The sequence below is a fragment of the Scyliorhinus torazame genome, chromosome 4, assembly GCF_047496885.1.
Source record: "Scyliorhinus torazame isolate Kashiwa2021f chromosome 4, sScyTor2.1, whole genome shotgun sequence".
Lineage (NCBI taxonomy): Eukaryota > Metazoa > Chordata > Chondrichthyes > Carcharhiniformes > Scyliorhinidae > Scyliorhinus > Scyliorhinus torazame.
This window is the reverse complement of record NC_092710.1, coordinates 139,227,801-139,299,889: the sequence shown is the minus strand read 5'-3', so window position 1 is coordinate 139,299,889 and position 72,089 is coordinate 139,227,801. Positions and strand designations below refer to the sequence as shown.

Sequence of the window (72,089 nt, the reverse complement as noted above, 5' to 3'; positions counted from 1 at the left end):
GAGATACAGTGCCAAAACATGCAGCTCGGGACAGGATTAATTGTTGAACCACTCCTGTAGAATTCAAGGTTTCTGTCTACAATTTGGAGTGCATGTGGATTAGGTTTTGGTGATTTCACCACCATGGTCTGGGTTTGACTCCCGATCAAAGAACATGATTTTCATCAACAGACACAATGGGATGAATGGCCTCCTACTGTACTCTATCATTCTATGGATAATATCACAGGTCCGTTCTGCCAATGGGAAGTTTTGTCCGATGAGAAGACAAATGGGAAATTTCATGCGTTGCAAGTTGTGGGCAATGAGTGGCTGAGTGAATGACTTGTCTCGGCACCAAGTGAGACCAGCAACAGTGCTGGCTCACCAAGTTAAAGTGGCAACAATACGGACATGCCAAGGCGCTTGGATCGCACCAAAGAAGATGAGACACTGAAGCTCAATTATTTTTATTCCATGATACAAACACTCCATGTGTTGCATGCTTAATTCCTGAATGAGTTGTTAAGTTCATTAGTTGAAAGAGTGCAGTAGTTAGTTTCAAATGGATGGGTGGCTCTCATAATTTAAACGCCTGATTTGAACCAAAGTTTGGTTCTACAGTGTGATTGAAACTGCAGTGATGCTGAGTTTTAATTCATTGCGTACTGCATGGAGATCAGAATGCAAAATTCTTATATCTGAATTATTAACTGATAAGAAGAAAATGGCTGCTGCACAATAGCCCGACTGAAGGATGTGCAAAGGATTCTGTGTAATTGGGTTATAGAAAATGAATATTGAATATTTTCATTATGTTCACAACATTGAATCTGAATGTACTTTGTTAATTTATGTTTAAAATCAGATTTTTCTGTTTCAATTCTTTGTGTGGCTTTTCCTCTCCTGACAACATCTTTCAGCTAAGATAAGTGTGTTGATCCAGCCCATCTCATAGTCTGTTCCACTTCAGCTGAAGGAAGCTCTGCATGAACAATGAAGAATAGATGAGCCACACCAGGGCGGTTCTGCCTGAAGTGCAGGCGTTCTCGGCGGCTGCCTGGCTGAATAAAAAAAAAAATCAAGGCTGACCGGTTTGAGTGACGAAGTATTGCCCTTTCCTTAATCACCTTTTGGTTCCTTTGTGGTTTCATATTAGTCATTCAATGTTGACACGGATCTGTTTAATTCTGAAAAGAATCAAAAACTCTCTTAGATGCTGTTTCTTTCCACAGCATTTTCATTGGAACAAAATTCATTAGAATGTTCGCCTCCCCCAATTACAGTTTCTTCCATATAGGTTTCTGCTGCTCTGTTTTGCTTCACATCTCCACTCAAAAGGTTGTCAAATGTCCATTAGGAATTCTCCATGTTAACTCATTGCCAAAATTGTCTGCAGGTAGCCCAATTTGCTCCCTTGTGACAAAAACAGTCTTCCCTCAATAGTCTTCAATCATGATAATGCTCAAGGTTGTTCTTGTCGTGTTGGGTGTTCCGCTGCACAAATGATCCAACACGGATGTAGATGGTACAACTCTGTTTTATTGTCTTAACAACGGTTACAACTAACTGCTGGCTTGGGTACGTGCTTCACCAGCTAACCTGTGGACCCAGCCCGATCACTATCTTAGTGAGGCACTCAGCACATGGACTATGTCTGAGTGGCACGCTGTGAGCTCTGTGCTCTGAGCTGTCTCCTGGTAGAATGAGCGGGAACTGTGGTGTTCCCTGTTTTATAGTGCGTGTGCTCTCTCTGGTGATTGGCTGCGATGTTGTGTGTGTGCTGGTTGGTCCAACTGCCTGTCCATCAGTGTGTGTGTGATTGCACCATGATCTGCTGATGTGGATATCATGACAGTTCTCAACTTGAATATCAGTTCCAGTACTTTGCTGTCCAGACAAGCCGAGCTCCTACTCCGTCTCCCTTGCAATCATTTTATCATTTTCCATTTTATTGATGTTTTTGTGAACAGATGACAAATGACAGCCAGGAAATGAACCTCTGCTCCATCCACCCTGTCCCCCACAGTTAGCATCCTCTGTGTCTTGAAATATCTCCTCTCCACCCAAAACCATATAAAGCTTCTGTTACAGGCAGAAAATCAGAAATCAAAACCTCAAGACAAATTGAGGAAAAAGTTCCGCGACTTTCCTCTCCAGTCCCCTCAAGTGGGCAGCATGGTAGCACAGTGGTTAGCACAATTGCTTCACAGCTCCAGGGTCCCAGGTTTGATTCCCGGTCTGGGTCACTGTCTGTGCAGAGTCTGCACGTTCTCGCCGTGTCTGCGTGGGTTTCCTCCGGGTGCTCCGGTTTCCTCCCACAGTCCAAAGATGTGCAGGTTAGGTGGATTGGCCAAGCTAAATTGCCCTTAGTGTCCAAAATTGCCCTTAGTGTTGGGTGGGGTTACTGGGTTATGGGGATAGGGTGACGGTGTTGACCTTGGGTAGGGTGCTCTTTCCAAGAGCCGGTGCAGACTCATTGGGCCGAGTGGCCTCCCTCTGCACTGTAAATTCTGTGAAATCTATGAAATGAGTGATCAAAACCAGTCTTGGCGATCACGCGGGTCCTGAAAATTCGAAGTAAGACCAAGTTTACATGGGAATATGTGGAACGTCCAGCACAGTAAAAGGCTATTTGGTCCAGTGTTTTTTAAAATTTAATATAAAAAGAAATTCCAATTAGGGCCAGTTTAGCGTGGCCAATCCACCTAGTTGGCAGCACGGTAGCACAAGTAGATAGCACTGTGGCTTCACAGCACCAGGGTCCCAGGTTCGATTCTTCGCTGGGTCACTGTCTGTGCGGAGTCTGCACATCCTCCCCGTGTGTGCATGGGTTTCCTCCGGGTGCTCCAGTTTCCTCCCACAGTCCAAAGACGTGCAGGTTAGGTGGATTGGCCATGATAAATTGCCCTTAGTGTCCACATAGGTTAGGAAGGGTTATTGGGTTACAGGTATAGGGTGGAAGTGAGGGCTTAAGTGGGTCGGCGCAGACTCGATGGGCTGAATGGCCTCATTCTGCACTGTATGTTCCATGTTCTACCCTGTCTTTGAGTTGTGGATGTGAGACCCACGCAGACACGGGGAGAATGTGCAAACTCCACATGAACAGTGACCCGGAGCCGGGATCGAACTCTGGCCCTCAGCGCTGTGAGGCAGCAGTGCTAACCACTGCACCAGGGAGCCGCCCTTGGTCCAATGTCCATAATCCAAAGGAGCCTCCTCCCATCCCTACGCCATCACACCCTACTGCAATATTCCTTCCTCCCTCATGTGTTTATCCAGCTTCTACTTAAATGCATCTATGCTAATTGCCTCAACACCTTCCTGTGGTGGTGAGTTCTACATCCTCACATTCAATGTCTGTGTAATAGATCCTCCAAACTTCCCTCTCTAATTTCTGGTGAATTCCAAACACTCTACTTGCATGCTCTTCCTTCTTCTTTCATGAACTTCATTGGCTGCAAAACACATTGGAACAGTCTGAGGCTGCGAAAGTTGCTGTATTAGAGGAAGTCTTGTTCCTGCTTGACATTAAGACTGTGCTAATTTTGAAGGTCAGGTCTCATCATCATAAGATGGCGGGCTGCATCCGGAGAACAAGTGCCCCAGGGCAACCTCACTGGCTCAGACTTGCTGCAATATTGGCTAGCCAAAGAATGGTAAGTTTGTGAGATGGGCACACTATGTGGGAGAAGCAGTAGCGACGCAGGCTTGCTTTCAGAAGTCTGGAGAAACATTCTTTTTCCGGTGAGCTTCAAAACACTACGGAGGAATTCACCTTTAAGATCCTCTTCAGCCAGGAAGCCTGCTGAAATGGATTGGAGAGTGCAATCCCAGTGCAATCTGAGTTGTACATTCCTAGTTCTGAGCAAAAAAGTCACTTTACATCCATGGTTTGTAATAGGAACAAGGCTTATAATTTAAAAGGGCCTGATGTGCAACTTGAGGCTGCTCTGGTAGTGTAGGTATGGTAGATCACTGGTGTCATAACCCCCGTGAGGACCAAGGGAAAACCATCATTGATTTCCCTGTGGGACTCATGGTGTAGGGGGCGGACGTCACCCATCTGCGGCTCGTTATGAACTAAGATAAAAGCTGACTAAATCAGGGCTTGGTGTGGTTAGTTGTCCCTACAAGAACTGTACTAGGATTGATATGCTGCCTTGGGCAGAACTTTATATATAGTTAAATAACGCTATGATAATTTACCACCAGCTTCCTCGGAGTTACTAAAACGGCCATAACATCAAAGATAGCAAAACAGAGAAGTAGGTCAATGCCAACTTCGGAGCCTTTATCGTCCACTTCAGGAAGACTGCCTGAAAATTTTCCCACAACGTGTGTTATCCTTTCAAGCTGTTGTGATGTGAATGCGACAACTGAAACAGGTATGCCAGTTCACTCCTGCAGCAACTGTATAATTTGGAAGGTGACATTACACAGTGGTACAGTGCTCAGCACTGCTGCCTCACAGCGCAAGGGACCCAGGTTCAATTGCAGCTTTGGGTGTCTGTCTGTGTGGGGTTTGCACATTCTCCCCATTGTCTGTGTGGGTACTCCGCTTTCCTCCCACGGCCCAAAGATGTGCAGGTTAGGTGCATTTTAAATTGTTCCTTAGTATCCAAAGGTTAGGTGAGGTTATGGGATTGTGGAGATGGGGCTGGGGAGTGGGCCTAAGAAAGGTGCTCTTTCAGAGGATTGGTGTAGACTCGATGGACAGAATAGCCTCCTTCTGCACTGTAGGGGTTCTATCATTCCATGATTCTATGATTCTATTGTAATAATAATATTTATTGTCACAAGTAGTCTTACATTCTTACACTCGTCGCCACATTCTGGTGCCTGTTCTGGTACACTGAGGGAGAATTCAGAATGGCCAATTCACCTAACAGCACGTCTTTCGGGACTTCTGGGAGGAAAGCAAAGCACCCGGAGGAAACCCACGAAGACACGGGGTGAATGTGCAGACTCTGCACAGACAGTGACCCAGCCGAGAATCGAACCTGGGACCCTGGTGCTGTGAAGCCACAGTGCTAACCACTATGCTGCCCACATCGAGGCAGCTAACCTATATGCTAACCTAAACAGAAAACACTGGACAATCTCGGCAGGTCTGACAGCATCTGTGAAGAGCGAAAGGAACTATGATTTTGATTCTGGATGACTCTGTCAATGCTTTTACATACTGACCAGTTACACAAGGCAATTCAGAGCGTTCTGAAATTAAGATCATGACTGTGTGTCAACCGACAGGTACTTGCAATCAACCTGTGACACCGAAAATTAACTATTCCAAGTTTGAAGTCTCCTTCCTTCAGGTTTTGAATTTCTTAGGGAGATTTTTAAATCATCAAATTTTCGTTTTATTTTCTCACTTCTGTCTGTCTTTTTTTCCTCTCCCTCTTACGCCAATCTTTATTTCATTCTCTTTATTTCTCGCTTTGTATTTGATTTAATTTGACATTGATTTCATTCCCTTTAATTCACCCTCCTTGACACTTTGCTGTTTACTTCTCAATCCTTAAATCATATTGATTGAGGACAGACAGTAAAGGGAAGATGTTGGTGCAGATGATGGTGCAGTGGTAATGTCACTGGACAAGTAATCTGGAAGCTCAGGATAATGTTCCTGGTGGACATGGATTCAAATCCCACCTTGGCAACTGGTAGAATTAAAATCCGTTAATTAAAAATCTGGAATTGAAAGCTAGTCCCTGGAATGGTGACCATGAAATGATCATCGATTGTCATTGAAACCTATCTGGTTCACTGATATTCTTCAGAGAAGGGAATCTGCCATCCTTACCTGGTCTGGCCTGCATGTGTCTCCAGACTCACAGCAACGTGCCTCTAAACTGCTCTCTGAAATGACCGAGCAAGCCACGCAGTTCAAAGGCAATTAGGGATGGGTGGCAAATGCTGACTTATCAGGTAAGCCAACATCCCATGTAAAGAAAGAAAAAGTACACAGTTGCCTGACCTGTTCACTCAGGTACCAGGTTTCCCTTGCCAAATCATTACCTGCTTCCACTTTCAGCAACTTTATGCAAAATAATGTTTTGAGCTGAAAATTGCACCAGGCAAATCTAACTAATGGCCAATGTCATTACTTGCTCTGCTACAGCAAATTCTGGTCCATTTACCTTCCTCCGCCTGAATGGTTTGGCCTGAGAATCTTTGAAAATAGTCAGTGACAGAGCAAATCCAGCTTCTCTATGTGTTGGCAGAGCATAATCCACACAACTATGCACTTAAGTGCAAAGATGTCGGAGCAACACATTGCTATGTGCAACAATGCTTTCATTTTAAAATAAATGCAATTTTTCCATATTGTCTAATAATGATATAAAGCACACAGCATAAGTAAGAATAAATATGCTAGTATTTTAATCAACTTGAACTAACAGAAATTGTATCTGGCAGATCTAGCTTACCATCTGTGATTATTTTCAGATCCGTAAGTTCAGAGTTATCAGTTAAAGACAATTGCATAATGCGTTTTGATGTGTTTTTCATTCACTATGTGGAGGCATGAAATAATTTCTGACTGTGACCTTTAGAAATTTTTCTCTCATCATCTATTTTTGTTTTGTTCCAACAGGGTGTTAATGTAATGGCAAAGACTAAATAGTATTATGGTGGCGTCATTGAGAAACATAAGATGATGGGCGGGATTCTCCCAGCCCCGCGCCGGAGACTCCCCGCGAACGGGCCACGCCGCCCCGACGCCGGCACGCGATTCTCCACAGTGTGGAGAATCATGAGCCATTGGTGCCGGCGTGGTTGGCGCGGCACTGGTTGCGGGCTGCTCTATGCGGCCGGCCCGCCGATTTTCTGGCCCGGATGGGCTGAGCGACCGTAGGAAAAGAGCCGAGTCCCACCGGCGCCATTCTAATCTGCTCTGAGGCGGCGGAACCTCGGCGTGGAAGGGTCGGGTGGCGGCCTGTGTGGGGGAAGGGGTGGTCCGACCCTGGGGGGGGCCTCCAATGTGGCCTGGCCCACGATCGGAACCCACCGATTGGTGGGCCGGGTTCTCTGGCTGGGGGCCTCCTTTCCTACGCCCCGGCCCCTGTAGCCCTGCGCCATGTTGCGTGGGGGCCAGCGCGTTGAAGGAGGCCACTGCGCATGCGGCGCTGGCGCCGGCGGCATTGCACATGTCCTCGTTGGCGCCACACAGATCCCAGTTCGCGCCGGGATCTGCAGCTGGAGCGGCGCGAACCGCTCCAGTGCCATGCTGGCCCCCTCTAGGGGCCAGAATTAGATGTGGGAGCGGCGTTTACGACAGCGTGGACACTCTGCCGCGGGATTAGAGAACCCCGCCCGATAAGTAAATGTCATCACAATTTCAGGTGTACATTAAAAAAAAATCAGTCAGAAGTGCTAATGGTTTCACTTCTGAATTTTAGGTACTTCTATAATTTATTTCTCAAGTAAAATCTATGACAACGCTCAGGATAAAATAGGTGATCTATGACCTTATGTTAACTGGTGTATATCACGACAAAACATAAAGGTCATGATGTAGCCAAATTTTAACAGAGTCCTGTGATGAACGCGTTGAGCTGGGTGTTTCCTGAAGCTCGCAGTGCCGACAACCATCAAGCTACCTATCTGGACTCTGTTTCAAATTGCTGCCTCAGTGGGGAACGCCCCGTCGAGGCAGCACTTAGTCCCCTTTCCAGCACTGAGGAGCTCCGTTCGCCGGAACTCTTCAGTGCAGGAAGAAATTGGGACGTCGTTTTTAAATGGTGTCCCGATCTCTCAACCACATAATGCGACCTCCGAACCTCCCTAGTGCCAGGCTGACACTGATAAGGTGCCTGGCTGGCATCAGCAGTGCCAGGGTGCCACTCTGCCCAGAGGGAAAGGACTTGCGGGCCTTCAATCCCCTGGGAGACCTCCACAAGTGCAGTTCCATCTGGTCCCCGTTTGTGGAGAAAAGCACTAAATGGCGCTCACCCACGGTCTCCGAAGCGAAGGGGTTAGATCCCAACGCCTCGGGTAGATCAGGGAGTGCATTTAATAGTCAGACCAGCTGTCTCACCCTAATATGCAGATTTGCAACATAGTGATCATGCCCACAATGGGGCATTAGATCTTGCGAGCCATGTAGATCCTGGAAGAGGGATCTCCCAGCATCTACTGGCCGCGCCGCCTTTCAGGCATAATGTGGCTGTTAGATCGCACCAAAATATACTATCATAATTAATTTACGGTGGTATGGATCAAGTACAGAATAAAAGCTATGGCCTGGATTTAGTCAGACCGACAGGATCTTGCCAGAGGTCAGAGAACCAGTGAGGAATCCCTCGTCAGTTCGTCGCGGAGACCCAATGGTATTAAGTGTCAAACAACATAAGCAGCAAGAATTAGACAGAAACAAGCGATTCCAACCAATGGATCAGATCTAAGTTCTGCAGTCCTGCCAGTCCAGTCATGAATCATAGAATCCCTAAAGTTCAGAATGAGGCCATTTGGCCCGTCAAGTCCTCACCCACCCTTTGAATGTGCATTCTATCCTTGCCCACTCCCACCTATTCCCATAATCGCATGACCTAACCTGCACATCCCTAGGCACCAAGTGGCAATTTATCATGGCCAATCCACGCAACATGCACATCTTTGGACTGTGGGAGGAAACCAGAGCACACGGAGGAAATCATCGCAGACACGGGGAGAACGTACAAACTCCACACAGACTGTGACCCAAGCCGGAATTGAATCCGGATCCCAGGTGCTCTGACGCAGCAGTGCTATCCACTGTGCCACCGTGCCGTGGACAATTAAACAACACACTGAAGGAGGAGGTTCCTCAAAGATCTCCATCCTCAAATGGTGGGGTGGCTATGCACATCAGTGCAGAAGATAAGGCTGAGGCAGTGACAGAGTGTATTGTCAGTGACTAGTAATCACGAGATCCAGGGTAATGTTCTGGGACCTAGGTTTGAATCCCACTGCAGTAGATGGTGCAATTTTAATTCAATAAATATCTGAAAGCAAGTCTAATGATTATCATGAATCCAGTGACAATTGTGGCAAAAATCCCATTTGGTTCACAAATGTCTTTTCCAAGGTCTAGTTGACTCTTAAATGCCCTCTGAAAGCACAATAGACTCCAGAATTTGTCATCCCCCTCGCCGAGCAGTTACAGTACAGCTACAACGCTGGCATCTACCTGGCAATGTGGAAAATTACCCAGGTATGTCCTGTTCAAAAAAAGCAGGACAAATCCAACCCAGCTAATTACCATCCCATCAGTAAAGTGATTGAAGGGGTCATCAACAGTGCTATCGAGCACTTATACTCAGTTTGTGTTACACCAGGGTCATTAAGCTCTTGACCGTATTACAACCTTGGTTCAAGCATGGACAAAAGAGCTGAATTCAAGAGGTGAGGTGAGAATGATTGCTCTTTACTTCAAAGCAACATTTAAACCAGTATGGCATCAAGAAGTCCTAGCAAAACTGGAGTCAATGGCAATCAAGGGGAAAACATTTTGCTGGTTGGAATCATACGTGGCACAAAGGAAAATGGACATGGTGGTTGGACGCAAATCATCTCAATTCCAGGTTATCACTGCAGGAGTTCCTCAGGCCAAAATCCTAGCTGCTTCATCGATGACCTTCCTTCCATCATAAGGTCATAAATGGGCATGTTTGCAGACGACTGCACAATGTTCAGCACCATTTGTGACTCTTTAGGTGCTGTGGCGAATAACTCACCTCATGATTCCCCAAAACCTGTCCACCATCTACAAGGCACAAGTCAGGAGTATGATGGAATACTCTCCATTTGCCTAAATGAGTGCAGCTCTAACAAAACTCAAGAAGCTCAACACCATTCAGAACAAAGCAGCCCACTTGATTGGCATTCTTTTCACAAACATTTATTCCACCAACCATCTACTAATATGCACTGCAGAAACTCACCAAGGTTCATTAGGTTGCCCCTTCCAAACCCATGACCACTATCATCAAGAGGGCAATGGTGGCAGGCACTTTGGAACACCATCACCTGGAAGTTCCCTTCCAAGTCACTCACAATCGTGGCTTGGAAATATATTGCCGAGTTCTTTCACTCTCGCAGGGTTAAAATCCTGGAACTCCATCCCTAAAAACACATTGGATATACCTACACCACATGGACCTCAGTGTTTCAAGAATGCAGCGCACTACCAGCTTCTCAAGGGGAATTACGGATGGCCGAGGCAGAGATGCCAAATCCCATAAATGATTTTGATTTGATTTGATTTATTGTCATATGTACCGAAGTACAGTGAAAAGTATTTTTCTGCGGCCGAGGGAACGTACACAGTTAATACATAGTAGACACAAGAATAATCAACAGGGAACATTGATAAATGGTACATAGACAAACAGTGATTGGCTACAGTGCGGAAAAAGGGGCCAAACAAAGCAAATGCATGAGCAAGAGCAGCATAGGGTGTCATGAATAGTGTTCTTACAGGGCACAGATCTGTCCGAAGGAGAGTCGGTGAGGAGTCTTGTAGCTGTGGGGAAGAAGCTGTTCCTATGTCTGGATGTGCGAGTCTTCAGACTTTTGTACCTTCTGCCTGATGGAAGGTTCTGGAAGAGGGCAATGCCTGGGTGGGAGGGGTCTCTGATAATGCTGTCTGCCTTCCTGAGGCAGGGGGAGGTGTATACAGAATCAACGTGGGGGTGGCAAGTTTGTGTGATACGTTGGGCTGAGTTCACCACAGTCTGCAGTTTCTTGCGATCTTGGACCGAGCAGTTGCCATACCAGGCTGTGATGCAGCCGGATAGGATGCTCTCTATCACACATCTGTAGAAGTTTGAGAGAGTCGATGCAGACATGCCAAATTTCTTTAGCGTCCGTAGGAAGTAGAGAAGTTGTTGGGCTTTCTTGACTATTGCACCAATGTGAGTGGACCAGGATAGACTGTTAGTGATGGTGATCCCCAAGAACTTAAAGCTATCGACCATCACCACACTTCGGAGCCATTGATGCAGACGGGTGTGTGTGTCATGCTACGCTTCCTGAAGTCGAAGATCAGTTCCTTGGTCTTTCCAACATTTAGAGAGAGGTTGTTTTCGGTACACAATGCAATCAAGTGATTTATCTCCCTCCTGTAGTCTGATTCGTCATTGTTTGAGATACGGCCCATCACAGTCGTATCATCGGCAAACTAATGGATTGAGTTGGAGTTAAATCTTGCCAAATCTTGGAGTTAAATCTTGAATAACAAAAAAGAGGGTGGCTCTCAACGGAGCCCCTTCCCTCCTACTCCTGGGTCCCTAGGCCAGGCAATGAGTGCCTCTGAATGGTTAGTTAAACAGGTTCTCTCAAGGAATGACAACTATATTTTTACCTGGTGGATATGGGCTACCTTTGACGTACAATGTCGCAGGCAGACGTAGGTGTTTGCTGAGGTGAAACTGCAGTATCATGAAACAAAATGGCGAATATCTTGCTGACAACGATGATATTATGACATTCACATTTTAAAACATAACTAATTTCAATATTTTATTAAATTATAAATAGTGCTTCAACAATCTAAAGAGAGCATATTTGATTTGGATCAGTTCAAAGGCTTATTTTGCCAGACAACTGCAAATATTAAATAACTACAAATCGGCACCAGATCTTGGTCAGGAAATCTCACACAACTTTTATTATATTACCAAAATATTTAATTAATTTAATATTTTGGTAATATAATGAAGCACTGCAAATTTGGACAGGACCTGAAAAAGGATGCAGGGCTTGTAATGTGGGATAACCCATGCCAGGGCTGCTTCCAATCTGAGCAACATGCAAACGTCATGTCTGTCTTATAAATTAAATCAGTGTAACATGCAAATAGCATCTCCAGATCAAATTTTGAACATCTGGAATCCTGCTGTGCCATTCCTCTGCCTTTCTCATGCCCAAATCAGTTGCAGATTGACTCGCAACACCTGCTCCACCCAAAATACATCGTCCCTACCCACCTCCTCACACCATCCCCCCTTTAAGAGGAGCAAGCTGGTTGCAGCCAGATGTTGAATGGCAGCATGCCTGAGCAGGAGGTGTAAGGTAGTGAGGGATTAGCTCACTGCACTGCTTACAGCCCATATCAGTCAACACATCAAATTCTGGCACTGACAGCAATAGAAATTTTTTAAACCGCAAAAATATATCGCATAAATTATCTGAAAGATGAGCTGAGCATGGATCTCCCTAGCTGTCATTAAAATGCCAATCTCTCTACTCTGTGGAAGAGCCCTTCAACTAAAGATTTTTTTTAGAAAGCAATGGGACGGCAACAAAATGAGGATATGAATATTTAAAGAGGCAAGTAGTGAATATTTCAAGCATGTCTTTGTTTTATACTGTGATAATCCATCATCACAAGGATGATGATGCCGTTCAAGCTTCCCCTTAAGCAGGACCGCCATTTTTGTCCTAACTGACAACCACAGTACAACACTGAGATCTCCAGAAAACTTTAAACGATTTGTTGGGATGAATTACAAATTTGCACTCATTCACATTAATTTATATATTTCTTTGGAAGCAGGCAAATATTGCACAAGTCAGTCCATTTTGGATTCAAATACATTTATTTTTATGTGATGGCTGCGCGGTTTTGGATCCATTTCCTCCTGTGATTTGTTTGTGTGCTGGTGTGCAGGGGAGCTCTGCATGTTCTTCAGACCATAGTGGCAGAGGATGTGCTTTAATGTTCACTGGCAAAGTCTCCAATAATTTAAGTGAGGCCAATAATCATTGATAACCTCTTAGAATCTGTACCTTGGGATTATGCAATTCAAAGGACAAATTTATTGGAATGTTAATTCCTAGCCTTCAGTACCTTTCAAGTTCTGTTAATGGAAATAAGCGCCTATCTATCTGTATTACACTGAAAATAAAGTGGCTCCGGCATTTCACTGATGTCTCTTTTCTCCACGAGGCTGCCTGATGATATTGAAAGTTTGATAAAACCCCAATACTGAGCGTTTTGTCACTGACTTTGGTTCTTAGTTACTTGGGCTAGCCAGCAAACTTGTAAGGTTCCCACTAAAATATATTCTTCAGTGCATTACTTGACATTAGCACGTGTCACACATCTGTCAGCCCACTGGACTTCTCCCCATTTAGGTAATTTGACCTGCCACAGCAGCATTTTGATTTTCTTCCTACAACAGGGTCAGCAAAGAGAAACAACAGTACAAGGACATTGCCATCCAGTCACCACAGGACAGGCTGAAAATTTCTTCAGATGTTATCGAAGTGTTCAAGAGCCCTAAATATTCCGAACATTGTACTCAACATTTTTAAGCAAAACAAATTAAAAGGATATTGGACGTAACTGGTGATTTTCATTAAAATCCTGCTGATTTTTATATTGTCATGGATCCTATCCAGCTTCTACATATCATCACCATCTGCTTCTAATACTTGCAGTCAGCAAACAATTGAAAGTTACAATGCTTAAAAGCTTGTGAACTGAAAAATATATATCTTAAGTGGTTGTTAAGGCTGACTTGATCTTATTAACATGGAGCTTGGTGAGATTTATTGAAAGAATTGCTTTTATTTTAAATGTGGCTTGTCCCAGATAAAATGGGAGATTTGCTTTGATCTACCTAATTGCACTCAGAACAATGATTTTGTACTTCTATTCACACTCACTAAATGCATTTTGCTTTGTGGGGGTGGCTGCAAAGATTTCCTCTGTTCACTATTTGTGTTGAAAAGGGTAAACTAGTTATTTATATTTCAGTTTACGACTTTTCTGCACATACCAAGCAGATAAATCCTTCCCTGTGTAATTTTTCACATCCTTCTGCAGCGTTCCAATGTTCTTAGCACCAAGGTTTGTTCACGCATCAGCAGGAAACTGACACTCTGCAAAGCTTCATTGGTGCCTTGGCTCTGCGCATTCCAGAATCAATTGTCTTTCCTTTCCAGTTCTCTTTCCTCCTTTCTAGGAGGCACTGACTCATGCTGGGTGACTGATGATGCAATAGCATCTTCTCCACATTTCCATTCTTCAATGTAAGATATTAATAGACTGTTCAACTCTACAGTCATCACATCTTCGACTGATCCTCCATTATTCATTACATGCACATTTTAAACAAGGTCAAGGAATACATTTATCACATGGTCAATATGTTCCTTTTGTAACTAGGAGTGATGAGTCTTACTGTGTCCAAAGTACCATTGCAATTGAGATAAACTAACTCAACACTAAAGGTGCACTGAAACGTCCAAGTCTTCATGGCTCACTCCTACACCAAACAATGCACTTATCCTGTATGTTAATATAGCAGTTCTCCAGTAGGGAAAATAGGAGTCTGTGTCAGTGTTTTAAAATGTAATCAGTTTGATGTCACATCTGGCTTTCTGTAGTCATGTGACTATGCCACAAGGCCATCTCTCTGGAAGCAGACATCTTAAGGCAGATCAATAAAGCCTCCCACTGGGAAGACACTGATGACGCTCTGCTTTCCTTAAACATGAAACATGGAGCGCGGTTCTCCCAAAAAGGAACAAAGTCCTCTAGCGAACGCATTTAGCTGTTTGTTTCACGAGAAACACATGGCTATTCAACGCAACTCACGCTGTATAAGGGACCTGAACAGGGAGCGCGCGGCCAAGGCCACACATTGCCATGTTTTGTACAGCCGGAATTCCCCAGTGTAGTGAGTGATTGGGACGCCATTTTTAAATTCCAGCACGGAGAAAGCAGTATTTTAACTGCAAGGAACAGAATCATCTTGAATACAAGTATTTGGCCAGAAAGAATCAACAAACAATTATACAGCTGGCCACTGGATAGATACTAGCAGCAGAGTCTGATGAAGAACTATACACCATACAATAGGTTGATTCAGTCATGTCAATAGGCGATAAATGGTTTGTGACTGTTATATTGGTGACCACAGGAGAGTATCAAGCCAACCGGAAATGTCAGATAGACACTGGTGTGTCATGAAACAGAATGACCTTCGCAGATCTGTGTGAAGCAGCTCAACATGGCAATCTGAAAATGAAGCCCTCAGAAGTAAGACTGAGGCTAAAAGATGGCAAAATACTCATACCAAGAAGAAAAATTAGTCGAATAGCTCAATGCAATTGCAAGAAGGAAAGTTTATACTTCCAGAGCATTGATGGAACATAATGTCCAGTCATTTCAGTTGAAACAAGTTGAAAGCTTGGACTGGTAATCCTGAGTGTGCTGACAGAGTTTCACAAAGTGTTACCATTGATGGCAGATCAGATCCTCGAGGAATACAAAGATGTGTTTATACCAGGAGAATATCATCTAGAAGACCAATGATGAAGTCCAATTCGGCATCTGCTGAGAAGAGTTCAAGCTGCCCTCAAGTCAAGCCTAAAAGACTGGATAGAACAGTCACAACTCCTACAGACTGGTTGAGCAGCTGGTAATAGTAAAGCAACCTTGAAAGCTGCAAATTTACTCACACCCAAAGGATCTAAATAAAGAGTTGAAGGGATCTCATTACCCCATGCCATCCATCAAAGGAATTTTGAACATGAAACAACCTGCATGGATTTCAAAGAGATGACCATGGTTGACAAACCACATGGAATTCTTTCAGGATCTAATCAACATCGTGGGTGGAAAATATGCAATAAATAAAACACCATGATCACTGGGAAAGCTTTTGACAAGATACCACATAGGAACTTATTAGGAAGATTAAAGGGTATGGATTTAGGGAGAAGATAGCAAACTAACTTTAAAAAATAGTTGGGAGAAAAGAAGAGAGTAAGTGTTATGGGATTGTTGGCTAGAGCAGTTGGAGATGAGTTGTGATATTCCTATTCAATATGTATATGAATGATTAAGGTCCAGAGAGAACAGTGTTTAAAATTTGCAGATGATTCCAAAATAGAAGGAATTGTTCAGTCTTTAAAAGACAAAAGCAAGCTGCAAAGGAAAACTGATAAGTCTGGGGAATAAGTGGAACAAATTGGCAGATGGAATTCAGTCAAAATAAAAGAAAACAATAATTATGCTGTTGTTACTTTTCCACCATAAAGCTTGACTTTTACATTACTGACATTGAATGAATGGAAATAGTTGGGCGCTGCAGAAAACCAAAGGCCTTTTTTGGAGGGGTAGGGTAGAGGTGAAGAGGTGCAAAGGACATTACAAGTAGCGGCATTACAAGTAGCACTCACGGTGAGAAGGGTGTAAATCGACAAATGGAATTCTAGGTTTAATCGTAAGATGTGTAGAATATAAAAGCTGAGAGGTAGGGCAGCACGGTGGCGCAGTGCTGCCCTACTGTGCTGCCTCACGGCGTTGAGGTCCCAGGTTCGATCCCGGCTCTGGGTCACTGTCCGTGTGGAGTTTGCACATTCTCACCGTGTTTGCGTGGGTTTTGCCCCCATAACCCAACAAGATGTGCAGGCTAGGTGGACTGGACACGCTAAATTGCCCCTTAATTGGAAAAAATTAATTGGGTATTCTAAGATTTTTTTTTAAAAAGCTGAGAGGTAATGTTGATGTGGTAAACACCACTAGTGATATATTGCATGTATTACGGCACTGCCCGTATATTACAGGTACGACGGTAAATCCCTGCCTGCTGGCTCTGCCCCGCAGGCGGCGTATAAAAGTGTGTGCTCTCCTGCGCTGCAGCCATTCTGGTTCCAGCTGCGGCAGGCACAACATCTTGGCAATAAAGCGTCGATTGTTTCACCATTCTCGTCTCGTGGCAATTGACGGTACATCAATTTATTGCACAAGATTTTAAAAGATGGATCTCCTAATCAAGCCTGATCGTCTGCAGCTGAGCCCTCATGCAGCCAACGCCATGTCTACCTTCAAGCACTGGCTAGCCTGTTTCGAAGGCTACCTCAGAGCAGCCACTGAAGAACCGTCGGACCCACAGAAGCTCCAAGTCCTCTACTCGCGGGTGAGCCCTGAAATTTTCCCCCTGAATCAGGATGCGCCCACCTACACAGAAGCGATGACGCTCCTCAAGGGACATTACATTAAAGCGGTGAATCAAGTGTACGCCAGGCACCTCCTGGCCACGAGACGGCAACTCCCCGGGGAGACTCTGGATGATTTCTTGCGGGTCCTACAGATCTTCGGTAGGAACTGTGACTGCCAGGCAGTTTCAGCAGTCTAACACACCAAACTATTAGTTAGCTTCGCTTATGTCATGGGCATAAAGTCTACGTACGTCCGCCAGCGACTATTGGAAGGGGGTACTCTCGATCTTGCGGAGACTAGGCAGCTTGCTAATTCACTAGAAGTGGCCTCCCGTAACCTGGGGTCCTACACCCCCGACCGTGTGGCACCCTCGTGGGCATCGTGGGCCCCACCAGCTGCCGATTCCAGCTCACTGCAAGCCTGCGCCGCGTGGCAGCCAGCCAACTCTGGGGGGTCCAAGTGTTATTTTTGTGGACAAAGCAAACACCCAAGGCAGCGCTGCACGGCGCGGAGCACGACCTGCAACGGGTGTGGGAAGAATGGACACTTTGTTTCTATTTGCCAGGCCCGGTCAGTCGCTGCTGTTTCCAGGCCTGGCATTTCTAGACCCCCCACGTGTGACCCAGGGGCGCCGCCATCTTCTCCTCCGCAAGCCATGTGCGGCCCGTGGACGCTGCCATCTACCCCACTGCAATCCATGTGCGGCCTGTGGGCGTCGCCATCTTTGATGCCGCCCGCTATGGGTGCGCCGTGGGCGCTGCCATCTTCAGCACCATTTCGGCCCGTGCCTCAGGACCCCTGCTCGTCTGGCCGTTTGCCGCATACTGCTACCTCCGCCACCGCTGACCAGCCCGGGACCTCCCAACATCTTCCGCAGCTCGCCTCCATTACCCTGGATCAGTGTCGGCCCTGCAACCTCCCTCTCCCCCACTGCCACAAGGTCCTGAAACGATGCCTGGGGTTTTTCTCGTATTACGCCCAGTGGGTCCCTAATTATGCGAACAAGGCCCGCCCACTCATTCAGTCCACAGTTTTCCCCTGACGGCTGAGGCCCGCCAGGCCTTCAACCACATCAAGGCAGACATCGCCAAGGCCAAGATGCAAGCGGTCGACGAATCCCTCCCCTTTCAGGTGGAGAGCGATGCATCGGATGTGGCTCTGGCCGCCATCCTCAACCAGGTGGGCAGACCCGTGGCCTTCTTTTCCCGCACCCTCCATGCCTCCGAAATTCAGCACTCCTCTGTCGAAAAGGAGGCCCAAGCCATTGTGGAAGCTGTGCGATATTGGAGGCATTACCTGTCCGGCAGGAGATTCACTCTCCTCAGTGACCAACGGTCGGTTGCCTTCATGTTTAATAATACACAACGGGGCAAGATCAAAAATGACAAGATCTTGAGGTGGAGGATCAAGCTCTCCTCCTATAATTATGAGATCTTGTGTCACCCGGGGAAGCTCAATGAGCCCCCTGATGCCCTATCCCGTGGTACATGTGCCAGAGCACAAGTGGACCGACTCCGGGCTCTCCACTATGACCTCTGCCACCTGGGGGTCACCCGATTCTTCCATTTTGTCAACGCCCGCAACCTGCCCGACTCCACTGAGGAGGTCAGGACCGTCACCAGAGACTGCCAAGTCTGCGCAGAGGACAAGCCGCACTTTTACCGGCCAGATAGAACGCACCTTGTGAAGGCCTCCCGCCCCTTAGAGCGCCTCAGCGTGGACTTCAATGGGCCCCTGTCCTCCACCGACCGCAACGTGTATTTCCTCAACGTAATTGACAAATTTCCCTTTCGCCATCCCGTGCCCTGACATGACTTCTGCCACGGTAATCAAAGCCCTGCACAGCATCTTCACTCTGTTCGATTTCCCCACCTACATCCACAGCGATCAGGGATCCTCTTTCATGAGCGATGAGCTGCGTCAGCTCCTGCTCAGTAAGGGCATCGCCTCGAGCAGGATGACCAGCTACAACCCCCGGGGAAACGGGCAGGTGGAGAGGGAGAACGGGACGGTCTGGAAGGCCATCCTGCTGGCCCTGCGGTCTAAAAATCTCCCGGCCTCCCGCTGGCAGGAGGTCCTCCCCGACGTGCTCCACTCCATCCGATCGCTCCTCTGCACCGCCACTAATGAGACCCCTCACGAACGTGTGTTTGCCTTCCACAGGAAGTCCACCTCCGGGGTCTCGCTCCCAACATGGCTGACAGTTCCTGGACCCGTCCTCCTCCAGAAGCATGTGCGGAGCCATAAATAAGAACCGTTGGTCGAGAAGGTCCACCTCCTACATGCAAACCCGCAGTACGCCTACGTGGCACACCCCGACGGGCGCCAAGACACAGCCTCCCTCTGGGACCTGGCACCCGCTGGGTCCCCATACACGACCCCCGACCTGACACTGCCCCCGCCCCCCCCCCCCCGTGTTGCCTCGTTCACCCCTGCGCCACTCACCCTCCCTCCAGCGAACCTCACCGCAGCCCCCACCCCAGCGGGATCCATCCTCCCACGGGATCCACTCAGGGGTGACGAAGTCGAGGACAACACGCTCCCGGAGCCGCAGGTGACCACGGCGGCGCCCACATCACCACCAGGACTGAGGCGATCGCGACGGAGGGTCGAAGCCCCCGACAGACTTGATTTGTAATGTATTCGTCAACCCCGCCGGACTTTCTTTTAAGCAGGGGGTGAATGTGGTAAACACCACTAGTGATATATTGTATGTATTACGGCACTGCCCGTATATTACAGGTACGACAGTAAATCCCTGCCTGCTGGCTCTGCACAGCAGGCGGCGTATAAAAGTGTGTGCTCTCCTGCGCTGCTTCCATTCTGGTTCCAGCTGCGGGAGGCCCAACATCTTGTGCAATAAAGCCTTGATTGTTTCACCATTCTCGTCTCGTGGTAATTGATAGTGCATCAGTTGAACCGATTTGAAACTTGAATGAAACCCGATTTGGAGTCCGGTGAGCTAATGAGAGGAGCAATGGTGAGGCTTTAGAGAGTCTTAAACAAATGGTGTCTTTTTTCATTAGAAGAACGGAGATTGCATTTGATAGGCGTGTTTGCAATTCTGAAAGTTTGGGACTCCTAAAACAGAATTAGACTGTTTCTACCAGTTGGATGGTCAAACAAAGAGCAATAAGGCGGCTTTGTACATTGACGGTGAACTCATGTCTGCAACCCAGTTTGCGAGTGGGGCGGTGGCCATGGGTGGGAGTGGGAGCTCACCTCCAATTGGCCAGTTCATCCCATTTTAATTTTTCAGGTGATCATCCTTTATTTACGACGCAGTAGGATTTCCATCTTCAGGAGTGAGTCCCACCTCAGGTCAATCAGGACCAGCAACTCTAAACCACACCAGTATTGCAAGAGGGAAAGGAACCACAGACATCTTCAAGTCAGATACTCCCGGGATCTCGTTGGCTTTGAGGTGGTGGGCCCTGATGGCAACGAATGGGAGGCGGGCATGTTGGATAGGTCAAGGGGGAGGATGGACGGGAGAGTTAAAACCTTGTGGGTGGGTGGCCACTGATTGACACAGCGGTAGGAAGCAGCCAACCCTTCACTGACCAGCAGTCCACAGGGTTAAAAGTGCCAGGCTACATGTTGAGTCCAGCCCTCTCCCATTGCTCATTATATCAGATCAGTAACAGGTTGAGACCCTTAATTGGGCATTAATTGCCCACTTAAGGGCCTCAATTGGGGCACGGGTTGATGGCTCCCCTGCTCTCTTAAAATCATGGCCTGGGCTGGCATGCAAATGATAGGCACACCTTCCTAATTTATGGGTTGACACACCTATTTTCACACCTGCGAGGAGGCCATAAAATTCAGCATACATACAAGATTAGTTTGAGCAATTTCGAACAGAGGGCAGCAGACACCTCTTCATATAGAGAGCTATGAGATTATGGAACTCAAATTCAGGGTTAGTGATTCAAACGGAAACAATGCTCGCACTTTCTGGAAGAATAATAGTTCCTTTTATTTTTATTCATTTATAAGATGTGGGAGTCGCTGGTTAGGCCAGCATTTATTGCCCATCCCTCGTTCCCCTTCAGAAGGTAGTCATGAGCTGCCTTCTAGAACCACTGCAGTCCCGGAGGTGTAGGTGCACCCACAGTGCTGTTAGAGAGGGAGTTTCAGGATGTTGCCTGAGCGGCAGTGAAGGAATGGCGATATATTTCCAAGTCAAGGTGGTGAGTAACTTGAAGGGGAACTTCCAGGTGGTGGGGTTCCCTGCTGCTCTTGTCTTTCTGGATGGTATGGGCCGTGGGTTTGGAAGGTGAGTTACTGCAGTGCATTTTGAAGATGGTACACACGGCTGCCACTGTTCGTTGGTGGTGGTGCAATTGAATGTTTGTGCAAGGGGGAGCAATCAAGCAGGCAGCTTTGTCCTGGATCGTGTTGAGGTTTTTGAGTGTTGTTACAGTTGCACTCATCCAGGCAAGTGGAGAGTGTCCCATTACACTCCTGACTTCTACCTTGTAGGTGGTGGACAGGCTTTGGGGGGTCAGGAGGAGAGTGACTCAATAAGAATTATAGCCTTTGACCTACTCTGGTAGCCACCGTATTAATATGGCTTGTCCAGTTCAGTTTCTGATCAATGGTAACCCCCAGGATGTTGATTGTGAGGGATTCAGTGATGGTAATGCAATTGAATGTCAAAGGGGGTGATTAGATCCTTTCTTGTAGGAGATGGCCATTGCCTGGCACTTATGTGGCACAAGTGTAACTTATCCAGCCCAAGCCTAGATATTGTCCAGGTCTTGCTGCATTTGGACATGGACTCCTATATTATTGGAGAAGTCGCGAATGGTGTTGAACATTGTGCAGTCATCCGCAAACTTCTCCACTTCAGACCTTATGATGGAAGGGAGGTCATTGATGAAGCAGCTAAAGATGGTTGGGCCTTGGACACTACCCTGAGGAATTCCTGCAGTGATGCCCTGCAGCTGAGATGATTGACCTCCAACCAACACAACCATCTTCCTTTGTGCCAGGTATGACTCCAACCAGCAGAGAGTTTTCCCTTTTGATTCCATTGACTCCAGTGATGCCGTACTCAGTCAAATCCTGCCTTGATGTCAAGGACAGTTACTCTCATCTCCCCTCTGCCATTCAGCTTCTTTCCATGTTTGAACCAAGGCTGTAATGTGGTCAGGAGCTGAGTGACATCCGTGAGCAGATTATTGCTGAGTAAGTGCCACTTTATAGCACTGTTGATGACTCCTTCCATCGCTTGCTGATGATGGAGAGTAGACTGATAGGGCGGTAATTGGCTGGGTTGTATTTGTCCTGTTTCTTGTGTTCAGGACAAACCTGGGCAATTTTCCACAATGCCAGGTAGATGCCAGTGTTGTAGCTGTACTGGAACAGCTTGGCTAGGAGTATGGCAAAGTTCTGGAGCACAAGTCTTCAGTACTATTGTCGGAATATTGTCAGGGCCCATAGCCTTTGCAGTCTACTGTGCCTTCAGTCATTTCCTGATATCATGTGGAGTGAATTCTTTTGCCTGTAGACTGACATCAATGATGCTGGGGACCTCCGGAGGAAGCCGAGATGAATAATCCACTCGGCATTTCTGGCTGAAGATTTGCGTGAATACTTCAGCCTTGTCTTTTGCACAGATTTGCTGGGCTCCTCCATCATTGAGGATGGGGAAATTTGTGGAGCAGCCTCCTCCAGTGAGTTGTTTAATTGTCCACCACCATTCACACCTGATGTGGCAGGATCACAGAGCTTAGATTTTCTGCATTCGTTGTGGAATTGCTCAGCTCTGCCTATTACTTATAATTTATGTTGTTTGCCGCACAAGTAGTCCTATGTTGTAGCTTCACAAGTTTGACACTTCACTTTGAGGTATGCCCGGTGTAGCTCCTGGCATGCCGTCCTGCACTCTTTATTGAACCTGACTTGGTGGAAATGGTAGAGTGGGGGATATGCCAGGCCAACAGGTTGCAGATTATGGTTGATGGCTCACAGCGCCTCATGGATGTCCAGTCTTGAGTTTCTAGATCTGTTCAAAGTCTATCCTATTTTGGTCGTGCCACACAACACGATGGAGGGCATCATCAATGTGACGATGGGACTTAATTGTGCAGTGGTCATTTCTACCGATACTGTCATGGACAGATGCATCTGCAGCAGGCAGGTTGGTGAGGATTAGGTCAAGTATGTTTTACCCTCTTGTTAGCTCCCTCACCGCCTGCTGTAATCCCAGTGGAGCAGTTATGTCTTTTAGGCCATCTCCATCTGTGGTAGTACCACCAAGCCACTCTTGGTGATGGGCATTGAAGTCCCCCACCCAGAGTATATTCTGCATCCTTGCCATGCTCCGTGCTTCCTCCAAGTGGTGTCCAGCAGGAAGAGTACTGATTCATCAGCTGATGGTGGATGGTATGTGGTAGTCAGCAGGAGGTTTCCTTGCCCATGTTTAACCTGAAGCCATGAGACATCCGGTCCAGAGTTGATGTTGAGGACTCACAGGGCAACTCCCTCCCAAACTGTATACCATTGTGCTACCACATCTGCTGTGACAAGCTTGCTGGTGAGACAGGGCCTACTCTGGAATGGTGATAGCGGTGTCTGCAACATTATCTGTAAGGTATGATTCTGTGAGTATGTCTATGTCAGGCTGTTGCTTGACTAGCCTGTGAGATAGCTCTCTCAACAAGCCCCCAGATGCTAGAAAGGAGCAATTTGCAGGGTGGACAGAGCTGGGTTTGCCATTGTCGGTTCCGGTGCCTAGGTCGCTGCCAGGTGGTCCATCAGGTTGCATTCCTTCTTTGTGTTTTTGTAACAGTTGAATACAATGGAGTGATTTGCTAGGCCATTTCAGAGGGCAGTTCAGAGTCAACCACACTGCTCAAGGTCTGGAATCACATGTCGGTCAAATCAGGTAAGGATGGCCGATTTCTTTCTCTAAAGGACATTAGTGAACCAGATAGGATTTTGTGACAATCGAAAATGGTTTCATGGTCATCATTAGACTTTCAATTCCAGATTATTTTATTGAATTCAAATTTCACTAAATGCCATGGTGGGATTTGAACCTGGGTCTCTGGATCACCCATCCGGTGACTGTCGTGTTGGGTGCTCTGCTACACAGATGAACCAACACGGTTGCAGATGGTACAACTCTGTTTTATTACTATCAATAACAACATCTGTAAACTTGTTACTGTGGTTCGTTCATTACCCTTTAACCTGTGGACCCAGCCCTAACACTATCTTGGAGAGGCACTCAGCACATGGTGAATGTCTGAGTGGCTTGCTGTGAGCTCTGTGCCCTGTGCCCTGAGCTGTCTCCTGCTGGAATGAACGGGAACTGTGGTGTTCCCCGTTTTATAGTGCGTGTGCCCTTGCTTGTGATTGGCTGTGATGTTGCGTGTGTGTTGATTGGTCCGTTGATCTGTCCATCAGTGTGTATGTGTGTTTGCACAACGATGTTTATCTGAATATCATGACAGTGACAATAGCACTAAAACCAACACCACTATGCCACTGCCTCCCCATAAACTGCTCAGTAGTATAACATATACGGTGACAACTCTTTTCTCTGTGTGTCAGAAAGTCACTGTTCAAACTCCACATCCCAACCTTGAACACATAATCTAGGCTGACACCTGAGTGACATGCTGAGGGAGTGCTGCCCTGTAATGTTCTCTATTTTCACGGATGGCAATGTCTTTGTGGTTGAATCAGCTAGAGAACATATGGCTTTGTTAAAGAACAAAACTATTTATTAACTAACAAAATGCTATAAAGATTTCTGCAATGTGAACGATAAGTACACTTGGATACTATGGCTAAATACAAATAATTGTGATTAACTAGCATTGATTACTATTGACTAAGGAGCTACTCAATATGCGACTGGACTCTACACCTGCTATCCACGTTATGCCACACACCCGGTGTGTTCCAGTAACGTTCTCCTGCCATCACGCCACCCCGTGGTCGGATGCTAGAATCTCAGTCTATGCATACGGCACCTATCTTTACTTATGGTTCGATTATTAAATTAAACACAAATGGTATTCTACATATCATTACAAGAGGTGTCTTACAAATGAGACAGTAATGCACAGCCCTGCCTGCTTTCTCAGCAGGACATAAATGATTCCATGTCAGTATTTGAAGAAGGACAAGGAAACTCTCTGGTGCCCTGGCTAACATTTTATTAAAATAGATTAACTGATTGTTTAATCTGATTGCTCTTGTGAGACCTTGCTGTGTACAAATTGGCTGTGATTTTTTTTTAACATAATTTCAAAAAGTACTGAATTTGCTAGGACGTGCCTTTCGATGTCCTGAGAACATGAAACGCGCTGCATAAATGCAAGTAATTTTGAATGGTGCAATGTATTCTTGTGAGTTACAACTATGCAGTGAGTTTGCAATCGTGATCTTGTTTTCTTCTGGTGAGAGGCCTCTGTTATTATGGTGGTTTCTGTTATTTATACACCGAGTAAAGGTACAGTTCATCAGCAATAACTTTTGACAACATTAGCTCTTTCACTGGACACAGCACAATGGAATGGGAGACTAGCTACCACTCCATTATCCTCATGATTGCGACATGATAGTTGCGATCAGGTAAAGAGAGGGGGAAGGTTTCTCTTCTTTTCCCATTCTCGCTTGACCGCAAGAGTTTGTTTTTTTAAAAGAAGATTCTTTGAGTGTTTAACTGGTCATCTTGAGTTTTTGTTTAAATGAAAAAAGAATTGTACTTATTGCACTTGGAGAAAATGCAATATTCACTCACATGCATATACACACACACACCCGTTCACACACACAAAAATAGGTTACAAAATGGGAGGATAGATTGAGTGATATTTTAAACTCAAATAAAGATTAAAGTTTTATATGGATCGCATCGGTTGACGGCTTGGGTGATTCCAGGTTGACTCTGTGATCCCTCGGTATTCAGTGTTGAGGTGGTTTTGAGATGTTTATGGTCAATTTATATGGTCTTCGGAGGTAGCAGCTGCTGGATTGATGTTTTAGAGCTCTCTGCCTATGGTGTGTGGATAGCCGGTCATAGATCATAGAATTTACAGTGCAGAAGGAAGCCATTTGGCCCATCGAGTCTGCACCGGTCCTTGGAAAGAGCACCCTACCCGAGCCCACACCTTCACCCTATCCCCGTAACCCCACCCAACCTTTTTTGGACACTAAGGGCAATTTATCATGGCCAATCCACCTAACCTGCACATCTTTGGACTGTGGGAGGAAACCGGAGCACCCGGCGGAAACCCATGCAGACACGAGGAGAGCGTGCAGACTCCGCACAAGACAGTAACCCAAGTCGGGAATCGAACCTGGGACCCTGGAGCTGTGAAGCAACTGTGCCAACCAGTATGCCACTGTGCTGCCCTAGTCAAACAGCAGACGGATTGAGTTTACAGATGAGTGGAGAGAGATGGAGCCTACTTGGAACATTCTAACTCTTGGCTCTTCTGTGTTTTTGCTGTGCAGGCTGGCTTGTTTCTCCCTTGTTCTTGGAGTAAATAGGATTTATTATCTGAAATCAGTTTTGATCACGTGACCACATGATCAATTCTCCCATTGTCAAGTTAAATGACTCAAAGTCAGAAAGTCTTTTTATACAATGGGGAATTCACAATGGCTGGTTATACGTGCCTATGAGAAATTGTTTCCTCTGCAACTCTCTTTGTTACGTATTGAACTTGGGAGTGCACGGTGATTGAGGCGTGCACGGATGTTTTGAGTTTTGGAAAACACAGCCAATATAGGAAGTGAAAATTCCACAAGTGATTTTGTCACAGCATGTTCACTCCCAGGATGGCTGCCAATCTAAACTGCCGTTTTCTGCATGTGCAGGCCTACCTTCGCCACGTGGTGAGTATTGCCGCCTCTTTTACCGTTCTCTCTTGTGTGTTCCTCGCAGTATTCTTGAAACTTGTCCCGGACTGCCTGGAAGTCTCTCTTGTCTTGCCCTTTGGAGTACTTGAAGGGCTTGAAGATTTCTGCTGCTCTTTCACTGGTAAAGGTGAGCAGAAGCTTTATTTTCTCTGCATCCGCCACGCCATCTAGGTCGGACGCTACCAGGTAGATCTCGAATTTCTGCCTGAACGCACGCCAGTTTGCACTGAGATTGCTGTGGTACCTGAGCTGCTGTGGAACCGGAATCGAAAAAGCACTTTCAAAAAGATTTTGTCTTCAACCGATAGAAACTGCTGCTAAAGAAATTCTTCTTAAATTTTAACTTGTGGTTCTGTAAACTGTTGTGTTATGCTTCTTCGTGTAGCATAAGCTGCTTCCGTGATGTATACTCTGACAAAGGAATGTTCAGACTTGGAGATAGGTTTAACACATTTATTGAACAGTTAACAATTCTCCTATTTGAGTTCGACTCTCCTGCTAATCAACTATAGTAACTCAATCTAACTAACCAGTCTGCTCTAATCCATGCGTGGGTGTGATGCTTCCGATCTGCCCCATGTCGCCTGTGGAAAGAGAGAGAGCATGTGTGCCCTGTCCTTTTATATGGGTAGCCCCCTTGTGATAGTGTCACCTCTGGGTGTGTCTTGACTGCCCATTGGTCGTGTCCTATCTTACTGTCCTATTGGTTGAATGTCTGTGTGTCATGATGTCTCTGGTGCTCCCTCTAGTGTTTATTTAGTCTTAGTGTATTTGCATATAAGTTGATCCGATATTTTTAAAGCAGGAACAACTATTGATGATACAGAAAAGATATAGGGCACGATCGAAAGGCCTTATCAAGATCGACTCGGTGATGCAACAAGGCCGTTAATCTTGTGAGAGGCCTCCTGAGAGATTTGCTATGCTCGGGACCTCATTAGATCTCACAAGATATTGTGATATGGATCTCGCCCTCGTTGGGCGAGATCCAGATTAATATTTTAAATGAGCCTGGGAGATTGCACCATGGCGCCATTTAGCACTGGTCCACACAGAGGTGGAGCGGGTGTAACGGCACCTGTGAGCGGTCTCCCAGGCCATCGGAGCCCCCAGGTGGTTGGGCTCTGGCAGGGTGGCACCATGGCAATCCTGCTGGCACTTCTAGGGTGCCAGGCTGTCAGTGTTAAAGTGCCAGGTTGCCACTGCCAGGGATCGGGCCCGGTGGTGATGGGGGTTACGAGGACCCCTAAAAGATAAGTTGGGGCAGTGGGAGGGTCCGGAGGCCGCAGCGGGCTCGGGGGTGGTGAGATTGGGTGGCAGAAAAACCGCACCCTAATCTCTTCAATCACTGATGGGCTGAGTCCTGATTGATAGTGAGGTCATTCTCGGCGCTGCAGACACCCTGCAGACACCCTGCTATCAGTGTGCAAAACGTGGCTCTTTTTTGCGCTTTAAATCATGCCCTTAATTGGTATCACACAGTGAATAAAATGCAGAGGTATTAAAAACCTTTATTTCCTGAGCTATTATGCTGACTAATACTCGTATTTTACAAATAAGTTATTCACATTCTAATGTTAAAACGCAAGGCCTTTGATGTGTAATTTAAAGAACAGGGCAGTAAAGAGACGTTGGGTCACCTTAGGTCCCTGCAGTAGATGAGATAAATGTGTACAAGCGAGGAAGCTTTCTTCTAGCTATATTTCCATGCTCTAGATACGCAAAGGACAAAAGATGCCAGTAGATGATCACGAGGTCATGCAATGTTTTTGTGCACCAAAGCAATACTTTTTCAAAGTCGATTTTAACCCTACCCATCTGTAGGAAACCAGGTAAGGACGCAGTCAAAATCTAATGCCTCACCTATGTCTTGCCCAGAAACTTCCAGCTTTCACTGGCAAATCTAAACCACTGTGAAATTTCCATTATCTGAAGGCCTGTCAGAAGAGAAGCAGAGGAGACAATTGAAAGGAAACCTTTCTCCTTTCTTTGTCGGGCCATGAGGACCAGGAGTGAGATGTCCAGGAACCCTGTCCCCACACTTAACTGAGCATTTATTGGATGACCAAGAAACTTCCTGATACTCGTCTGGCTGCCAGATTCCACCTGCCCACTTCCCACATCGGGCAGGTTAATGAGACTCAGATGTCAAAATCGGTGTGGCCTGAACCTGGCATCGGCAGTGGATCGAATGGCCTCCTTCTGCACTGTAGGAATTCTATAGAATGCCAAAATTCCATTTGTCTTCCTTATTACCTGCTGCACCTGCATAATAAATTTCTGTAATTTGTGTACAAGGACACCCAGCTCCCTCTGCACTGAAGGACTTTGAAGTTTCCCTCCATTTAGATACTAAGTTTCCTTTTTTTCCTTCAACCAAAATGGATAACCTCACACTTATCCCCTTTAAATTCCATCTGCCAAATTTTGGCCCAGTCACCTAACCTATTCATATCTATTTGTAAATTTCTTATTTCCTCATTGTAACTTGCTTTGCCACCTATTTCTGTGTGATCTGCAAATTTAGCTATAGTACCTTCTATCACTGCATCCAAGTCATTAATTTAGGTTGTAAGTAGTTTGGGGCCCAAGGACCAATCCCTGTGGCACACCAATAGTTACAGCTTGCTAACCAGAAAGAGGCCCATTTATCCCCACTCTCTGCTTTCTGTTGGCGAGCCAATCCTCTATCCAAGCCAAATATTACCCCAACACCATGGGATCTTACCTTGAGTATTAACCTGTCGTGTGGCACCTTCTCAAATGCCTTCTAGAAGTCCAGATTCACTACATCTACAGGACCGCCATTATCCACTTTGCTTGTTACATCTTCGAAGAACTCCAGAAAATTAGGCAAACCCGATTTGCCCTTCACAAAACCTTGCTGACTGATGGATTGTGTTTTGACTTTTCAGATGTCCCGCTACTACTTTCTTAAAATGGATGACCTCACACTTTTATCCCTGTTAAATTCTGTCTGCTTCCCAACGCAGACTGACTGAACTATATTTCCTACTTTCTGCCTTTCTCTGCATCAAGATATTCCAGTAATAATCACCAGAAAAACATGGCAAGACATCACATCTCCAGGGTATCTTTTGGTACTTGGTAGCTGATATAATTTAAATCTTCCCCTTCTTTGGCATGTCTATTCTATTCCTTGTTAGATTATACAATAATTATCATCTTCCACGGAATCTTCAATCATCCCACCAGATTCATTTCAACTGGACGTTTTGGCTAGTAGATAGAATAGACATTCTGGAAGTCTGGATTGGATCCCAGAGATGGCCAGTGAGTTTTGGATTCAGTGTACCACCCAATCCTTCAACAATTAAGTTCTTTGAATCTCAAGCCCTGCTTGTGGTCTGCATTCGCAATCCGTTTGCATCGACATTATCAATTTACACTTTAAAGACCTGGGTTATATTCTCTCCCTTTCTCTAATGAAGATGTTATTTTCATTAAAGATTTTAGATTGCAACATCATCTTTGCTTCTCTTCTTTGAGATGTGTTACTTCAAAGCAAGATTATCAAAGTTGTATGCAGTCCTCCATATGTGATAAAATGTTAGAATAATTAAGTTTGACTATAGTTAAACCTGCTGGAGAGGCAGACCAGGGGCTGGATTCTCCCAAAATGGGACTATGTCCGCACGCCGGCTTAAAAATGCTGGGGTTTTACTCTAGAGATTCCTGGAAAAAAGTACAGCTAATTCAATGCCCTGCAGGGGGCTAGCAGGGACCCAGAGTAATTCACGCAGCTTTAGCTGCGGATACGGGCCCTCTCATTTACGGTTTTGAGTCTGCGCATGCGCACCGCGGCGGTCTCCAGTGGCAGACAGAAAAATTAGACCCCACCCCCCCCCGCCCCCGCGCCCGAAAATCTGACCATGCGGATCTAACTCCCAGCCGCCTATCAGACGCCCCGTCCCCCCGTCCGCAGCCGCCACACCAGCATCCCAACTAATTGGCAATACCAGTTTAGTTCCACACCATCGAGAACTCGGCCGGTCGGGAGCGGAGGATCGCTGGGCTGGCCTCTGTCATTGGGACCCCAGCCGCACGGTGTACTCCGCAATCACACCGATTCTCGGGCCCCGGAGAATCGGCAGACCGACGCCGGGCCTGATTTTCGAATGAAATTGGTTTCTCCGCCCCCGCGCCGAATGTGATTTTGGCGCGAGGCTGCGGAGAATCCAGCCTCAGTTCTTTATTAGAGTTTAAGGATATTAATGAAAAGTGAGCAGGAAGAAAAAAGGAAATGATAGCTGGGGCGGGATTTACCAGCTGTTCACACTGGTGGGAAGTTCTGATCCCACGTCAGGGCACAGCTTTCCTGGCGACGAGGGCTGCTGTCAACGGGAAATCACCTTGACAAACTGTGGGACGCGGGACGCCTCCCCCAGCAAAAAACACACGGCAGGGTGGTCGGTAAATCCAGCCCCTGATCTTAAGTGGACTTTTTCTTCTGTGGGACGGTGGCACAGTGGTTAGCACTGCTGCCTCACAGCGCCAGGGACCTGGGTTCAATTCCAGCCTTGGGTCAAAGAACAAACAAAGATGTACAGCACAGGAACAGGCCCTTCGGCCCTCCAAGCCCGTGCCGACCATGCTGCCCGACTAAACTACAATCTTCTACACTTCCTGGGTCCGTATCCTTCTATTCCCATCCTATTCACGTATTTGCCAAGATGCCCATTAAATGTCACTACCGTCCCTGCTTCCACCACCTCCTCTGGTAGCGAGTTCCAGGCACCCACTACCCTCTGCGTAAAAAACTTGCCTCGTACATCTACTCTGAACCTTGCCCCTCTCACCTTAAACCTATGCCCCCTAGTAATTGACCCCTCTACCCTGGGGAAAAGCCTCTGACTATCCACTCTGTCTATGCCCCTCATAATTTTGTATACCTCTATCAGGTCTCCCTTCAACCTCCTTCGTTCCAGTGAGAACAAACCGAGTTTATTCAACCGCTCCTCATAGCTAATGCCCTCCATACCAGTCAACATTCTGGTAAATCTCTTCTGCACCCTCTCTAAAGCCTCCACATCCTTCTGGTAGTGTGGCGACCAGAATTGAACACTGTACTCCAAGTGTGGCCTAACTAAGGTTCTATACAGCTGCAACATGACTTGCCAATTCTTATACTCAATGCCCCGGCCAATGAAGGCAAGCATGCCATATGCCTTCTTGACTACCTTCTCCACCTGTGTTGCCCCTTTCAATGACCTGTGGACCTGTACTCCTAGATCTCTTTGACTTTCAATACTCTTGAGGGTTCTACCATTCACTGTATATTCCCTATCTGCATTAGACCTTCCAAAATGCATTACCTCACATTTGTCCGGATTAAACTCCATCTGCCATCTCTCCGCCCAAGTCTTGAAACAATCTAAATCCTGCTGTATCCTCCGACAGTCCTCATCGCTATCCGCAATTCCACCAACCTTTGTGTCGTCTGCAAACTTACTAATCAGACCAGTTACATTTTCCTCCAAATCATTTATATATACTACAAAGAGCAACGGTCCCAGCACTGATCCCTGTGGAACACCACTGGTCACAGCCCTCCAATGAGAAAAGCATCCTTCCATTGCTACTCTCTGCCTTCTATGGCCTAGCTAGTTCTGTATCCACCTTGCCAGCTCACCTCTGATCCCGTGTGACTTCACCTTTTGTACTAGTCTACCATGAGGGACCTTGTCAAAGGCCTTACTGAAGTCCAGAAAGACAACATCCACTGCCCTACCTACATCAATCATCTTAGTGACCTCCTCGAAAAACTCGATCAAGTTAGTGAGACACGACCTCCCCTTCACAAAACCGTGCTGCCTCTCACTAATACGTCCATTTGCTTCCAAATGGGAGTAGATCCTGTCTCGAAGAATTCTCTCCAGTAATTTCCCTACCACTGAAGTAAGGCTCACCGGCCTGTAGTTCCCGGGATTATCCTTGCTACCCTTCTTAAACAGAGGAACAACATTGGCTATTCTCCAGTCCTCCGGGACATCCCCTGAAGACAGCGAGGATCCAAAGATTTCTGTCAAGGCCCCAGCAATTTCCTCTCCAGCCTCCTTCAGTATTCTGGGGTAGATCCCATCAGGCCCTGGGGACTTATCTACCTTAATATTTTTTAAGACGCCCAACACCTCGTCTTTTTGGATCACAATGTGACCCAGGCTATCTACACCCCCTTCTCCAGACTCAACATCTACCAATTCCTTCTCTTTGGTGAATACTGATGCAAAGTATTCATTTAGTACCTCGCCCATTTCCTCTGGCTCCACACATAGATTCCCTTGCCTATCCTTCAGTGGGCCAACCCTTTCCCTGGCTACCCTCTTGCTTTTTATGTACGTGTAAAAAGCCTTGGGATTTTCCTTAACCCTATTTGCCAATGACTTTTCGTGACCCCTTCTAGCCCTCCTGACTCCTTGCTTAAGTTCCTTCCTACTTTCCTTATATTCCACACAGGCTTCGTCTGTTCCCAGCCTTTTAGCCCTGACAAATGCCTCCTTTTTCTTTTTGACGAGGCCTACAATATCACTCGTCATCCAAGGTTCCAGAAAATTGCCGTATTTATCCTTCTTCCTCACAGGAACATGCCGGTCCTGTATTCCTTTCAACTGCCACTTGAAAGCCTCCCACATGTCAGATGTTGTTTTGCCCTCAAACATCCGCCCCCAATCTATGTTCTTCAGTTCCCGCCTAATATTGTTATAATTAGCCTTCCCCCAATTTAGCACATTCATCCGAGGACCACTGTTATCCTTGTCCACCAGTACTTTAAAACTTACTGAATTGTGGTCACTGTTACCGAAATGCTCCCCTACTGAAACATCTACCACCTGGCCGGGCTCATTCCCCAATACCAGGTCCAGTACCGCCCCTTCCCTAGTTGGACTGTCTACATATTGTTTTAAGAAGCCCTCCTGGATGCTCCTTACAAACTCCGTCCCGTCTAAGCCCCTGGCACTAAGTGAGTCCCAGTCAATATTGGGGAAGTTGAAGTCTCCCATCACCACAACCCTGTTGTTTTTACTCTTTTCCAAAATCTGTCTACCTATCTGCTCCTCTATCTCCCGCTGGCTGTTGGGAGGCCTGTAGTATACCCCCAACATTGTGACTGCACCCTTCTTATTCCTGATCTCTACCCATATAGCCTCACTGCCCTCTGAGGTGTCCTCTCGCAGTACAGCTGTGATATTCTCCCGAACCAGTGGCGCAACTCCGCCTCTCCTTTTACATCCCCCTCTATCCCGCCTGAAACATCTAAATCCTGGAACGTTTAGCTGCCAATCCTGCCCTTCCCTCAACCAGGTCTCTGTAATGGCAACAACATCATAGTTCCAAGTACTAATCCAAGCTCTAAGTTCATCTGCCTTACCCGTAATACTTCTTGCATTAAAACATATGCACTTCAGTCCACCAGACCCGCTGTGTTCAGCAACTTCTCCGTCTGCTCTGCCTCAGAGCCACACTGTCCCTATTCCCTAGTTCTCCCTCAATGCTCTCACCTTCTGACCTATTGCTCCCGTGCCCACCCCCCTGCCATACTAGTTTAAACCCTCCCGTGTGACACTAGCAAATCTCGCGGCCAGGATATTTATGCCTCTCCGGTTTAGATGCAACCCGTCCTTCTTATACAGGTCACGCCTGCCCCGGAAGAGCTCCCAGTGGTCCAGGTAATGGAAACCCTCCCTCCTACACCAGCTGTTTAGCCACTTGTTTAGCTGCTCTATCTTCCTATTTCTAGCCTCACTGGCACGTGGCACAGGGAGTAATCCCGAGATTACAACCCTCGAACCATGCGGTCTGTGAGGAGCTCCAGTTGGGTGCACTTTCTGCAGATGAAGCCATCCGGGACGCTGGAAGCCTCCCGGACCTGCCACATCTCACAGTCAGAGCACAGCACCCCTCTAACTGACATTGCGTCAATTAATTAAAATTAAAATTAAATTTTTATTTATTTATTTTTTTGAATATTTTTTAAAAGGTCACTGTACCTTCTCCCGGTATCTGTGTGAGTTTCCTCCGGGTGCTCTGGTTTCCACCCACAGTCCAAAGGTGTGCAGATTAGGTGGATTGACCATGTTAAATTGCCCTTAGTGTCCAGGGATGTTCAGGTTAGGCTATGGGGTTACGGGATGGGGGGTGGTTGGGTGAGGGGAGTGGGCATGAGTTGAGTGCTCATTTAAAGGTTCATACAGCCATGATGGGCCAAATGGCCTCCTTATGCACTGTAGGGATTCTATGATTTGAAGTCTATATTCAACAACACTTGGCTCTTTTTTTTAATGACAGGATCACTTTAGGAATTTTGCCTTGACACAAGTCGCTAAACCTTTACACACATTGAAACAGAATATCAGAGGAACTGAGTAAAATGATCTAAATGAATGCTTTAAGAGAAATAAAACCGGGTGATATATGGCTTTGCTGAAACCTATTAGTTAACTGTGATTGTTCAGCAAAAGAAGGTTAATTTTTATATTCTAGGATACAGAGTTCTTATTTATTGGTGGAGTAGCCAGATAATAAGGTTCATCAGGTATCCTTTAGAGCTGCCTTTTTTTAAGCACAGAAACTGGATTAGGTCTGGTGCCTAAGAATGATGCGGAGCATCAGGGTCACATTATTTCCCTGCCACCACTTTCTGGTTGGGGAAATGGAGGTGTGTTCAGATCAATCAAGTGCTCTTGTTAGCCACGGGTGAATGGGAAAATGGTTAAAGATGTATGTGGTACTCTCTCTTCAAGGTAGCCTTGTAATTCCTGCCTAAATCTGACATATTTTAAAACCAGATATATTCAAAATATGTAGTAAGCTGGTCTAGTATAATGGGATTGTATCAAACAAAAGTTTTTATTTAAAGTACTCACTAAATACTGCAAATAAATATTGCAAAAACAATTCTGTACAATTTTTCACATTTTATTCTTAATTTTCACTTGAATTGGGAGGCATCTTAAGTGATTATCTTTCTTGCAGACATTCCAGAAAGCGGCCTGAAAATGTAAACTCTACACAGTGTTTTATAACACGATTCTTCGTTGCAATCCCCCTATGTACCAAAAAATGAAATTATGATTGACAGCAACAGCACTGGGAAAACAGTATACAAAGCTTTAAATTCAATTCAACAAGCTTTCTGTTTTAATATCATGAGAGAAAAAAGAATTAAATTGTGATTGTCAGGGGAACTATTTATTTTGGGAACAGTATTGATTTGTGCAATAACAAACATGAGCATTCACAATGAGATCAAGTCTTTAATGAACTCAGCTGCCAAATTTCAAACATATTGCTTGGGGGAAAAGGCATGAACCGTCATGCTTTGTTTACCGTTTCCCTCAGTAGAGGTGTACTTGTGAATAATACAGGAACCAAACAATAGCAAAACAGAACATTCAGATATATTGATTTGTACAATATGTCATACTCATCCAACAGAACTTTACAACGTATTTATCATCGACAGAATGCTGCTACCTTTTTTCACTATTGACATCCCGGTCTACCCTTATTTTCCACCTGGTGCAACTGAACTTTTAAAAAAGAAAACCAATGCACGAGATTGAAGGAAACTGGAAAACTCATTTATTGACTGGACAAGAATTGGGGAGGTGGTGGCACAGTGGTAATGTCACTGGACTAGTAAACCAGGGATCCAAAGTAATGCTCTGGGGATCCAGGTTCAAATCCCGCCACTGTAGATGCTGAAATTTGAATTCAATAAAAATCTGGAATTAAAAGTCTAATGATGACCATGAAACCATTGTCGTAAAAACCCATCTGGTTCACTAATATCCTTTTACGGAAGGAAATCTGCCATCCTTACACGGCCTGGCCTACGTGTGACTCCAAACCCACAGCAACGTGGTTGACTCTTAACTACCCTACAAGGGAAAATAGAGATGAGCATTAAATGCTGGCACAGCCAGTGAAGTCCACGTTCCATGAACAAATAATTTTTAAAAAAAATTCCCACAGTTTAATTGGTCATTGCTAAAATGTCAAGAGTAATTCCAGCAAATTGTCACCTTTATTTCCTCTGGTGATGACCAGTTCAATGCAGACTTTTGATTGGCTGTCAAGATTTGGCATTCACATAGATTCAAGGTAGAACCTAAAATGGTATAGCCCCGGAGTGCAGTCCAATCAACTCCAGGGTCACCCCTCATAAAAGACATTGTGCGGGATTCTCCATCCCACCGCACCCGTTATCTGGTGTGGCACCCCCCCACCGGCAACGGGATCCTCCATCCCAGCAGCCGACCAATGAGGTTTCCAATTATGGGCACCTCCACACCATCAGGAAATCTGTGGGTGTGAGTGCACTGCTGGCAAAACGGAGGATCCCGCCAACGGAGAATCCAGCTCACTGAATTTTTGCATGTCTTTAAAATTTCATGTCATGACACATTTGGGGCGGTAATGGGATTTGTTTTACATCGTATGAATGAAAATGACAAAATTCCGTTAAACATGGTCATTTTAAATCTGTAACTTTCCTTACTGCCTTTCAACCACCTTCTTTCAAAGATAACCACTTGATGAAGTGATGGGGATCTTGGCCACCCACTGGAGAGCTGGCAAGACCCCCAGGTCACCTCGTTCCAAGAAGGCCTGCCATATCTGGTGCCAATCAGATACTTGACAGGCCATCAGGGGACCTTCTCCTGGAGGTATCAGGATATTATAGGGGAAAGACAGGGTAGCTAAAGCTAAACTATTTCCACTGATTCGAGATTCTATAACTAGGAGCATAGTCTAAAAATTAGGGCTAGACCATTCAGCAGAGATGCTAGGAAGCACTTCTTCACTCAAACGTTGGTAGAGGTTTGGAATCTATCCACAAACAGCAGTTGAAGGTAGAACAATCGTTTTGTATTAAATAAATTTAGTGTACCCAATTCATTTTTTCTAATTAAGGGGCAATTTAGCGTGGCCAATCCACCTACCCTGCACATCTTTGGGTTGTGGGGGCGAAACCCACGCAAACACTGGGAGAATGTGCAAACTCCACACAGACAGTGACCCAGAGCGGGATCAAACCTGGGACCTCGGCGCCGTGAGGCAGCAGTGCTAACCACTGCGCCGCCGTGCTGCCCTGAAGCTAGAACAATTGTTAATTTTAAAGCAAACATGAAGTGATATGGGTCAAAGGCAGATATATGGAGTTAGGCCCACAGATTAGCCATGATCTCATTAAATGGTGGTACAGACTCGAGGGGCTGAATGGCCCCTGAGTGGAACTCGCTGAGAGCTGGGAGGGGTGTGTGTGGTATGGTTCTGTGCCTCCTTGTTCCCTCACTCCCTCCCCCACCCACTGGTGTCCAGAAGGAAACACAACAGAGTTTTTAATGTGTTCCCTGTATGTTGAGCATCTTGTCCACATCTGGGTTTGTACCAGTTGGATGATGCCCTTAAGTGGGCTTTAATTGCTTTCTTGAGGGCCTCAATTGGCGAAATTGTGGGAAGGTTGTTCGCAAAACTTACTATACAGACAACTTATTTGCAGTGGAGGTGGGAATGTGGCAGGGGTCCCTACCGGCTGATTAAATGCCTGCCCATTACCAAACCCACCGCGATAGGGCACAAGAATCCACCCAAACATTCAGAAACTTGAACGCAAGTCAAGTTTTCTCCCATCACCATTTATCCACACTATGCCCAGGTCTCAGCAGACTGAAACAAGGGATCCTGAATGAATCTTAAAGGTTACGCGTAATAATGTTACATTTCAATCTGTGCATTTGGCTAAAGATTTTGTGAAGAGCATGAGACCGTGTAGTGTCATGCCTCTCTAGTGTCCAAGGCCGTGTGAAATTCCCTTACTGCAAAACATTTTTGTGTCAACCAAGTCCACACATGTCACACCTCACAGCATGTGAACAGGTTAAGAAAATATCTGGAGGACAAATGAGCTCAAATATTGTAATAATAGAAAGCAGCCAAACACAGGGAACTAGCTTGTAAGTGAAAATGCTGATTGGCTTAACTGTCTTGAATTAAATGCAAGCACCTAGAAATAATTTGCTTTCACAAAGCTGCTAAGGGAAAACAGCCAACCGACAATCGGCATAAACCCAACTAAATTGGACAGTAAACAATTGAGCTATACAGAACAATGTAATTAAAGTCATCCATAAATATACGCGTGTTTAAAATTTCTTGCACAACACTTCTCCCCATGAGCCTGCTTTCTTAAGCATTTGGGTTGTGCTCTTTATCTTTTAAATCTGCCATCATCACCCTCCCTTGGCTCCACATCCTTGCAAACTACCATCTCATCTTCAAACTCCCTTTTTGTCTTCCAAGTCTTTGACTGTTTTGGAACCTCAAGTCCATTTCCATCTGGCCAGTACTCAATGCTTGAATCCTCTCAATCAGGTTTATGGCCAGTACCAAAAATGTCTCCTATCAAAGTCATAAATTACATCCTGTGTGACTGTGACAAAGATAAACTTTGCCTCTTCAGCTTTCTTGACTTGTCTGCAGCCTTTGACACTGTTGACCACATAATTTGAATCAAAACACTTCTCTGCTATTGTCCAACTAGGTGGGGTTCGTCTCTCTCAATTCCATTCTTAAATATCTAATTGTAGCCAAAGAAGCACTTGCAATGGTTGCTCTTCCTGCTGTCAAATCATTACCTCTGAAGACCTCAAAGATCTATCAATGCCAACCATGCCCACCCCTCACCTCTCTATTTCAAAACTGCATGTTCCTCTTAGCTACATCATCTGAAGACACAGCTTTCATTTTCACATGTCTGCTGATGGCAGCCAGCTTTATCTTCACCACTCCTCTCTTTACTCCTGCACTTCTGCTAAATTATCAAACTGCTTCACTGACATCCGGTACTGGATGAGCAGAAATGTCCTCCAATCAAGTCAAAAGCCATTGGGCGGAATTTTCTGGTCCCGCTGAAGTCAATGTACTAGGGGCTGGTTTAGCACAGGGGGCTAAACAGCTGACTTGTAATACAGAACAAAGCCAGCAGCGCGGGTTCAATTCCCGCACCGGCCTCCCCGAAATGTGACGACTAGGGACTTTTCACAGTAACTTCATTGAAGCCTACTTGTGACAATAAGCAATTATTATTATTATTACTTTTGGCTGGACCGTTGAATCTCCTGCAGCAAGTCCCATCTCAACGAGATCAGAAAATTCCAGCCATTGTTTCTAGTCCCCGATCCATTTCTAACTTCATCCCTCTTCAGTGCAAAAGTCTGAGATTAAGCCAGGCTTTTTGCACCATTGGTTTCACCCTTGATCCCGAAATGAGCTTCCAAACTCCTATTAATGCCATCACTAAGACAGTCTATTTCCACCTCTGTAACATCACTTGACCTGCTGATCCCACAGGGACCAGTGTTGGGGCCCTTGCTGTTTGTGGTTTATACAAATGATTTAGATGTGACTGTCGGAGGGTTGATCAGTACATTTGTGGATGATATGAAAATTGGTGGGTGGTAAATAGTGAGGATAGCCTTCGATTAGAGGAGAATATAGACAGATTGGTCAAATGGGCTGATCAGTGGCAAATGGAATTCAATCCAGATAAGTTTGAGGTGATGCACTTGGGCAGGACAAACAAGGCAAGGGAATACATGATAAATAGCAGGACCCTGGGAAACACAGAGGATCAGAGGGACCTTGGTGTCCATGTATACCCGTTCCGTAAATTAACAGAGCTGGTGGATACAGTGGTTAAGAAGGCATATGGTATACGTGCCTTTATTAGCTGCGGTATAGAGTTTAAGAGCAGGGAGGTTATGCTGGAACTGTATAAAATGTTGGTTAGGCCACAGCTAGACTGTTGTTTGCAGCTCTGGAATCCACATTATAAGAGGGTTGTGATAAAACTGGAAAGGGTGCAGAGAAGATTTACCAGGATATTGAGTGGGCTGGAGAGTTTTAGTTAGGAAGAGGGATTGGATAGACTTGGATTGTTTTCCTTGAAGCAGAGGAGATTGAGGGGGGACATGTGTGAGATGTATAAAATGCTGAGATGCATAGATAGAGTAGACGGGAGAAAACTTTTCCCCTCATCGGTCAATGTCCAGGGGGCAAAGATCAGGGGCAGGAGGTTTGGAGGGATGTGAGGAAATACATTTTTACCCAGAGGGTGATGGGAGTTTGGAATTCGCTGCCTGGAAGGGTGGTCTAGGCAGTGTTCCTAATAACATTTAAGAAGTACTTAGATGTGCACTTGCGGTCCCAGGACATATAAGACTAAGGTCCAAGTGCTGGAAAATGGGATTAGAATGGTTAGGTGTGACCAGCGCACACACGATGGGCTGAATGGCCTTTTCTGTGCTGCATGATTCTGTGACTTCACTCCTGTATCAGTTTACTGTTTTTCATCCAGTTGGTGTGTTGTCGTATCTAGTGACCAACGGCATGTGTTTGAGGATGGGGAAGCTGAAGGCAAGCGATGCACTTTCAGGACAAGAGTACATTCAACCAGAGTTGGAAACTCTAATCCTGGCTAAAAGCCATGCTCATGAATGTTGTTGTATGAATGCACCAGATTTCCCATCTCTTCCCACCTCCCCCTCTCCACCACTAAAATGTTGGGGGGAGCCCACGAGGGGGACTTTGGCAGCCCCATCAAAGATATTCGGATTGGATCGGGAGTTAGGTTAGTGTAAAGGGGTCTCACTGGGTGCCAAGTTGGTAGGCCCTGACAAGGGACACAAGGTTGAGAAAGGGCTGGTGTTTGAGAGGCCCTTTAGTGGGAATTAATTATCATCTTGAGGGCCTCAATTGGTCCACTAACCAGTGGACAATCTGATGCTGCCCTCGTCACTGGTATAATTGAAGTGGGGGCGAGCCATCGACTGCACTTAATAAGATTCTCCCACCTTTGAATGGTTTGACACCTGTAATCCATAATTCTGCGCACAATCACTCATTGGATCTCGGATCTCAACCAAGAATTTCTGGGATGGTGAGAAGAGGAGTCTGGTCACCTTCCCATGACAAAGCCAAAGTGATTTCCAGTCACCAACTCATAATATTCATCTCAGAGCCATTTACACACACCTGCTATTGGGTGGCTCCGAATGAGTATGCAATTTTATCATCTGGGTCCTCAATATTGGGTTTGGGAGGTATCCAAACATGCATTGGGGAATCCGTCTCAGAAGGTTTTACCTGGAAATTGTCCAGGAGTGCTAATTTCCCTGAACTGCGCTGAGATCCATCTGAAAAAATGATTTAAATGACTAATTTTGGACAGTTCTTCCAGTGATACACTAATAATTACTCTGAAAGGGTTAGAGGAAATAAAACTACTTCCAAATTAGGCATCACTGTTTCAAATATCCAGACCAAGCCCGCATGAAGCACCTTGTCACACTCCGGATCCCTACTCCTGGACTAATCATCTTCCAAGGGTATTTACCCCTCCCCCCCACCCCTCCCCGCAAATGGGATTTCCCCCACCCACGCTGACCCGAAACCTTTGACCCCACCTGTTCCTCACCGATCTGACCCCAACCCGGCCTGACACAACGCCCACCCCCCCCCCCCCCCCCACCCCTTCCATTGGATTTCCCTTACTCCCGACCAACACTACACTCCCAAGCAGCCAAATCCCATCCATTTCCTACCTGGACACTTACCTTCTCCCTGGCCTGTCAATTACACTGGGCCCTTCAAAACCTACCTGCTTTCCAGCAGCCAGTGCTGTAAAGAAGGGGACGAGGACTCTCTGAATTCATCTTTGCTGGATATGCTGTGGTCTTTGGGGACCCTTAGTGATGTCCCAAACAGTTCCAGCAAGCGGAGGTTTGAACAAAGTTTTCTAGAGCGGATGTGTTCACTTTAAACTCTTGTAGTTCCAGCGGAACATCACTTTACACCACTCGGAGGAAATTATAGTCTATTCTGTTGCAGTGTGTGGTGGGAGAGAAAAGCAAAATATTGTGATTTGACAGGATACTTTCCTCTTCCTTTTTGTCAGCCATATTGCCTCCAACGTTTCAATTTCTCTGTCTTAAACAATTAAATTATTGCCCATGTTATTGTATAAATTTAGAATAGAGTCCTCATTTTGCTACTTTAAAGCACCGTTTATTTTAAGTTAGTTCATTTCTACCCTTATTGACTTTTCTCTTGTTCTATCAGCTTTCTTTTTCTCTATTTCCCTCTCTATTTCTCACTCCAAAACATCTGTGGAACGTTGCTGGTGTTGAGACATAACGTTGTTTCCCAACCTGAAAGAATTTCCTTGCGCGTATGCTCTGCAGCCGATAGGAGTTCTGCTCTCAATGCTTCTTTCCCCACTGGAAAATGAGAGGAAGGAAGACCATGCTAAATGGCAGTACTGGCAGCATATCCCTTTCTAACAGTAGCTCAGAGACGGACAGCACATTTGCAAATAACTAAAAGCGGCCAGTGTGACAACACTGGCTCCAGGCTGTCAAACAAAACAAAACTATGCACAATTAACCTCATTTTCTTTTTTTTAACCCAACGCCTTTGCACAATTTTACATCACAAATGAACTTTAAGGAGTAAATTTAAGTTAACTGTAGAGTAATCACCGTACAATAACTAGATTCACTGCAGCAACTTAAAAATATTAAAGTTATCGTTCCTTTTAATATGCTGTCTGCTGGTGGACTGATAAAAATGACCATCGCAGGTGCCTTTGAATGATAGGATTGTAAGAATTAGGTTGTTTACCACATATTGAGCCAACTGAGTTATTCTTTGGAAAAAGAACAGCCAACCCTGAATGATTCAAACCACAATCTCCAGCTCTCTCCCTCTCCCTCTCGTTCTGTTTTCAGTTTCTGTGCCAATTGTCTTCCACTTCCCTCGCAAGTATATTGATTTCTTGCTGAGCTCCAGTTCCATTGGCACCTGTTACCTTAGCCAAGTGGTCATTGCCTGTGTGAAATTTGACCGTGGATGTCAGCACACTCTTTGTTTGTGGGGAATTCACAGCTGAGCCAGTTTCAGTGTTTATCCAAGCTCCAATCGTGCAGTATTCCACCAGTGAATGTTGGAGCGAGGACAAGAATAGGGACCATTAGCAGTTCTCTCCTTAACCCAAGGTCAACTGTGACACTCCCACTGCGGTCTGTCTGAGGTCTGAACACCTACTGGAATGTGAACTTGGCAGGCGCCGGATCTGGATCTCATGAATAACTCTTGTGATCATTCGATTTCACATGGGGCCTACAGAATATGTGTACAGAAGCAAATTGGGCTGAATTTAGTCCTCCCATTGATGAGTCTGCTGGCTGCCCCAGAAGTCAGGACCCTGGCACTGGACTGATGCAGACCCCTGAACTCAATCACGTGGTGGCAAGCTCATGATCATGTGTGATGCAGGCGTGATTCCAGGTCACGTGGCAGGGCCGGCTCTGGCATCGGGAAACCCATGTCATCTGATTCCCACACAGGAGAAGGTCAGGAAGCTTCTATTTAAAAGTTCGATATGCAGGTTTTCTGAGGGAGTACTGCAATTGAACAGCATTGTGGGAATATCGCAAGGAAACTTAATAGAAGAAATATCCATCTTCTAAGAGTTCAGTCAGTGTTGTCAAGGCATTCAGCTGTATTCAGAGGTATTCCGCTCCACCCAGTTATTATGGGCCAGGGTTTAGAGAACACCAAGATATATCATGGAGTTCACCTGACCCACAACTTTGAATAGATTTTGGTTATGGGGAACACCAGGGCCCACTTTACAGGTGTGATGCAACAGAGATCTAAAAACATTTTTAAACAAAAACTATTTTTATTCTATGAATCCGGTCAACATTTTATAAACACGCAGTAAACATCTTATCAACTACCAACACTGATAACCCCGCAAAAATATACAGTACTCTATAGGTAACCCTTAATAACTTTACTAACAACATCCAGAAGTCAAAATACTTTTTAACAAAGACAGTGGGCAAAATTCTCTGGTATCGGCGCAATGTCCGCCGACCGGTGCCAAAAACGGCGCAAATCAGTCGGGCATCACTCCGCCCCAAAGGTGCAGAATCGTCCAGCTGGCAGAAAAGGCCTTTGGTGCCCCGCCAGCTGGTGCGGAAATGACATTGCTGGGCGTCGCATGCGCGGGAGCGTTAGCGGCCGCTCACGGCATCCCCGCGCATGCACTGTGGAGGGAGTCTCTTCCGCCTCCGCCATGGTGGAGACCGTGGCGAAGGCGGAAGAAAAAGAGTGCCCCCACGGCACAGGCCTGCCCGCGGATCGGTGGGCCCCGATCGCCGGCCAGGCCACCGTGGGGGCACCCCCCGGGGCCAGATCGCCCCGCGCCCCCCAGGACCCCGGAGCCCGCCCGCACCGCCGTGTCCCGCCGGTAAAAGAGGTGGTTTAATCCACGCCGGCGGGACAGGCATCCTAGCAGCAGGACTTCGGCCCATCCGGGGGGGTGGGGGGGGGGGGGGGGGGGCGCCAACCGGCGTGGCGCGATTCCCGCCCCCGCCGAATCTCCAATGACGGAGAATTTGGCAACCGGCGGGGGCGGGATTCACGCCAGCCCCTGGCGATTCTCCGACCCGGCGGTGGTCGGAGAATCTCGCCCAGTAGGTTTGAATTCTCCACAGAGAATAGTTATCACTCTTAAATTATCAAGTGATCTAAACACCTTGTTTAACATATAGAGAGAGACCAGTATATACCTGCTTGGTTTGAATGCAGCTCTCCAACTGAAAGCGAAACTAAAACACAGAGCCAAAAAGAGCGCAGCTCAAAACGAAAGTAAAAAGCAGAATCACATTCCAGCTCTACCCACACAATGACATCACTGCAGCCATTTGATAAAACACACTTTTCTTAAAGGGACATTCACATTACGCAGTGCATCGCCTCATGGTTCAACGGGAGCTCATTGCATGATCTCCTCCAGGCCATTCGGGAATTCAGAGAGATACCATTTTCAGCTGATGGCCGCAAAAAACCATCATTAGTGACTGAAGCGGCCTGGTCAGAGGGCACCATGGAGGTCACCAAAAAGCTTGAAACACCTCCTCCACAATTCAAGGGCAAGTTTGGGTTTCATAGTGTCAAGGAGCGGATGGAAAGTGGGGGGAAAAAAAAGTCGGGTCACTGAATGGTTAAGAGTTAGGATGGGCACTGAAGTTTTCATAGTTGCATTGGTATGTGTGTGTGTGTCACTTGAATCTGTACCGGCGTCTATACATTACCCAGAATTCCTGAAAGCATGGGCATTGGATGGACAGTCAGGTTCATCATGGGACCAGAGGGCACTCGGGCAGTAGGGACTTTCCCAGCATCACTGGATACCTTATACTTGAAAGGTCAAAAGGGCCCAAAATACCACGGAGAGATCCATAGTTTGAGGATGCAGTACTGGAGCTTTGTCCATTGGCAAAGGCAGAGGTGGAAGCTTTGGAGCTGGCAGGACAACAAGGCATCCGGTCCATGTCTGATATTGATTTTAGAATGGTGGGCCTGGATAATGAGAGAAATTACATCATCTCTGGCTAGTGTGGCAGCCTGCTGCACCCATGATTGGTAATGGCCTTTATTAACATAATTCCAGTAATTGCTTTTTGTTATAACCTGCCTACTTACGATTGGCTGGGGACTAATGACTATCCCACAATCCTATGGGAGTATGAACTTCCCCAATGAGGGGGGCGGAGAAACTCCTAGTATAAATAAGCTGGCCAGTTCAGGAACCAGCAGGAAGGAGAAGGTAGCAAGGGAAGTTACTGCTACTGTTATGTATATATTGTTATAGTAAATAAATGTTATTATTTTGTATCCTTAAAACTCGTGCTGGACTCTTTGTGGCCCTTACAAAACTGGCGACGAAGGTTAAAGTGAATAGCCGTCTACACTGCTGAAGCCACCTCCTGGGATTTTTGTTGGATACAGGTTGGAAGTTGTTTTCTATTATACCATGCCTCTGTACGGACGTTTGGATGTTTTTGATGCTGCGCTGGAAAGCTGGAACCAGTACACACAACGGATGCGTTACTATTTCCGGGCAAACAATATCACTGAAAACGAGCGCCAGGTGGTCATATTGCTCACCGCCTGCGGCCCGCATACTTTTGGGGTGATTAGGAGCCTTGCGTACCCAGCTGCGCCGGACACCAAAACGTTTGACGAACTTGTGAATATAGTGGGGCAACACTTTAACACAACCCCGTCCACGATAGTCCAGCGTTACCGGTTTAATACCGCTGAGAGGACCTCTGGAGAATCCCTTGCCGAGTTTTTTATCCAGGCTACGCGGGATTGCGGAATACTGTGACTATGGTGAGACCTTGTCAGAAATGTTACGCGACCGTTTGGTTTGCGGTATTAACAATGCAGCAACCCAGAGAAAGTTGTTAGCGGAGCCAACATTGACTTTTCAACAGGCAATACAAATAGTCTTGTCCCGAGAGAGCGAGGAGTACAGGAGCTACAGGGAATGGAAGTGCATGCCTTGGGGCGCAACCCTTTCCGCCCAAAAACGTCCCCCCGCACTCCTGCGGTACCTTGGGCGAGGCAACGACCGGACCGACGCCAGTGGCCATCGGACATTCCTGCCCGAAGGGAGCCTTCTCCAGAGCCAATGGATGAGGAGCCATGTCCGTGTCAGACTTGTAGGCGCCGACCCCGTCGCGGACGGCGGTCCTGGGGACGCCAGAGGCGCCGTCGTTCCGACCGAAACTGGGACCAGCCCAGGGGCCGTAACTGGGACCAGCCCAGAGGCCGTACCTTCCATGTGGATGAACCTGCAGCGACCACTCCTGAGGACGTGGAGACGGAGGACGACTGCCTGCAGTTGCATTGTGTGGCAGCTCCCCGTGTGGCCCCCATTAAGGTGACAGTACGGGTCAATGGCCACCCGCTGGAGATGGAGTTGGATACTGGCGCAGCGGTCTCCGTGATCGCCCAGAGGACATTCGACCGCATCAAGCAGGGTATACAGACCCTTACATTAACTGACTCACAGGCCAGGTTGGCCACCTACACGGGGGAACCACTGGACATTGCAGGAACTACAATGACCCCTGTTGTCTATGGACGCCAGGAGGGGCGTTTCCCACTTATCGTAGTGCGTGGCCATGGGCCCAGCCTGTTGGGTCGGGACTGGTTGCGCCATTTGCGGTTGCAATGGCAGCACATCCTCCAAACCGTTTCTGGAGGGTTGACTGAGGTGCTAGGACGATACCCAGAGGTATTCCAGCCTGGTTTGGGGAAAATAAAAGGGGCCGTAGCCCGTATCCAAGTTGAACCAGGAGCCACGCCGCGCTATTTCCGGGCGCGCCCAGTGCCTTACGCTTTGCTCGAGAAGGTAGAAGGGGAGCTCACTCGTTTGGAGAGTTTGGGTATTATCAGGCCCGTCCGTTTTGCTGACTGGGCAGCACCAATTGTACCAGTAATGAAGCCAGATGCCACAGTTCGCTTGTGTGGCGACTATAAACTTACAGTGAATACAGTTTCCCGACTCGACCGATACCCAATGCCTCGCATAGAGGATCTCTACGCGAAACTTGCAGGTGGACTCTCATTCACAAAATTAGATATGAGTCACGCCTACCTGCAGTTGGAGCTGGACCCTGCCTCCCGACCATATGTAACAATTAACACACACTGGGGCCTGTATGAATATACACGGTTGCCCTTTGGAGTATCCTCTGCCTGCGCAATTTTTCAACGTGTTATGGAGGGCATTTTGAGAGGTTTACCACGTGTGGCTGTCTACCTAGATGACGTGTTGATTACAGGGACGTCGGAGCAAGAGCATTTTGGAAAATCTGGAGGCTGTCCTTGGACGCCTTCCGGAGGCTGGAGTCCGTTTACGTCACACAAAGTGCGTATTTCAGGCAAAAGAAGTAGTCTACCTAGGTTATCGGGTGGACCGCGAGGGTCTGCACCCCGTCGCAGAGAAGGTGCGTGCAATTCAACATGCCCCCACCCCGACTGACACTTTGCATCTTCGTTCTTTTCTCGGTCTCGTAAACTATTACGGGAAGTACCTCCCCAATTTGGCAACTACGCTGGCCCCCTTGCACCTGCTGCTAAAGAAAAATCACACCTGAGTTTGGGGTCAGCCGCAAGAAACCGCTTTCCAGCGGGTAAAGCAACAATTGTCGTCATCTGGGTTACTAACCCACTATGATCCGGGAAAGCCTTTGCTCGTCACATGTGATGCATCCCCGTATGGTATTGGGGCTGTCCTGTCCCACAAGGTGGAGAACGGGGCCGAGCGACCGATAGCTTTCGCCTCCCGCACATTGACTGCAGCGGAGAAAAAGTACGCGCAGATCGAGAAGGAGGGCCTGGCAGTGGTTTTCGCGGTGAAACGCTTCCACCAGTATGTGTACGGTCGCCATTTCACTATCGTGACTGATCATAAGCCCCTGCTGGGACTCTTCAGAGAGGATAAGCCAATACCGCCCATTGCTTCTGCACGGATCCAGCGCTGGGCTTTGTTGCTTGCTGCATATGAGTATTCTCTGGAGCACAAACCAGGTACGCAGATAGCAAATGCCGACGCACTTAGCCGATTGCCTTTATCGACCGGCCCCATGTCGACCCCCACGACCGGTGAGGTGGTTGCAACCCTAAATTGTATGGACACCTTGCCTGTCACGGCATCACAGATCCGTGAGTGGACCCAGACGGAGCCAGTCTTGTCAAAGGTTCGGCACATAATTCTGTATGGTGGGCAGCATAGACAGCTCCCAGGCGAGTTGCGGGCATTTTCCTCCAAGCTGTCAGAATTCAGTGTGGAAGACGGCATCCTCTTGTGGGGGACGCATGTGATTGTCCCGGAAAAAGGCCAGGAGCTGATACTATCAGACTTGCACAATGGGCATCCGGGCGTGACCAAGATGAAAATGTTGGCCCGGAATTATGTCTGGTGGCCAGGCCTCGACACCGACATTGAGAAGGTGGCCCAAAACTGCTCCATTTGCCAGGAGCATCAGAAGCTTCCGCCGGCCGCGCCCCTACATCACTGGGAATGGCCAGGGCGGCCTTGGGCACGCTTACATGCAGATTTCGCAGGCCCTTTTCAGGGATCCATGTTCCTTCTACTAATAGACGCCCAGTCCAAATGGCTGGAGGTGCATAAGATGCAGGGGACAACGTCCTGCGCAACAATTGAAAAGATGCGTTTATCATTTAGTACGCATGGCCTCCCCGAGGTGCTGGTCATGGATAATGGCACTCCATTCACGAGTGAGGAGTTTGCTAGGTTTACAAAGATGAATGGCATCCGCCATATCCGCACTGCCCCTTACCACCCGGCTTCAAATGGGTTGGCAGAGCGTGCAGTGCAAACATTCAAAAGAGGCCTAAAGAAGCAGTCTTCCGGATCAATGGACACGAGACTGGCTCGCTTTTTGTTTACGTACAGGACCACCCCCCATGCAGTGACTGGGGTAGCTCCCGCAGAACTCCTAATGGGCCGAAGACTTTGCACCCGCCTTAGTATGGTCTTCCCGGACATTGGCGCAAAGGTACGCCGCACACAAGAACGGCAGGGACAGGGATTGTCTCGGCATCGTCCGATTCGGCAGTTTGCGCCCGGTGACCCAGTATTCGTGCGGAATTTTGCTGGTGGTGCCCAATGGGTTCCTGGTGTAATCTTTCGCCAAACGGGCCCTATATCTTACCAAGTGCAAGCCCAGGGTCGTCTCCAGCGAAAACATGTAGACCACGTCCGGTCCAGAAGATCATCCCCCTCAAAAGATTCCCCGCCCCCGGAGCTCATTTCAACAGCCGCAAAGACCAGAGACAAGGGAAGGTAGTCCTCACAATCTTCCACTGGTGCCTCACTCGAAGCCTGCGCAGGTCGTTACGGGACCGAATGGAGATAGAGACGCTGACATGACGGAGGCAGCAGATTCTGACTCCGAGATGGAGACACAGGATGCATCAGAGGGGGAATCCTCGGGTCCACAGGCCGTGGATGTACAACCGCGCCGTTCATCACGGAAGCGCCGGTCTCCGTCCTGTTACACGCCGCCTGATCCAGCGCCGCGTGCAAATGGCGTCCGGCCTGCGGCCAAACGCGTTCGACGCCTTCCTTTGCCAGGGTCTTCGGTGGATTCCTTGGACTTTGGGGGGGAGGGATGTTATAACCTGCCTACTTACGATTGGCTGGGGACTAATGACTATCCCATAATCCTATGGGAGTATGAACTTCCCCAATGAGGGGGGCGGAGAAACTCCTAGTATAAATAAGCTGGCCAGTTCAGGAACCAGCAGGAAGGAGAAGGTAGCAAGGGAAGTTACTGCTACTGTTATGTATATATTGTTATAGTAAATAAACGTTATTATTTTGTATCCTTAAAACTCGTGCTGGATTCTTCGTGGCCCTTACAAAACTTTTGTACTTCATTTGCAGAGGTGACGGCTGCAGAGAGCCTTGACCATTTCCCATGTAGTCCACCTGGAGGATGACAGTCTGGATATCTCTGAGGGAGCATCATCACCCTGGCCCCGTGAACCCAGTGCCAATGCAGGTATACTCCCCTCGCTAGAACGTCGATCGAGTGGTGGCTCATGGTTACAACATGTAACAGCTTTCACACAGATGTAGCTGAGAGAAGACAGTGACAGGCAAGGCCACTGATAGCCAGAGTACAGCCACCTGCTGCTTCCCCAGCTAATGACGGGCCTCAGATGAGGGCTCAACTCAATCTGCTGGATGTTGCAGAGGCAAAATGGGGGGAAATCTGGCAGAGCTGCTTGAGGCTTTGAACAGACAGTCATTAGGAATGGAGGAGTCTTTCCACATCCTGTCCTCGGCCATATCTCGGGTATATATGAATTAAAAGCAGAAGTAGGCCACTCAGCCCCTCGAGCCTGCTCTGACATTCAATAAAATCATTGCTGATCTAATTGTAACTCCACTCCACATTCCTGCCTATCCCTGATAACCTTTCATCCCCTTGTTAATAAAGAATCTATTTAGCTCTGCCTCAAGAATATTCAAAGATTCTGCTTCCACTGCCTTTTGAGGAAGCGACTTCCTAAGATTCTCAACCCTCCGAGACAAAATATTTCTTCTCATCTCTGTCTTAAATGAACGACCCGTTTACTTTTGCACAGTGACCCCTAGTTCTAGAGTCTCCTAAAAGAGGACACATCCTCCCCACTCTGTCAAGACTCCACAAGATCTAAAATGTTTCATTTAAGTCACCTCTTACTCTTCACAATAAACAATTACATTCGATGGGTCTGATAGCGTGACTCCTTTAAGGGATGAGCCTTCGCAGTCCACGTCGGTGCCTATCACGCGGGAGTGCGCAAACCCCGACCAATGAGGAAAAAACCCGTGGCCCTGGGAGCGGGGCCCCGGGCAGAGTGGGCCCTGGAGATGGAGAGTGAAATTCTGTTTAGTGACTCTGTGCCTGTGTATAGGTTACATTGCTTGTTTTCAGCAAACCATTGTTCCATTATACCGGAAGTATCTCCTGTTTTGCCTCGAGCTACAACATTGGGAACAAGTGTAAACTGCATTGATCGCAAGTCTACAGTAGTTTGGAATTCGAGGGGGCAGGGAGAAGCCTCCAAAATGAACAGAGAAGACGAAAAGAGTTGACTTCGTCATAAAAAAGTGAGTGAAAATGCACATGATTGGAAATTAGATTCAATGAACCCGAGAGCCGATGACTGGAACCAGTATATTGAATGGCTTTGTTACTTTTTTTAAAGGAAACAAAATAATGGGGAGGATAAACAGAAAGTTATCCTGTTAACAGTTTGGGGCCACCGACCTGCAACCTTAAAAGGAATTTGATATCCTCAGAGGCACCCGACACAAAATCATTCCACCAGTCTTTGGTTAGGAAACATTTAAATCCCAGACCTTGGACCATACTCCAGAGATACAAGTTTAATTCAGTTGTCAAGGACACAGGAGATACCATCTCCGCCTTTGATGCCAGACTCCATCAATTGGCCGAGCATTGTGAGCTCAGCACAGTTCATGGTGACATGCTGCGTGATCATTTGGAATGCGGTATCAACAACACAAATGTGCAAAAGAACCCTCTGGCTGAAACAAATAACACTAGACAGGGTGATCGAAATTGCTCAGGCAACCGACTGCACCAAGAGGGATACATCAAAGCTTCAAACTGTGCAAGAGTTCGAGGTGAACCACCCGTGGGGCGGTTTGGCTGCAACGCACACAGCCGGGTCCACCGGCATAGAGGATTTTCAGTCACGACCCCAGGGACAGAACTGTAGTCCGTGAAGAGGAAGGAAAATGGTTTGCCAGCCCAGAAGTCAAAATGATTGCTACCGATGTGATGCCTAAATCTGGAGCGGTGCCAGTTTTCAGATTCTCCACCCCCTGAAAAGCGCCGTACACCGCGCCATGTGTCCACGGCCTCAGGCCATTGCCTGAGGCCCACCACACGATGTTCCGTCCCCGACCGACCGAGTTCCCAACGGCATATGTTACGTGTGCTCACAATGTTCAGGAAGCTCGCGAGGCGGCTGCGGACTCAGTCCTGCACCGCCACAGTCTGGGGAGGGCCGATCCACGGGCAGAGGGGGCTTGATTTGGGCTGGGGGCACTGGTTGGGCGGTCCGGGGCATGCGAGCTCTAGTAACCAAGGGGGGGGGGACTATTTTTGGGGTCCGGGTCCGCGGGCTGAGTTCGCCATGAAACGCGGCACGGCCGCTGCACGCCGCCACCATGCACGGGCACGGACTCGGAAATGCTGCAGGCCGTATCGGCAGCTACCGCTGAGAGCTCTACGCTGCGTCCCTGCCAGCCCCCCAGCAAAACGTTGAATCGGTGGTCATTTTGCACCAGTTTTCCTGGTGTAAAACACCACCATTTTCACGCCAGCCTGGGGACTTAGTCTCCCAAATGGAGAATACAGACCCTTGTGTTTCTCAACCTTTTAATTGTATATAGTAATTGTACATAACCTGTTCTGACAATATGTTCTTGAGGGATGTAAGGGGGGAGGGATGTGGTAGCATGACGAGCTTTCATGGTCCACGTGATTGGCTCAGGACCTATCGTGTGGGTGCGCACAAATACCAACCAATGGGGAAAAACGCAGAGCCCTGGGATTGGGGTCCTGGGCAAAGTGGGCTCTGCAGCCGCAGAGTGCAGATCTGTTTAGTGGCACTGTGCCTGTGTATTGGTGACCTTTACTTGTTATCAATAAACCCTTGTTGGGCGGCAGGAGGTTTAATGGTGATGTGAGGAAAACCTTTTTCACCCAGAGGGTGGTGGAATGTTTGAAACTCACTGCCTGAAAGGGTGGTGAAGGCAGAAAACCTCATAACATTTAATAAGAATTCAGACATTTAATAAGAATTCAGACGTGTTCTTGCAATGCCAAGGCATACAGGTTTAGGGGCCATATGCTGGAAAATGGGATTAGAATATTTAGGTGGAGGGCAGCATGGTGGCACAGTGGTTAACACTGCTGCCTCACTGCGCCAAGGACCCTGGTTCGATCCCTGTCCCGGGTCACTGTCCGTGTGGAGTTTGCACATTCTCACCATGTTTGCTTTGGTTTCACCCCCACAACCCAAAAGATGTACAGGGTAGGCGGATTGGTTATACTAAATTGCCCGCTAATTGGAAAAAATGAATTGGGTACTTTAAATTTAATTTTAAAAATGTAATCAATAAGTCCCTGTTGTGATATGAGAAGTCGCCCTAGTATTGCCTCAAGCCACCACAAATAGCTTTCCTAATTACGTGCTGTATTTGATACTAACTTGTGATTCTTGCACTTTGACACTTAGGGAGTGTATCACTTCTTCCATAGAGAGGGTGGCCAATGTCATGGAGATGCAGACCCAGGAGACCACAGTCCTGGTGAGAGTGACCCTGCAGATAATGAATGCAGCTATGAGTTCACTGCAGCAGAGGTCCAGCGAGAAATTGTCAGTGCCCTCCAGGTACACCTCAATCAACTGACAACCGTGCAGTGCCATATTGCACATAAGAGGCCAGGAGATGCAGCCTGATGCATTTGAGAGCTCCCCCCCCCCCACCACCCCAAAGACACGCAATGTTGTCAAGTGCTTGCCATCCTGGCAGTGACGACAGAGGACTTCCCTGCTCTGGTGCAGGAGAGGTTTGCATGCCCCTGTCCCTTCAAGCCTAGGGCTGCCAGATGATACCCACAAAGGTTATCAAAGGCCATGGGCAAAAGAGAAAAGCAGTCAAGCTGCAGCCACCGCTGCAGGTCTTAACGATGCACTTTGATGCAGCACCCAGAAGCATTTCAAAATGTTCGCTTTCATATAATAATATAAACACGAGTGCTACTTTGCTATGCTAAGAAGTAAGTGTGAGTGTCACATTGTTGTTGTGCTTTATTCAGCCTGCGTTTTTTTACATCTGAGGGTCTCACGATGTTCCTGTTTCAGAGGTGTATATATAATATATCATTCTTCACTGGCAAGATTCTCCACTCCACCAGCATTGCAACCCCGCCCATGGGTGTCCAGGAAATCTCATTGGCCGGCGGCAGGAAAGGAGAATCCCATGCATCTCAGGGACCAGAGAATCCAGCCCCATGTGTTTCAGTGACCAAGTGTAAGCAGGCTGGCACATTCCCAAGGTCCAGGACTGAGGTGACACACTAAATCTTGGGGAGCCGCCGCAGAGGCACAATGGTGAAAGATCGCTGTTGTTCAGTTATAGCACACCGAAGAGCTGGAAATGTGCAGATCCCCCCTGGGTTGTAAGCCAGACATTCAATCTACTTTGCAAAGACAAGAATATTGAAACTGTATCGAGATATTTCAGAGAGGAATGCGTTGGATGGGGGAAAGTTAAATTCTAATGCGCTTTCTGTAATTTTTCAAATTGAATGCTTTTCCTCCACACTGCATGCCTGATAAGGAATGTATATTGTGAAGATCAATGGTGGAATTCTCCCAGTGTAAGTGCCATGGCTGAAGAGGGAAAACACACCTAATCTTCCGGTCCAATCTCATTAATTATGCACCCGTGTGTTTCAGGCCATATGCTGTGGCAGTGCAGGCTGGATGACATGTAGTCTGCCATCGTGTGCGGGTACCATATTGAAAAGGTGCCCGACTGACCCACTATTGAAGAAAGAAGGTGAACCACCTGAAAATGAAGATAGATCTTTGGGAGCACTCTAAGGCCATAGGATGAACACCCACAGAATGAAGATGGACCTCCACGAACATTCAGGCAGGAAGATGGGCCCCATGCAGTACAATGAATGTGGAAGCTCCTCCTGCAGATGCTTCCCCCACCACTTTTGTGGTGTTCCAGGGTCCAGGGCTGCCGGTGGCCTCCAGCCCATACTCTGGAGCAGCCCCAGGCATTGTTTATCAGAGTCCCTACATCTGCATGTCACGTTGTATGAACGGGATCGTGGAAAATCTAGTGTGGGGGGGCAGGGCCTTCATTTGCATCTCATTAACAAGACCTAAACGGCATCCTCTGATGGGTTTTCCGACCTGATATGGCAGGCGCAAGCAAAGGATCCCGCCAGCATGAAACCGATTTCTGGCCCTTCCGCCCTATTCTCCTGCCATGCCCACCATCAAACATGCCAGGGGGGTTTGGGAGAATTCCGCCCCAAAGGAATTACAACTGTGTAGAGGCATTTAAAAGTGGAACCCACTGTATGGAAACAAGCTGAATTTCATGGCACACTCTAATCATCAAGCTGAAATGTTTTTTAATTTACTTTTTACAAATTATCTGAATAAAACATGCTTTTGGAAAATCAATCATATTTTTACATGGCACTGGCTTCTTGCTCTCAGGTTGAGATTCAGGGCCCTGTGTAATGACTGCAGAAAAGTGTTATGAGCTCTTAGAAGCAAAAATATGTGCCACCAATGAGATCCACAAATTAACTACATATCAAGGGAATAGCATCTTTTTTGCAAATAAGCGTGACTGGCTGATCAAAGTGCCTCGCTGGAAACATGGGTGTCATGTATACATCTCGAATATGCGGAAAGCTAAGAATGGCTGTTTCTTCCATTGCCTTGTCCATCTATCCCTCTAGAACCTTATGAGTTCTCCACCTCTCTTGTACAGTGCATTTGTCATCCACTGGGGCTCTCGGAGGTGAAGTACAGATTAACCATGATCTAACTGAATGGCAGGACAGACTCGATGCACTGAACGGCCCACTTCAAATCTCAAATTTTTCTACCTCTTATTTTTTTTCAGTCTATCTGTATTCAACGCTCCCTCCTATCCTATATTGCCTGAATTATGTCGTTGTTATGTCCTGTCTCTCTGGCTGACTCACCCAGCTGCTTACTTTACTGAAACTTGATTCAGTTTTTGCAGAGGTGACAAAGAAAATTGATGAGGGAAGGGTTGTGGATGTAGTTTATATGGACTTTAGTGAGGCATTTGACAAGGTCCCACATGGCAGATTGGTACAAAAACTAAAGTCACATGGGATTCGGGGTGGGCTGGCTGGATGGATGCAGAACTGGCTTTCTTGTAGAAGACAGAGAGTAGCGGTGTAAGGGTGTTTTTCAGAATCTGTAGCTAGTGGTGTTCCGCAGGGATCAGTGCTGGGACCGCTGTTGTTTGTAGTATATGTAAATGATCTGGAGGAAAATGTGAATAGTCTGATTAGTAAGTTTGCAGGTGACACGAAGATTGGCGGAGTTACTGATAGTGCCGCGGATTGTCAGAGGTTACAACAGGATATAGATAGATTGGAGACTTGGGCAAAGAAATAGCAGATGGAGTTTAATCCAGACAAATGTGAGGTGATGCATTTTGGAGGATCAAATCTAGGTACAAGGTAAATGGCTGAACCCTTAGGAACGTTAACATACAGAGGGATCTGGGCATGCAGGTCCACAGTTCCCTAAAAGTGGCAACACAGGTGGCCAAGGTGATTAAGAAGGCATGTGGCACGCTTGCCTTCACCAGCTGGGGCTCTGAGTACAAGAGTTGGGAAATAATGTTGCAGCTGTATAAAACCTTGGTTCAGCTGCATTTGGAGTATTGCATGTAGTTCTGGTCACCACATTATCAGAAGGACGTGGAAGCTTTGGAGAGAGTGCAAAGAAGGTTTACCGGGATGTTGCCTGGTCTCAAGGATGTTGACGGAGGCTGAGGAGAGACCTGATTGAGTTCTATTAAATCATGAGAAGCATAGACCGGGTGGATAGTCAGGGCTTTTTCCAAGGATGGAAGTGGTAATTTCAACGGGGCACAGGTTCAAAGGTGAGAGGGGGTAAGTTTTTCAAACAGAGAGGGGTGGGTGCCTGTAACGCGCTGCCAGAGGATGTGGTGGAAGCAGGCACATTCGCAACATTTAAGAGGCATCTGGATGGATACATGAATAGGGAGGAAGTTGAGGGATAGGGACCGAGTAAGGGCAGAAGGTTTTTTTTTTAGTTAGGGCATCATGATCAGCACAGGCTTGGAGGGCCAAAGGGCCTGTTCCTGCCTGTACTTTTCTTTGTTCTTTAAAATACTGATGTGTCTTTCAGTTTTCAGCACTGCTGAAAGTTGCACATCTGAAATGTCATTAACCCATCATTTCTCTTTGCAGAAGCTTACTGCCCAGCTGTGTATTTGTAGCATTTTCTGTTTTCATTGCCAATTTTATGCATTTTCCTTTCCAACTCCAGTGAAAAGTAGTGAATGAACAATTCTATTAAATGCAAGGATAATTCAAGCTATCAAGGCACAGTGACTGAATGCTGTCACCTACTACCATATAAAAGCTTTTCACTGGACTAAGGAAGCCGGTATGATCCTGACAATGATCAGCATTCCCTTGTGATATTTGTTACATACAGGCCGTAGTTCCCATGAAGTTTCATTGTATTTTGTTACTATATTGGATTTATTGTTTGGCCAGATAGGCAAACAATATTGGAATGATATTTTAATGGGAGCTTCATGTGCTGCCAATGAATTAGAAACTCACAGCTCTAGCTATGTTTGTATAGTTAGGTTGATTTTTTGTGACCAGAGGATAATTGTGGTAGAGAAAGGAAAGAGCTAGCGGCATCTATTTATCACTTTTGACAACTTCAGGATCTTCCAAAGTGGTTTACAGCAAATTAAGTACTTTTGAAGTGTCGTGACTATTGCAACATAGGGAGAGTGCAGCGCAGCCAATTTGTGTTCAGCGCATTCACACAAACAACATTGAGATAAACGACCAGATAATCTGTTCTTGTGAGTGATGTTGAGGGATATATATTAGCCGGTACATCACAGTGAATTTTGAAATAGTTCCATGAAATTGTTTACATCCACCTGAGAGGACAGTAAATGAAACTGAAAGACAACACCTATGATATCACAGCATTCCCCTCATTACTGCCTCACAGTAGTGTCAACCTGGATGATATGCTCAAGTCTCTGATGTGGGAATTGATCCCACAAGCTTCTGGCTCAGAGATTAGACTGCTGCCAAGTGAGCCACCAGGGAGAAGAATCGTGAATGAGGACTGCAATGGGGAAATTTGAGGTCCAAAGGGACCTGGGTGTCCTTGTTTGGACATATTTGGATTTCAAAGGCTTTTGATAAAGCCCCCTCGAGACTGTTGTGGGTTTGCTAAATCATTGACAACAAGGACTTCCAACAAAGGTAATTTATTCCTGAGCTCAACAGTTACACACAACACTTGTGCTCTGCCCACGCTCCCAGGGATAACGTCCCTCTTTTGTAGCCATGTCATCACATTCTCATGTGACCACTCAGTCCACATTCCCCACAGGAGGTTGATCAGCAAAATAAAATCACATGGGAAAGGAGTCAATATACTGGCATGGATTAAGGATTGGTTCACATGCAGAAAACAGAGAGCAGGAATAAGCGAGTCATTCTTGTGGCTGGTGGGGCACCGCAGGGATCAGTACTTGGACCAAGCTGTTCATAATATATATCAATGATTTGGGTGTGAGGACCAAATGTAATATTTGAAACTTTGCGGATGATACAAAGCTAGGTGGGAGTGTGTGTTGTGAAGGAGATTGTAAAGCGGCAACAGGAGAATTTAGACAAGCTTAGTGAGTGGGCAAGAACATGGCTGATGGAATATAAAGTGAAATAATGTGAGGTAACCCACTTTGGTAGAAGGAAGAGGTATTCAGAATATTCCTAAATGGTAAGAAATTAGAAAGTGTCGATGCACACAGAAACTTGATGTCCTTGTCCATATGTCACTGAAGGCAAACATACAGGTGTAGCAAGCTATCAGGAAGGCGAATAGAATGTAAGCCTTTCGTGCAAAAGGGTTTCAGTACAGGACTAGGGAGATCTTGGCTGGGATTCTCCAGCTGTTGTGATTCCCTTTTCTCACCGGCATCAAATCCCCGCCCACGGGTTTCTCGTTTGGTGTGGGGTGATTTTAATGGGAAATCCCATTGACGGGGGCACGAAGACAGAATCCCCCCCCCATCAGCGAACGGCGCGCCACTGAGAAGCACACAGCTGGGGCATGGGAGAATCCAGCCCTCGCTTTAATTGTATAGAAGTTTGGTTAGACAGCACCGAGAATACTGTGTGCAGTTTTGATCCCCTTATCTCCGACAAGATATTATTGCCATAGGGGGAGTGCAGCGAAGGTTCACCAGACTTGTTCCGGGTGTGGCGGGCCTCTCATGAGGAGAGACTGGGCAAACTGGGCCTGTATTCTCTGGAGCTTCGAAGAATGATAAATGATCTCATTGAAATCTACAAAATACTTCAAGGAACAGACAGGATAGATGCAGGTAAGATGTTTACCTTGGCAGAGGACCAGCGGGCACAATTTCAAAATAAGGGGATGCCACTTAGGACTGAGATGAGGAGAAATTTCATGACACATGTAATGATATCCATATTAACATATCATGGTGCAATCACACACACACACTGATGGACAGGTAGACAGACCAATCAACACACACACAACATCACAGCCAATCACCAGTGAGAGCACACGCACTATAAAACAGGGAACACCACAGTTCCTGCTCATTCTACCAGGAGATAGCTCAGAGCACAGAGCTCACAGCGTGCCACTCAGACATAGTCCATGTGCTGAGTGCCTCTCTAAGATAGTGCTAGGGCTGGGTCCACAGGTTAGCTGGTGAAGCACGAACCACAGCCAGAAGTTAACAGTTGTTATTGTACAGAATAATAGAACAGAGTTGTACCATCTACAACCGTGTTGGTTCGTTTGTGTATCGGAACACCCAACACGACAACAGACAGTTGTGAATCTTTGGAAATCTCTACTAGAAAAGGCTGTGGAAGCTCAATAATTTCATAGAATAGAATGTTCATAGAATTTACAGTGCAGAAGGAGGCCATTCGGCCCATCAAGTCTACACCGGCTCTTGGAAAGAGCAGCCCACCCAAGGCCAACACCTCCACCCCATCCCCATATCCCAGTAACCCCACCCAACACTAAGGGCAATTTTGGACATTAAGGGCAATTTACCATGGCCCTTAATATCCAAGCGTGTTTAAGGTAGAGATTGATAGATTTCTGATTACAATAACATAAAGAGTTATGGGCATAGTGTGGGTAAAAGACATTGAAGTGTCAGATCGATCTTCTTAAATCAGGTTAAAGTCCAACAGGTTTGTTTGGAATCACGAGCTTTCGGAGCGTAGCTCCTTCTCAGGTGTGACCTCCAGTTTGAACCAAGAGTTTACGGTGTCGATGGTAGCCATGATGTGGAGATGCCGGCATTGGACTGGGGTGGACACAGTAAGAAGTCTTACAATGCCAGGTTAAAGGTCCAACAGGTTTGTTTGGAATCACTAGCTTGCGGAGCGGAGCTCCTTCTCAGGTGTGATCTCCCGTTTGTGCCAGCAGTTTGCGGTATCGATGGTAGCCATCATGTGGAGATGCCGATGTTGGACTGGGGTGGACTCAGTAAGAAGTTTTACAATGCCAGGTTAAAGGTCCAACAGGTTTGTTTGGAATCATTGGTTTCAGATTTTGTTTGATTCCAAACAAACCTGTTGGACTTTAACCTGCTGTTGTAAGACCTCTTACTGTGCCCACCCCAGTCCAACACCGGCATCTCCACATCTTATTAAGTGGCAGAGCAAGCTCGATGGGCTGAATGGCCTGCACCTGTATGTATATTAAATGTGTCACAGGAAGCTAGTATGCAGGTGCAGCAAGCAAGTAAGACGATAAATAGTATGTTGGCCTTCACTGCAACACGATTTGACAGGAGTAAAAATGCCTTGATGAAATTGTATTGAGTCTGGGTTAGACTGCATTTGGATATGTGTGTGCAGTTTTGGTCTCCTTATCTAAGGAAGGATATACTTGCAATAGAAGGTGTGCAACAAAAATTCAGCAGATTTATTCCTGGGATGGCGGGGTTAATATATGAGGTAACATTGAGGAGACTGGGACCTGCATTCTCTCGAGTTTAAAAAAAAATGAGTCAGTCTCATTGAAGCATACTAAATTCTCACAAGAGTTCGACACGGTGAATGCAGGAAGGATATTTCCCCAGGCTGGCAGGCTTAAAAACAGGGGACACCATCTCAGAATAATTGGTAGGCCATTTAGGACTGAGATGAGGAGGATATTCTTCACTCAAAGGGTGTTAAATCTTTGCAATTCTCTACCTCAGAGGGTGTTGAGGTCGAAGATCAGCAATGATATAATTTAATGGCGGAGCAGGCTCGAGGGGCCGAATGGCCTAATCCTGCTTGCTCACTATCAGCTGTATCATCAATGACAGCAACTTGTTGAGTCCTAGAAGAGTTGGAATTCTTGCAAGTCCTTATGATTTTGGTGCGAGTGCAAATCCTGTCCCTCTTTGAAGCTGGTAAAGGAATTGCCATTACAAGTAACAAAAAAGCACAGATGAAAGAGTGTTAACGTCAGGTGGCGAATGAATGAACAAAACTGAGACGTGAAAATGATTTGAGGGTGATATGCGTTAGTTGATGCAGAGGAAGGTGAATGAGATTGGGAATGCTACTTAAACTGGCTGTCATCCCCTCAACAAACACCAATCCTTATTAGCTATCCTTCAGAAACAGCTAATGATTCTTGGTATTTTAATGGCTTGAAGCATAAATAAAGAGATTAACTGGCCATGGAATTGCATTTTTAGTACAGGCTATTATGACACAGATGTTTGTAACCAAAAGATTATGAAAATTAAATGTTTTACCTTCACAGGTGGGAAGATAACAACCCTGATAATCTGCGATCCTGCTGTGTGACCACAGATGATCTGGACAGCCTCCTCTGGTCCCAGCTTGTTTGCTGGCATATGGCTCTTTTAGATAATAAGTAGACATTTGCAACATTGTGGCATGCAGGGTCAACAAGCACGTGATGAGGGGAGGGAGGAAAGGTTCTTTCCAAAAACGAAAGGAACTGTTCTACCAATGGAACTTTACTCTGAAGTGCTGATGTGGAGATGCCGGCGTTGGACGGGGGGGGGGGGGGGGGGGGGAGCACACTAGCTTTCGGAGCGCAGCTCCTTCTTCAGGTGAGTGATGAAGGAGCTGCATTTCAAAAGATCGTGATTCCAAACAAACCTGTTGGACTTTAACCTGATGTTGCAAGACTTCTTACTGAAGCAAGGGCAAACATATATGTTTTTGGTGACAATCAGTGCAGCTCAGTACAGGGTAGAGAAGTGGGAAGAAGCAAAGCAGCTCCATTTGAAATGACAGGAAACATTCAAAAGCGAAAGTTAAAAATCTTAATCAGGGCCAACAAGTATGGAATGTCTGATACATTAGGATCAATAAAGTCACAGCAGACTTTTGGTGGATTCCCAACAATCCCACCTCTTTTTTGCAAAACGGGGATGATACAAGAAGTGCACGTTCCCACTCTTTTAGGAAGAATTATTGAATGCAAATAAGATGGAATTTTCTTCAGGTTGTGCATTTACTTTCACTGAACTTGTTCCCACGCAGTACCAGCAGTATCAGTCTGTCTGAAATACTGTGGAAATTCAGATTCACATGGAGCAAAGAACAAAGAATTTACAATGTGAATCCTAAATATGTTGCTGATGGTATTATCATATCAAATGTTCTGTCGTTGTTTTAACAATGATATCAACCTTAGTTGACATAATAGAAATATTTTATCTGAGTGAACATTTTTATGGCAATCTCATCAATAATGCTCTATTGTGCCAAATGATCACTTGTAAAATATTTTATTTGGGACACAAAAACATGACTTCTTTCAATTCTCTACAAAAGTTCCTCTGGGCATTACACAAACAGATATTACTCAATAAAATATACGATGGCTGGAAAGGCGGATGCCTCCCAGCTGCGTGTTGCTTGGAAGCAGGAGGTGGCGCGCCGTTCGCTGGAGACGGAATTCCCATTGAAGCCGCCCTCCCCCACTGGGAAACTCATGGGCGGGGGTACGCTGCCAGTGGGACCAGAGAATCCTGACGCCAGCGAACGGCCAGAGAATTCCGTCCAGGAGAAGTCTTAAAACTGTATCTGCCATTTTCCAGATGGACCTCACAGCATGCCAAGCATCCAAGGTAAATCTCTAACTAGATCAGTACCTTTGAACAATATGTTTGAGCTGTCTCAAACCCTTTATTTCTAATGGTGTTTATATTCAATCCTGATTGAATTCCATTGTCCACCCAAGGCCGGCCTTTTTGATTAAAAGCTCTAAGTTACTTTGAAAACACTCCAGATACCGTTGTGCAAGAACGGGTATGTAGGAGTTAATGATCTGGTCTATGATATCTGGAAGTTAATTGCTATTCTTAGTTAGCCGAAGAAGTAATGATTCCTTGTCTCAAATTTCAGGAGATGCTGAGCCTCTTGACCATGTTTTTGTTCCTATCACATTAACTGGAATTAGGATGTTGGAGTAGCAAATGCAAAAATCTGCAAATTGATGTATTCTCTTCGAACCAATTTCTTAAGCAGTACTTTAAAAATGGAACATTGAATTGTATAACAGTTTCTTGTTTGACCGAAGCATTTTAGGATAATCAATGGAATTTCTTTTCAAGTTGAGATTCTATTAGATAAAGATTTAATTTTCCACTCTCATTTCTAATCTATTAAAAAATAGCTGTGCTTATTTTCGTGATCCATTTGTACTCTTTTTCACGCATGGCGGACTGGTTCTATGATGTAACTAATACATAGATACATAGAAGATAGGAGCAGGAGGAGGCCTTCTGGCCCATCGAGCCTGCTCTGCCATTCATCACGATCATGGCTGATCATCCAAATCAATAGCCTAATCCTGCTTTCTCCCATTCTTTGATCCCATTCTCCCCAAGTGCTATATCCAGCCGCCTCTTGAATATATTCAAAGTTGTAGCATCAACTACTTCCTGTGGTAATGAATTCCACAGGCTCACCACTCTTTGTGTGAAGAAATGTCTCCTTATCTCTGTCCTGTGGTGAACCACTGTAATAGGAGATGTAAGGTAGGACCTGCACTACAGGTTCGCCGGTAGCTCCTGCCGGCTGGCTCAGCCCACGGAGAACTGTATTATTATGCATGTCCTCCAGTGCCCTGCCATTTCGCCAGCTGCAGCAGGAGGCCACGCATCTGACTGTAATAAAGCCACAGTTGTACCCAACTTTAGTCTTTGTGCAATTGATCGTGCATCAATTTATTACAGTCAGATTTTCCACACAATGGATATCAGAATTAAGCACGATTGCCTGCAGCTGGATCCGCACTCGCCCAACGACAGAAAAGTCTTTACTCACTGGCCAGCATGTTTTGAGGCCTACATCAAGGCTGCGGACCCCGAGCCAACAGAGACTCAGAAGATAAACGTCCTGTACTCCAGACTGAGCTCCAGTGTGTTCCCGTTTATCCAAGACGCCACGAATTACACAAAAGCAATGGAACTCCTTAAGGAACACTACGCGCAGAAGGCGAACACGCTCTTCGCCAGACATGTACTCGCCACCCGCTCGCAACTACCTGGTGAGTCCATCGAAGACTTCTGTCCGGCCTTAATTCCACTCATTTGGGACTGTGACTGCCAGGCCGTTAGGGCTGCCGAACACGCAAATCTCCTCATGCGCGATGCCTTCGTGGCGGGGATTGCATCGGACTGCATCCGAGAACGATTACTGGAAAGGGCCACGCTCGAACTGGTGGAGCCGAAAACCTTGGTGCTCTCCATGGCGGTCGCATCCCATAACGTACAATCGCACCCCTCCCGCCGCGCTGCCACCCTCCTACTCCTTCCTACCCGCCGCTGACCTCCTCAGCCGGGGCCCTGCCCTCCCAATACGCCTGTGCTGCACGCCGATCCGTGCACCCCAGGGGTCCCCGCTGCTATTTCTGCGCTCAGCAGAAGCAGCCCCACCAACACTGCCCGGCCCGCACTGCAGTTTGTAAAGCCTGCAGTAAAAAGGTCCACTTCGCGGCTGTGTGCCAGGCCCGCGCAGTCGCGATCGCACCCGCTATCGCCCCCTCCCCACGCCAGACGCACAATGGGAGCCGCCATCTTCTCCTCCTGGGTCCTGTGTGACCAATGGGCGTCGCCATCTTGTCCCCCTTCGCTGCCATCTTGTCCCGACCCCGCAATGTACGCACCATTGGCGCCGCCATCTTGTTCCGACCCCGCAATGTGCGCACCATGGGCTCCTCCATCTTGTCCCCCACAGGGTCTCCGGACATCCCGACATCGGAACCGCACACGCTCGCCACCCGAAGCATCAGATGGCTACCCACAGCTCGCTTCGATGACGCTGGACCAATTTCGCCTGCACAATCTGGCCACCGCGTCAACAACGGTTAAAATTAACGGCCACGCGACCTCGTGCCTGCTGGACTCCGGGAGCACCGAAAGCTTTGTTCACCCAGATACGGTAAGGCGCTGCTCCCTCGCTATCCACCCTGCCAATCAAAGGATCTCCCTCGCATCCGGATCCCACTCTGTCCCAGTCCGAGGCTTTTGTCCAGTCACCCTCACGGTACAGGGTGTAGAATTTAGTAACTTCCGCCTCTATGTCCTTCCTAATCTCTGCGCTGCACTCCTGTTGGGCCTGGACTTCCAGTGCAACCTCCAGAGCCTTACCCTCGCGACCCTCAAGGTCGATCCCCCCTCCCTTTTTGCCAATCTAACTGCGGATTGTAAGCCCGTTGCCACTAGGAGCAGATGGTAAAGCACCCAGGACAAGAACTTCATCAGGTCCGAAGTCCAGCGGCTGCTTAAGGAGGGTATTATCGAGGCCAGTAACAGCCCCTGGAGAGCCCAAGTGGTAGTGGTTAAAACTGGGGAGAAATACAGGATGGTCGTGGACTACAGCCAGACCATCAATCGGTACATGCAGCTCGACGCATTCCCCCTCCCACGCATATCTGATATGGTCAATCAGATTGCACAGTACCGGGTCTTCTCAACAATTGACCTCAAATCCGCCTACCACCAGCTCCCCATCCGGAAGTCGGACCGGCCATACACTGCCTTGAAGGCAGACGGTCACCTCTACCACTTCCTTAGGGTCCCTTTCGGTGTCACAAATGAGGTCTCGGTCTTCCAAAGAGAGATGGACCGAATGGTCGACCAGTACGGTTTGCGGGCCACCTTTCCGCACTTAGATAATGTCACCATTTGCGGCCCGGAGCAGCAGGACCACTATGCCAACCTCGATAAATTCCTCCTCACTGCCACTCTTCTCAACGTGACCTACAACAAAGAGAAGTGTGTGTTCAGCACGACCCGGTTAGCCATTCTCCGCTATATAGTCCAAAATGGACTTTTCGGGCCTGACCCTGACCGCATGCGCCTCATGGAACTTCCCCTCCTCCACTGCCCCAAGGCCCTCAAACGCTGCCTGGGGTTCTTTTCTTCCTACGCTCAGTGTGTCCCAAACTATGTGGACAAGGCCCGCCCACTCATCCAGTCCACCCAATTCCCCCTCGCGGCCAAGGCACAACACGCTTTCGCCCGCATCAGAGTAGACATCGCCAAGGCCGGGATGCGCGCAGTGGACGAGTCACTGCCTTTCCAAGTAGAAAGCGACGCTTCAGACATCGCCCTTGCCGCCACCCTAAACCAGGCAGGCAGACCCGTGGCATTCTTTTCCCTCACCCTTCATGCCTCTGAAATTCGACACTCGTCCTTTGAGAAGGAAGCCCAAGCTATCATTGAAGCTGTGCGGCATTGGAGGCATTACCTGGCCGGTAAGAGATTCACTCTCCTTACGGACCAACGGTCGGTAGCCTTCATGTTCAATGACACACAGCGGGGCAAGATCAAAAATGATAAAATCTTGCGGTGGAGAATCGAGCTCTCCACCTATAATTACGAGATCTTGTATCGCCCCGGTAAACTCAACGAGCCCCCAGACGCCCTCTCCCGAGGTACATGAGTCAGCGCATTAGTGGACCAACTCCGGGCCCCACGCAACAGCCTTTGTCACCCGGGGATCACTCGATTGTACCATCTGGTCAAAGTTCGCAATCTGCCCTATTCCGTCGAGGAAGTAAGGACAGTCACCAGGGACTGCCAGGTCTGTGCGGAGTGCAAGCCGCACTTCTACCGGCCAGACCGTGCGCGCCTGGTGAAGGCTTCCCGCCCCTTTGAACGCCTCAGCGTGGATTTCAAAGGGCCCCTCCCCTCCACCGACCGTAACACGTACATTCTCAGTGTGGTCGATGAGTACTCTAGATTCCCCTTCGCCATCCCATGCCCCGATATGACATCTGCCACCGTCATCAAGGCCCTCAGCACCATCTTCGCTCTGTTTGGTTTCCCCGCCTACATCCACAGTGACAGGGGATCCTCATTCATAAGCAATGAGCTGCGTCAGTTCCTGCTCAGTAGGGGTATAGCCTCCAGCAGGACGACCAGCTACAACCCCCGGGGAAATGGGCAAGAAGAACGGGAGAATGGGGCGGTTTGGAGGGCCGTCCAGCTGGCCCTACGGTCCAGGAACCTCCCAGCCTCTCGCTGGCAGGAGGTCCTCCCTGACGCTCTACACTCCATCCGGTCACTATTGTGCACCGCTACGAATAACACACCCCATGAACGTCTTTTTGCCTTCCCCAGGAAGTCCACATCCGGTGTGTCGCTCCCGACTTGGCTCGCTGCTCCAGGACCGGTCCTTCGCCGTAGGCATGTCCGACTCCACAAGGCGGACTCCTTGGTGGACAGGTTCACCTGCTCCACGTCAACCCTCAATATACCTACATTGAGTTCCCCGACGGCCGCCAAGATACCGTCTCACTCAGGGATCTGACACCGTCAGGGTTCCACCACAACACAACCCCCCCACCAATGCACCCCCCCCCACCTCCCAACGCGCCACCAATATTGACCCCACCAGAGCACCCTCCCCTTTTCCGCACAAGAGGACGAAGAGGACTTCTGCACGCTCCTGGAGTTCCCCGATGACTGGCCAGCATCAGCACCGCCACCACCGCCAGCAACTACGTCGCCGCCACCGTTACGCCGCTCCCAATGAAGCACCAAAGCACCGGACCGGCTGAACCTTTGACGGACTCCGGACCATCAACATGGACTTTTCTTTCCCTATCACTGTACATAATTGCACTAATTGTATATAATTTCACGTCACCCCCGCCGGACTCATTTTTAACAGGGGGTGAATGTGGTGAACCACTGTAATAGGAGATGTAAGGTAGGACCTGCACTACAGGTTCGCTGGTAGCTCCTGCCGGCTGGCTCGGCCCACGGAGAACTGTATAAATATGCATGACCTCCAGGGCCCTGCCATTTCGCTAGCTGCAGCAGGAGGCCATGCACCTGACTGTAATAAAGCCACAGTTGTACCCAACTTTAGTCTTTGTGCAATTGATCGTACATCATGTCTGAAATGGTTGACCCTGAATCCTCAGGCTGTGACCCCTGGTTCTGGACACACCCATCATTGGTAACATCTTCCCTGCATCCTAAGGTCAGGGTTTGGTTACACATTGACTGAGCCGACCCTTTTCAAGGCTCAATGTTCTTCCTCTTGATAGATGCCCACCCTAAGTGGCTGGAAGTCCATAGAGTGTCGGCAACCACATCTAAACCCACCATTGAAAAATTGCGCTTTTCCTTCAGTATGTATAGTATCCCGGGGGTGTTGGTTAATGACAATGGAATGACTTTTACAAGTGAGGAGTTCTCGGGATTCCGGAAGAAGTACGGCACATCCGGATGGCCCCGTATCACAGGACTTCAAATGGGCTGGTGGAACAGGCTGTACAAAGATCCAAATAAGTACTAAATAAGCAAACTTCGGGGTCAATGGACACATGACCGGCCAGGTTCTTGTTCTGCTATCGGACCCTTCGATTGCCATGACCGGGGTGGCACCGGCTGAGTTGCTAATGACCGGAGGCTTCAAACTTGCCTTAGTTTGGTTCTCCCTGATGTCAGCGGGAAAGTACACCACAGCCAGGAGTCACAAGGGCGTTGCCCTGTTCAACGAAAACCGCCCAGACTATTTGTACCAGGTGACACAGTCTATGTTCGAAATTTTGCAGACAGCACCCAGTGGACCTCCAGGGCAATCATTCACCAGACAGGTCGGTACCTTACCAAGTACAGGCATAAGGTCACATCATGAAAAAGCAACTCGATCACATACGACCTGGACGACCAGTTTTATGCAAAATTTCCCAGGAGAGAAAAGTTACAGTCAAACAAAATCCGATCCCCGAAAAGGCTAGGGCATCACCGCAAGCGGATCAAGACTCTGGAATAAGAGAGGTTGTAGATACAGATTCTGACCTGGAGACCCAGGCGTCGGAGGTCTCTGAAGAGGAGCAAGCAGTACGGCAGCCTCAGACTGTGCATCCATCATGACGTTCCAATCAGAAGCGGCGTTTGCCATCCAAATATAAGCTGCCCGATCCAGTATAGCGAGTGTAGGAAGCACAGCCAAATGCGAAGAGACTCCAGCACCCTCCTCGTCCTCAAGTATCATAAGATCTTCCGACTTGTGTGGGGGTATGCATGGTGGGATGGATGTTATAACACACATGAGACCTACGGAGTTGGAGCAATCAGGCTCCCATGAGTCTCGCTGAAAACGAGCTCCCTTGCTAAGGGGCAATAAGGCCGAGATCATGCATGATTAAGATCTGTATAAAGTCGGCCAGGTTTGGAACCAACAGAGCAGTCCCAGCTGGGATCTGATGTATATTGTAAATATAATTGCTTTGCAATAAACCAAGTTTTCTTTTTGCCAAATCGGTTTGGATTCACTTGTGGTCTACTAAAACAAGTATAATGTTGACAGCTTGCATTAATATACTATAAATTCTAGGCTGCAATTTAGATCTGGGAATTTGGCATACGTTTTAATGCAGGGTTTCCACTTTTAACATGAAAAGTGGAGTTCCCAAGTAAAAGAAAGTCAGAAGTGGATCTCAAACAAAAATAAACTAAAGTAATAAATACAGAGGGCAGCGTGATGGCACAGTGGTTTGCACTGGGCCTGAGGTGCTGAGGACCCGGGTTCGAATCCAGACCCTGAGTCACTGTCCGTGTGGAGTTTACACATTCTCCCCATGTCTGCATGGGTTTCACCCCCACAACCCTAAGATGTTCAGGGTAGGTGGGTTGGACACGTTAAATTGCCCCTTAATTGGAAAAATTGTAATTGGGTATTCTAAATGTAAAAAAAATAAATAAATACAGAAAACATATATCGGGTACAATAACTTAGGTTGCGGAAGCTTTGGATAAACATAGTAGTTAGATTCTGAAGCTTGTTTGTGCTTGATTGTGGGTCATTAATGGATAATAAATGATGTAGCAATTGCAGGACAAAAGGCTTTGGGGACAACGTTTAACATAATGATGTGATTTTTCTTTCGGAAAAGAAATGAGCTCTTCCGAGAAATACGTGACAAAGGAACGGTAAAAATCTACTCGCTCACGGGTAATTCAAATTTCAATAAAAAAATCTGTGTAGATCCACTAAAACAAAGTTTAAATATGTCCAAAGCATTTAATGGTTAAGTTATTTGGATTATTTAGCTTTCAGGAGTCATTTTGTATGTAGGCAGCATTAATGCAATATTGTGCCTCCTGCTTTGACAATATAGCTCAAGAATGTCTTTGTGAAAATTATTTAAATAGGGTACTTAAAGTTAGGTGTTACTCAAATGGATAATCCATTAAAAAAAAAATAGACATCCAGGAGGCAATAATGATATGGTTTGTGATCTGTGCACAGCAGCTAATTATTGTGGCTTCGGCAACCATATTTTATTTCAGTCTTTCTGGAAATCCAGATTCCCTTTTGTCTTGTACATAAGATTTCTACCTATTACATATTCATGAAACTGAAGCTTACAAGACATTAAACGAGCCAATCATTCACCTGTGGGAACTAATTTA

General features: G+C 47.0%; 2 long non-coding RNA genes across 3 annotated transcripts; one reads left to right on the top strand and one right to left on the bottom strand.

The window, feature by feature from the left end:
* Positions 1–35,771: 35,771 nt before the first annotated feature.
* On the bottom strand, positions 35,772–52,669 carry LOC140411646 (uncharacterized). 2 transcript variants are annotated; one of them, XR_011940922.1, is made up of 4 exons: positions 52,552–52,669; positions 42,498–42,718; positions 41,873–42,033; positions 35,772–35,879 (listed from the first exon to the last, which is right to left on the bottom strand). It is a non-coding gene; the product is annotated as an uncharacterized lncRNA (long non-coding RNA). The 2 variants fall into 2 exon arrangements; XR_011940923.1 differs by lacking the exon at positions 41,873–42,033.
* Positions 52,163–56,527, top strand: LOC140411647 (uncharacterized). The gene is made up of 2 exons (XR_011940924.1): positions 52,163–52,391; positions 55,781–56,527. It is a non-coding gene; the product is annotated as an uncharacterized lncRNA (long non-coding RNA).
* Positions 56,528–72,089: the final 15,562 nt, after the last annotated feature.